This window comes from Enhydra lutris, unplaced genomic scaffold (genome assembly GCF_002288905.1).
Source record: "Enhydra lutris kenyoni isolate GAN:26980312 unplaced genomic scaffold, ASM228890v2 scaffoldscaffold7, whole genome shotgun sequence".
NCBI lineage: Eukaryota > Metazoa > Chordata > Mammalia > Carnivora > Mustelidae > Enhydra > Enhydra lutris.
In genome coordinates, this window is record NW_019154091.1 from 8,962,271 (window position 1) to 9,031,869 (window position 69,599).

A 69,599-nucleotide genomic window follows, 5' to 3' on the forward strand; every position below is an offset into this window, starting at 1 on the left:
ACACACACGAGGGTACCTGGATGGCTCAGTTGGTTAAGCGTCTACCTCTGGTCATGATCTCAGGGTCCTGGGATCAAGCCCAGCATTGGGTCTTCCTCCTCAATGGGGAGTCTGCTTTTCCCTCTCCCTTTGTCCCTCCCCACAACTTGTGCACACACTCTCTCCCTCTCAAATAAATAAATAAAATCTTTAAAAAAAATAAAAGGAATCATATAATACACGACCTTTTGTGTCTATTTTCATTTCTCACAGTATTTTAGAGGTTCACCTAAGTTATAGCACGAGTCAGTACTTTGTTTCTTTTTATTTGTGAATAATACTCTATTATATGCATATACCACAATTTATCCATTCATCTGTTGATGGACATCTGAGTTGTTCCTGCCTTTGGGTTTTTATGAATAATGGTGCTATAAACGTGTGAACATATTACCATGTGGACATTTGTCTTAATAATATATCTAGGAGTATGATTGCCTGGTCATATAGTAATTTAGGTTTAACTTTTTAAGAAATTGGGAAGTTGTGTTTTTATTCCAGTAATATTCAAGACATCTTTAGAAACTCCTCGTTTTTAGAATTCCATTCAGAGCCTCAGTAGGCTCAGTAATGGCAAGCTATGTGTCTTGAGTTAGACTTGATTTGTATTTTAAATAATCAAATCACTGGAAGGGAAGCTTTGTGACTCATGTGATTAAGCTGCTTAAGACCAATTTTATTTTTAAAAGGATAATAGAGGACAGGGGCATCAGGACAGTTAAGCGTCCAACTCTTGATTTCAGCTCAGGTCATGATCTCCAGGTCATGGGATCAAGACCTCACACCGAAATTCTCTCTCCTTCTCCCTGTGCCCCTCCCCACCACTTGTGCTCTCAATAAATAAATAAATAAATAAATAAATAAAATCTCTTCTAAAAAAAGATAATAAAGGACTATGCATGACTATCCAGTATTGTGACTGATACTCTTTTTCAGTTAATCAACTAAGTTAAGCATATTTCAAAAGAGGAGCATACAGAATATTTTGATCAATGACAGTAACATGTAACATAATTACATAGTAGTATCTCAATGTAACTACATTTTAAGCAAAATCTCATTTGAATGTAAACATTATAATTTTAAAAAAACCATTTGTCTTCTACAAGTGTGTCACTTCATACAAATATACTTGGACTTAACAGATATTTCTAATTTAACATGAGATATTAAATTTTTCACTAGACAATAATATATCATCCTCATAAAGTTTGTAAGAAATTAATACAATTGATACATGATTAAAGATAGACTTTTTTTTTTAAGATTTTATTTATTTATTTGACAGAGATCACAGGTAGGCAGAGAGGCAGGCAGAGAGAGAGGAGGAAGCAGGCTCCCTACTGAGCAGAGAGCCTGATTCGGGGCTTGATCCCAGGACCCTGGGATCATGACCTGAGCCAAAGGCAGAGGCTTTAACCCACTGAGCCACCCGGGCGCCCCTAAAGGTAGACTTTTAAAATTCATAGAATCCACCTGAATTTGTTTTCTGTTGCCACATAATGAATTACCACAACCTTAATGGCTTAAAACAACAAACATTTATTATCTCAGGAGTCCAGTCATAGCTGGGATCTCTGCAGGACCACAGTCAAGGTGTTGGCCAATGTTGAGTTCTCATCGCAAGGCTAACTAGGGAGGGGTCCACTTCCAAGCTCACTCAGGTTGTTAGCAGAATTCATTTCCTTTCAGTTATGAAACTGAGGGTGCTGGCCTCCTGCTGGCTTTTGCCTGGAGTTTCCACTCAGTTCCATGGCATACAAGCCTCCCCAAACAACTACTTTTTAAAAGCCAGCATGGGAGAAAGTCTCTAGAGCCCATCTACTAGCAATATGGAGTTTTATAGAATGTAACATAATCATGGGAGTGACATGCCATCATATTCCCCATATTCTCTTGGTTAGGAGTAAGTCACAGGTCCTCCCCACACACAAGGGGTAGTAGTGTGATGATCAGAGGCAAAGATCATGGGGAACCACCTTAAAAATCTGTTCACCATTCTAGGGGCATCTGGCTAAGTCAGTTGGTTGAGCGGCTGACTCTTGATTTCGGCTCAGGTCCTGATCTCAGGGTCCTGGGATAGAGCCCTGCATCAGGCTCCCTGCTCAGCAGGGAATCTGAGGATTCTCTCTCCCTCTCCCTCTGCCCCACCCCTACATGCATTCACTCACTCGAGCACACTTTCTCTAAAATAAATAAACTTTAAGAAACAAAAAATCTGGGGCGCCTGGGTGGCTCAGTGGGTTGAGCCGCTGCCTTCGGCTCAGGTCGTGATCTCAGGGTCCTGGGATCGAGTCCCACATCCGGCTCTCTGCTCAGCAGGGAGCCTGCTTCCTTCTCTCTCTCTCTCTCTCTCTCTGCCTGCCTCTCTACTTGTGATCTCTCTCTGTCAAATGAATAAATAAAATCTTTAAAATAAAAAAATAAAAAAATAAAAAAAAAAGAAACAAAAAATCTGTTCACCATTCTACTAATAACACAATTCCTAAACTTGGCTTTTTAATTCTGTTGTTCTGTGCTAAAAAGAGAAATTTCAACTGCCAGATTATAATCATTGAGAGCTTACTACCTTTTTGCCCAGAGATTAAGATATTTTCATCTTTTTATGAAACAAAATAAGCTTCTCTCAGACAAAATTTGGGGATCAGAAACTAATCCTTAAAATCACCATGAATAATTGAATTTTCCGTTTATTTCTCTGTTAATAGTTTTGTTTTGGGTGCCCGGGTGGCTCAGTTGGTTAAGCGACTGCCTTCGGCTCAGGTCATGATCCTGGAGTCCCAGGATTGAGGTCCGCATCGGGCTCCCAGCTCTACGAGGAGTCTGCTTCTCCCTCTGACCTTCTCCTCTCTCATGTTGTCTCTCACTCTCTCTCTCAAATGGATAAGTAAAATCTTTAAAAAAAAAAAAAAAAAGTGTTTTTTTTTGTTGTTTTTTTTTTAAGATTTTATTTGACAGAGGGAGACACAGTGAGAGAGAGAACATAAGCAGGGGAGTGAGAGAAGGAGAAACAGGCTTCCCACTGAGCAGGGAGCCCAATGCAGGGCTCATCCCAAGACCCCAGGATCATGACCCAAGCCGAAGGCAAATGCTTAACGACTGAACCACCCAGTCACCCCGTTAATAGTTTATATAAGTCCAAAAAATTATTTCAGGAAGCGTTAAAGGTTTAAATAATTTAACCTAATATTGTAAAATACCAAGAACAGTAAACAACATATACAGTCCCAAAAATGCAATGTTCAAAAAGCATTTCTTTTTTTTTTTTTTTTTTTTTTTTAATATTTTATTTATTTATTTGACAGACAGAGATCACAAGTAGGCAGAGAGGCAGGCAGAGATAGAGGAGGAAGCAGGCTCTCCACTGAGCAGAGAGCCCGATGCGGGGCTTGATCCCAGGACCCTGGGATCATGACCTGAGCCGAAGGCAGAGGCTTAACCCACTGAGCCACCCAGGCGCCCCTCAAAAAGCATTTCTGATCTTTAGAGTTATTTTTCTTTCTCTGGCAACTCAGAAAATAAGTGACACCACAAAGAAATACATATATGCAAGCTCACTTAAACCAGGCAGAATGCTGGAATGGTTTTATGTTTTTTAAGAGAAGTGGTGGGGAAGGGCAGAGAATCCTAAGCAGGCTACACACCCAGGGCAGAGCCCTTGATCATAACCTGAGCCAAAATCAAGAGTTGGATGCTTAACAGACTGAGCCACCTGGGTGCCCCGATATGCTGGAACTGCTTCTAAACAGAAGGGTATTTTATGCCCGTGGTAATAGCAGTATTCAATTTGTATAGTAGCAGATTTCGTTTTGTTTTTGTTTTTGTTTTTTAAGGTTTTTTTTTTACCTTATTTGAGAGAGAGGGAGAGAGAGCACAAGCAGAGGGAGAGGGAGAAGCAGGCTCTCTGCTGAGGAGGGAGCCTAATATGGGGCTCCATCCCAGGACCCTGAGCAGAAGGCAGATGCTTAACTGACTGAGCCACCCAGGTGCCCCATAGTAGCAGACTTTGAAAATAAACCATTTTATTCTCTAACATTATATTATTACAGTTATTACTCTCATCACCAGTGATCAAAAGCAATTTGTTACTTTACCTTTTGTTTCTTTGAAAACCATTAAACTATACATGGAGTTTGCTTATGTAGGTATCAGCAAACACGGAAGATTCTTCCATGAGTGGCTACTTGTACAGATCAAAGGGCAATAAAAAACCTTGGAAACACTTGTGGTTTGTCATAAAAAATAAAGTGCTGTATACATACGCTGCAAGTGAGGTAAGATCTGAAATCTAAAGATGAATAATTGTGGGGTCTGGTTTTATAATGCCAATTGGAAATAATTACAGTATCTGTTTAATCTATTTGTTTTGTGTATTTTTTTGTTTTGCTTTGCTTTTGGAGGGGGAGATGTTGTTGCTGCGATTTTTAATGTCAACAGTGTCCTAGAGCTCTTACTCAAAAATGTTAGGAATTTTCCGTAATATTAAAATACAACTTTTTTTGGTGTCATGTGGCTACTAAGAACTTCACTAAAGGCAAAGGTTCTTATCCTTTTTACCAAGCTGTCTTGGTTGACACTCCCTTGACTATTCCAAGATTACACGCGTCAGGCCTCAAGCTTAGATAAGATACTTTGTTTGGGTTATAAACAATGGCTGGCTATTTGCTCTAACATTACCCTTTTCAACTGTCTGATCACCCTGTGTTCCAGTAAAATCCTATAAAAACCACTGCTCTAGGAGCCAAGCCCCTCCTTAGTGGGACAGGATAAATCACTTCCCCAGCTTGATTTCTGCATCCATAAAATGAAAGTAATTACCTACCTCACATGGCTATAGGGAAGTATGTGATACTCAATGGATGTGAACACATTGAAAACTGTTTAGCACAGTGTCTGACTCATGAGATAGGTGGGGAGTGGTCAGCTTAATATTGCTGAATAAATGAAAATGAAAAATAAAGAATTATCGTTGTTTTATATATGTGTATATGAAATTAAATTATAGCTATACAGTTCAAGAGTTTGCAAATCTGAATTTTGTTATCAATTTAATATCCCATCTCCCTTTGTGCCTTTTTTTAATTAGGACGTGGCAGCTTTAGAGAGTCAGCCTTTACTAGGATTCACTGTCGCTCAAGTCAAAGATGAGAATTCAGAGTCCAGAGTGTTCCAGTTACTACACAAAAACATGTTATTTTATGTGTTCAAAGCAGACGATGCTCACTCAGCTCAGAAGTAAGTAATTTAGACATATTTTTCTTTTATACATGAGTTTCAAGTTGTCACATGATTGATTTTAAAATAACCTACTTTCATGTGTGGGGACAATTAAGAATTTAAATCAGAGATCCAAATTAGTTAGATTTAACATGTTTTTCAGTCTTTAGAACTGTTGTAAGGCCACGCAAGAGGATCTGGAATATTTTCAGGAGGCAGAGGGGAAAAGAAAATAGGTAGTTCTGTCCAAAATATTTTGTCTATACGTGACCTCTGAGGAAGCAGCATGAAACTGTTCTGCTGAAAGGAAAGGAAGCTGAGGCATTTGGCCTCTCCTTCAATGAGGGTAAGGATCATCTCTTAAAACATTCCAGGACTTTGGCAATCCAGCGATTCAATTGTGCCATGGAACAGCGGGAGTTTAAACAGCTGCTTGCTAACTTACTTCTTTGGGAAAAGGGTCAAACACATTAAGAGGCTCCCATGCTGTTCCCAATAACTGAGTAGAAGGAAATGGATATCATTTTAGATGGTAAAGGCTTTTTTAAACAGTCTCTTCAAAATTCCGACGAGAATATTTATTTTGATGTCATGAGGTTGTTTAACATAGATAAGCATATCTCTGTGAAATTCAGGTCCTTTGTAAACGAAACAGTGCAATTTACCTTTTCGCCAGATCTTTCATGTGATTTTTATTGTGGCCTCACAAGTTACACGTTTTTGTTTCCACTGAGCTTAGTGCTCATGTGTTCTCAAAGGCTTAAAACGTGCATACAGATAAAAAAGAACGCCTTAAGTAAATAAGGCTTGTCTTTTCTTAAGGCAATTAATGTACCAGAATTATATGTTCCTGAATATTAATCAGGTACAATGTGACACGTACGCTGTAAGATTTTTTTTTTCAGTCTATGTTAGGATATCTAGTGTATTTTTATTACTCCAAATAATTCTTTTTCAGTTGAACTGAAAACTATTTAAAATTATGTCACTTAATTATTTTTTCTGTAAAAATTACCTTGGATAAAAGAGTAATTATTCTAATATTCTGTTAGGAATTACATTTCTCATGATTTTTATCTGTATTCATCATCAAACTGATAAAAATTATTTCTTTTGAATATCTTTTGTTCATATCATTAAGTTGAAAGTAAAAAAATCTTCAATGTGATTGAATGTAGTTGAGTGAAGGAAATCTGCTTGCTTGTAATTTAGAATTAATACAGGCTAAACTATAAGTTTCTCTTTGAAGTCACTAATATCATAGAGGTGTTTTTACAAATTATAGAATGTTAAAATGTATTAATTTTAATGGAAAGTTTTAGCTTTTTAAAAGACATGATTTATAATTTATACCATTTGCATTTAAATTTTTGAAAATTCTATCCTTGAAATTTGAGCTAAATCTGTTACAGGCTATGTTTACTAATTGAGTGGTTTCAAATGTTCATAGTAAGTTCAGAAGCAGGTACAGTGCTAGGGAGGTACAAGAAGTGTCTTCTGAATAATTTCAGCTGTGGGTATTGTCAGATAAAACTTTGAGACTAATGAATTTTGGAAAGACTTCTATGAAACTCTGAAACAATTTTTTTTTGATACACTTCATATTGCAGGCAAAATTTTGATCAACTGAAGTAGAACAGATGTTAGATTCTCTTTCATTGAAAATATTAGAACAGGTCTGGACTGTGGATGCCCAGAGAGTTAAGAGAGGAGACAAAGATAAAGCTGGTGTTCCCAAAAGCAGAAGGGTTTGAAATAAAAGCCTTGTCAAATGTATTCATTTCCCAAACCAAACAAATGGAATCATCAGGACTTCACAGAGCTTTTACATGAAATGGCCCCTTCCTCATACCTCATGTACATAAAAGATGCAATTTTTCAGGCCAAATTTTTGGCCATATTACTAAGTAAAGGATATTTCCATATACGTAGAATTCTAATTTGGTATAGGAAGCTTCTGAAATATACTGCTAGGGGAGTGGATCCACAGGCACAGCTGTGATCTATATTGTCTTAACATTTATTGGAGGATTGCATTTTGCAAATCTAACAAATTTCTCTTATCAATAGGTGGATAGAAGCATTTCAGGAAGGCACAATATTGTAGCGATACTGGTTTCATCCCTTCTGTGATTCCAAATGGGTGGAATTTCATCAGAATGGAGTAAATGCAGTACAAAAATTTTATATAAATGAACACTGCCAAGATAAATCCAGCCAAAATCTTCATCAAATATTGTGAATTATTTTGTTAGGTGTAAGGTAATTTTTTTTAATGTTTGTTTTCTCATGTATGTTATTTATTAAAATTTTGATGTTTACTTCATGGTCAGAATTATTTCTGAGACTCACACTGAATTCTGAAGTACCTTTTCTTTAGAAACTAGAAAACTTATCTTAATATTGTATACTGTATTAACTGTTTGTGACACAGATTTCTCAGTGTGTTTTGTAGTGTTACATTGTATAACATTCTTACTTGAGGTTAAGTCTTTGTAAATAAAAAACACACATCAAGGAGCAAATTTCTATGCAGTGTTTGGCTTAGGAATTACTATAAAACTGCTGATGAAAAAAATGTATGTTTTTCAGTCAATAAACTTAGATGAATTTTTGTATCTTTTAATGGAAAAACACACGGCCAACTCCTACCTCAGTAACTGTGAAATGAAATTCCAGTGAATTATCTAGAGTATTTCTGTTGTACCTCTTTTGGCATGAGATAATGTTACATCATCAAGGAATTAGAGCAAAGGGATAGAATGTGAAAATTGTCATTGAACTAAGCTATGAGTAGGAAAGAGGATGTTTTCATTTGCAGAGGAACACAAGTCTTTATATTAAGTTTAATCCTTTTTTTAAAGCTACCAGTTCAACACAAACATAAATGTATTATTATTTAAAAAAATACTGCAAGTATTATATTACACAATATCCTTTGCTATTGTAAGTGTTCTGAGCCCAAGTCAGTGGTGGTGTTTGCATCTAAAAAGAATTTCCATTCCCTATAATATTGTGCTTTAAAAAAGATGAACTGGAATTACCGTACCAAAAAAGCACATATTCTAAGCCAGTGTTAACTAAAATTGTATTCATTTTCTAAAGGTTATTTAATACTACTTTGTGTTATGTCCTCCCTGGTAATTAAAACAAATCCTTTATTTCTTCAACCAGTTGCCAAATGCACCTCATTAGGAAAGATTTATATTCATAATTCTGGTGCACTTACTATTTAACATGTGAACTGTTTTGTACATAAAACTCCTGATGAGTAGAGGAAAAATGAAATTCACACTATGATTACAGTCATTCTTGATGTTTATAATATACACTTATTGACTGGGCTTAAGCTAAAATAAATTATCTTAAAAGGCAAGGTCATCCATAGACTATTTCACAAAAGGGCACAAGAGTTTTCCTTTCTGCTTTTATATAACGTATTTCCTAATTCAGCGTGATACCATTGCCAAGAGAATTACTGAAGTTGTTTGTTGCAGCACCAGAATCTCAGCTAAATCTAGAGTTGGCTGCTGTCATTTTTTTCTGGCTGTTTCTTGCTGTGGGATCATTTTAAACCCTGTTGCACCCTCACCCACAATCCTCACATCCCATCTCCCCAGTCTTTCTGTCACAGTAGGAAAACTAATACTTCTTTGGAGCTCACTAATTTTAATCAACAGAGCACAAATAGGGCTTCCATGTTAAAATCCTTGCACCTTTTAGTGTATACTTTTTTGGAGACCAAGGTTATACCTTATAATGTGTTTCCTTCTTCTTTGGGTCTAGCATTTTGCAAAGGACAAGTTATTTGGAGTTCTGGCCCCCCTCCTCATGAGCTCTCAGCTTTCTGACTGGAAGGTTTGGCTTAAACCTCAGAATCTAAAAAAATATCAGCCAGGCTATTTTGTCTTCCAACAGCTGGCTAAATCAAGAACCATTCATAAATCTAAATAGAAGAAACACTGCACAAACTTCTGTTAATTCTAATTACACGTAAAATATATGTATGATTGTATTGGCTATTCAAAACCCCATGGGGGGGGTTGAAAATATAAAATACATATAGCCTTTTGAGAAAGCTATCATATTACCATCCCCCCCAAAAAAATGTTTTAAATGTGGAATGGTATTACGTTTCCTTTTCCCACTCATCAGTCCTTCATAACTTATTAAAGCTGATCAATTATTTATTTAACTTGGCTCATTTAATGTCAACTGAGAAACCTAACTATGTTTTATTATAAAGCTACTTTAAGAAATGTATCTCTTGATAGCTAACATTTTAGAGAAAAAAAATGATATTGGGTGCATTTGGTTGGAGGGGGCAGAGGGAGAGGGAGAATCTTAAGCAGGCTCCCTGCTGAGCTCAGACCCCCCCCCCTCCAAGAGGGGGCTTGATCTCAGGACCCTGAGATCATGACCTGAGCCAAAATCAAGAGTTGGAAGCTTAACCAACTAAGCCACCCAGGCACATTCTATGAGAAAGAATACACAGTACCAGGATCTCAAGAATACTATATTTGTTACACTGATGAATGTGTTCCATCACACCCTTTTCAGGTTTCTCCTTTTATTCATAAGGAGGAGAAAGAAGAGCAGTTGTAAAGCTAAGCAAAAAGGGACTAAAATAACCTTGATAAGAAATGCCAGCTTAGGGGCGCCTGGGTGGCTCAATGGGTTAAAGCCTCTGCCTTCAGCTTAGGTCATGATCTCAGGGTCCTGGGACTGAGCCCCACATTGGGCTTTCTGCTCAGCTGGGAGCCTGCTTCGCCCTCTCTCTCTGCCTGCCTCCCTGCCTACTTGTGATCTCTCTCTGTCAAATAAATGAAATCTTTAAAAAAAAAAAAAAAAAAGATGCCAGCTTAAACTGGGGGAGGGGTGGCATTCTTGGTATGCCCCCCCCCACCCCCAATCTAGGTTCCTCCTTAGCTGTGACAGCTGTAAATGTAGAGGATCCATTAGAGTCTTAGAAAAATAAGGTTATCTTAGGCATCATCCGACATTTCCGAACCTCTCTCCAACCTCTTTTCCCATTCTCTAGTACACCCAGTATGATCCTATTGTCCTTCGCCCTAGATCCTTAGTTCTCTTTTCAACCAAAAGCTTCATTCTTTGAGTATGTAGTAGTGTTCCTTAAAATAAGATCATCAGAGCAACTTTAATATAAAGCAGTAATGAAACGAGTAAGTTTAGAAGAAAACTTTAAAGCGTGGTTTTGTTAAGCAGGGAAAGCCTGCTACTTTGTAATTTAGGTAAAATGTAAATGTTATCACAGCATATGTTGATCTGTCTTGAAGTATGATCAATTTGTACTCCCATTTTTGAAATTTGAGATCCACTATAGTCAAATGTAGTCACTAGGATTTCCAGAGAGGTAAATCCTGTTTCTCTTGTTATACCGTACATGCCTTGAAGGTAAATACTGTATCTGTTTCTCACAAAATACCTATCCTGTGTCTTTTAAGAGAAGATAGTTGTTGAAATGCATAGAAGGTGAGGACAGGATTCTTGTCATCTGCAACTCAAACACAGCACCATCACCACCACCCCCATGCCCTCATTATAACTCAGATCTTAGACCTGCTCTTTCCACCATCCTGCAAGGCCATATTTGCAACTACCTGTTTGACATCTACATGAGTCCTTCTTAAGCATTTTGAACTTTACATGACTTCACTTTCTGTTCCTTCAGATCTGTTTATTTTCCTCTGTAATGGAAAAACACCATTCTAGGCTCCAGAATCTGCCTCTGAGTCTCAACAAGACCCTCTGCTATTCCTCTTGTCCCTAGTCCATCTTCGTTCCTTTTATTGCACAGAGCCTGGCTCAAGTCCTTGTTACCTCTTCTCAATGATTAGAATAACTTTTCTTCTAATTCTATTGCCACCATTGCGTGGTCTCATTTTAAACACTGCCAGAGCTATCTTATAAAGCATAGCTCTAACCTAGTTTCATCCCTGCTCTTTGCAGCCTCCATTGGCTTCCCAGTGGCTTGGCATGGAACACTTTTCCTCAGGTATCACACGCTCCAGCTAAACCGACCCCAACCTTTCTTCTTTGCTCTCACCCTCTTCCCAACCAATTTCTGCCTATGTATTCAAGACTTTTCTTTCTGTGATAGTTGGCCCTAGACCTTTTCTCTCCTATTCCTCCTCCCTTACTCCTCCAGACCGGAGTTAGTCTTTCCTTTTTCTATGTCTCCATAGCCTCTAGCTAGGAAACACACTTTCTTATGGTGCCTATCACATTCAGTCCTTGAGAATCTGAGACCACCCTCAGTATTTGGCAGACTACCTTGCATGCTATGGACACTGAGTATTTGGTGAATTAAATTACTCCAAATGGATCCCTTCTGATTTTTTTTTTTTAAGTGCCATCCATATACAAATATTCTGGAGCCTGTGCCACATTTAATATTCTCTAAAGGAAAATCTTTTGTTTTTAAATTAACATATAATGTATTGTTTGTTTCAGGGGTACAGGTCTGTGATTCATCAGTCTTAAACAATTCACAACACTCCCCATAGCACATACCCTCCCCAATGTCTATCCCCCAGTCACCCCATCCCTTCCAACCCCCCTCCCCTCCAGCAACCCTAAGTTTGTTTCCTATAGTTAAGAGTCTTTCATGGTTTTGCTCCCTCTCTGGTTTCATCTTGTTTCATTTTTCTCTCCCTTCCTCTATGATCCTCTGTCTTGTTTCTCAAATTCCTCATATCCATGAGATCATATGATAATAGTCTTTCTCTGATTGATTTATTTAACTTAGCATAATAGCCTCTAGTTCCATCCATGTCGTTGCAAATGGCAAGATTTCAGGGGCTTTGATGGCTGAGTAGTATTCCATTGTGTATATATATATATACACACCACATCTTCTTCATCCATTCATCTGTTTATAGATATCTAGGCTCTTTCCATAGTCTGGCTATTGTGGACGTTGCTGCTATAAACATTGGGGTGCATGTGCCTAAAGGAAAATCTTATCTATGACTTTACCTTTTAAGAAAAGAGATGATTTCTAGTAGGACTTAATTTTATTTTAAGATAAAGGTAGAGGAAATTTTCAAAAAGCCTCAGTATCAAATTCCCTTAGTTGGGGGGATGAAAGGAGGCAACTCTCTTTACTATGAGTTGGTCATAGCATGTTAAGAACCAATCTTGAAATACTATATTGTTTTTTTAAATGACATGAATTTCTAGAAACATTTTTTACTTAAAGTGGTAACAGTTTGTATCTTATTGTCCATAGAGATATAGATCCTTTAGAAATACTAGTATTGTAAATAATGTCAATATGTATTATATTTATACAAAATAAATTTACTGTATCTACTTTTGGTATGATGATGTCTTTTAAGTCAAATATTTTTCTAGAGTCACATATTTAAAGATGAACCACATGAAGGGGTTTTCAGAGAATGAGGCATAAAGCATATTCCCCCTTTTAGGGATTGTTGCATGCCATTTTTGTGTCCTGTTGCCTAGTTCTAGAGGGAAAGGGCAGAGGAGATGTTCTCCTTCCCAGTGCACCTTTGCTTTTCCTGACTTGGGTTTCTGGCCTGAATCTGGAACTGCTTTTCTAGTGCTGATCAATACTAAAGAAATTTCAAGGACCCCTTATCTTAAAGTCCAAACCACATAGTGCTTTGCACGCAGCACTGCTCTTCCAGCCACATCTCTGTGCCACAGGTGGTCACTGTCCTAATGTTCATTTCATGAACCTCTTCATTTCATGAATCTTTATAGACCACTAGGCATTGTCCTGTATGCTTGGGAATATACCACTGGACAAAAAAGCCAGCCTTCAAGAAGTTTATAGTCTAACGATAATAATTCTTGCTCCATTTAGCCATTATATGTATCTACCCACAAGAGCTGATAAGTAAATCGTTGCCTGACTGTAAAGGCTTCTGCCCTAGCTTGTTTTATTTAAGGGAATTTTAAATATTTTATTGGGATCCACCCCGACTTGCTAACTCCTCTAATGAACTTTAAGGTAAGAGACACCCTAAAACAGAGCCCAATTTTCCACAAGTTAGAAACCAATCTACCCAAAACTGATGAGGTTATCTACTATTACTCAAATGTGAAACATCTCAAAACTTCCTTTAACAACGGACCACCTTTGGCACAAGAGATGATAAGCGCGCGCGGCTTAAGTCCTTAGTAAGGCCGCTCTGGCGGGGCAGTTTCCCTCCCAGCCGATAGGGGGCAGCGGCCCTTCAGAGGCTCTGTTTTCTCATTCCTCTACCCAGGGAACGTCACGACCTCCTCTCCGCTTCGCCACCAGTAATGCGCAGGCGCAGATGGGAGCACGTACCCCAGAGTCGAGGGAGGGGTCACGAACTCTGACCCCCCAAATACACAAACCCAGAAAGCTCCCTGCCCCCACTTTTCTTTACCCTACCCCCTTGAACTTTCTCCAGCCTGTCCCTTCCCGGAACCCCAAGCGGCAACCACAGCGGGACTGTCCGATCTGCGCCCGGCGCGGGACGTAGTTCCTCGGAGAAGCGCCGGTAAGAAGTGCCAAGGAGGGAGAAAAGCAGCGGTGGCCGCGCCTGAGCCGGAGGGCGGGGTGTTTCTCCCAACTGCCAAGGGATGCGCCCCCAGGTCCCCCAACAGCCTGCGGGCTGCGGCCGGCAGTGCTAGCCTGTATGGCGGCGCGGCGGCAGGCTGCTCGGGTTGGGTTGGGAGCGCGCAGAGTGGCCGGAGTGGCGGGGCCGAACGTGCGGGGCTCCTGAGAGAGGCTGAGACAGTAGCCGCGGCTGGAGCGTGGGGCGCGGAGGGTGGCCGGGTGCGGGAGGCAAGTCAGCCGAGCTGCACGGCGCGCACAGCAGCCTTTCCCCCGGCACCTCCTGCGGCGCCTCTGACCTTTCACCTACAGGAAAAGCTTCCGTCTCGGCGCTCGGCCGCCGCAGCTTCCCCCGCCTTGGAGAGTCGCGTATCGCGGCCGGGCTCCGGGGGCGCACCGCGGGCTCGAGGGCTCGCGAGCCGAGGCCTCCGTCCCTTCCTGAGGTTGCTTACTAACTCTCGTGCCTGCACGGGACGGACGGAGCAGCGCCCTTGACTTGCGCGACAAATAGGGCGACAGCAGCCGCAGCCTTTGGACCCGTATCTTTTGGGAAAAATGGAACGGCCCGGGGTCCTCACTGGCCTGGGCATGTCTAAACTTCCAGTAGTTCTTTTGTTAAGAAACTCTGCCTGCAACTCCTGCACATAATCGTTTCCTGAGTTACAAATGTTGCCAGGGTGTCTCATAACCTACCTAAGTAGGTCGGCCTGTTTAAACAAACAATTGAAAGGAGAAGCAAAAAGACTGGAAATGAAAGCTTTTCGGGTTTTTGTTCCTCTGGATGTTGTCAGTAGGCCTTCGATTTAGACATTCTTGAACAACGTTGTATGGTTGCATGGTACACGATGATTGTTTTGAAATTTTGCTTATATGTCCAGTGGGTAGATCTAGAAGACGGATGTTCCTGTTCTTGTAAGAAAAAAAAGGGGGGGGGGGATTGCATATAAATGTAATATTATTCTTTGTAGGAGCATTTCAGTCTTTTAGGAAGAGTTTTGAGGGAAACACAAATCAAAGGCATCAGACATTCCTAAGATATTTTGTTTGTGTTTCTGCCACACAAAGCCTATAATTCCTGCCCTTGGGGAATAGAAGATTAAAGAAATATAAATATAGTTCCCTTTTTCTGATTTATAGGACCTTCTGCAACTTCTTAAAATCTTTTATGAAAGCCCTGGGGAAATGTATCTTTACAGAAATGTTGCATATGATATTAAAAGTTAACAGAAGTCTCTTAGTGAATTCTAGTCAGTTGCTTTAGTATACACAATAAATGCTGGACTCACCTCAAAGGATTGGATTTTTTAAAAATTTGCACTGAGTGTTAAAAGTCAGGTGGAATTTAAGGGAGAGAAGAAGAGCTTAGAATGGTATGTTGAGGCATAAAGAACATCCCAGTTTGACCCTAAGAGAGGCCCCTCTTGGGACCTGTAAGAGATAAAATGGGGAGATGAAGTCAGACTATAAAGAAACTGTGTGTCCACAGTGGCAGGCATGTTTCAGAGGCTTAACAAATATTGAAAAAAATAAAAGGAGAAGGATCGAAATTTTATCCTTTGGCCATTAAAGAGACATCGATGGCTCTGAAGCAAGAGAATAAGGATGTTTCAATGCTCTAAGTGCCCTGAGATACTGTTGCAGTATCAAGGTTGCAGACCACTAATGGTTTTGCCTTCTTGGTGCTTCAAATATATACAAAGATGGTTCTTGCCTGATAGGGGCTTTTCATGTGCACAAAGTCGTATATATTAAATGTGTGTTCCGGAAACTCAACAGTAGCTGAAATTTTACCTGAAGGGTTAACTGGAAAGACCTTCAAGGCTGCGAGAGGTTTTATGAACCCTTTGAAATTCAGCATATATTGTCATTTGTAGTGTGAATGAATGTGAATTTGTGTTTTCTAGTGAGAGAAACCTTAACTACCATCAATTTCAAAGAGATATTTGACCCACTGTACTGGAAAAAATAGATTTATTCTTTTATGTCATATTTACATATTTTCAAATTTTGTATCCCCCAGAAGGAAATACATTTTGTATCATGACTCAGCACACTCACACAGATTAAACTGAAATAAAGTCTTAATGAGACTATTCTTACCCTTACTATATCTGATGCGCTCTTTTCTATTTTCATAAAAAAAAATCTGACCTCCTGAATTAATTTTGCCATCTGTAAATGGCTCACAACATAAAGTTTGCAAAATACTGTTTTGGATGACAGCAGCCTACATTCAGTTGATGGTAGTGCGGCTGGTGGAAAAATGAGCTGTGTCTGATGTCAAGAACACGGACTTAAAATTTTGAATCTGAACGGAAAAAGGACAGCACCATTCATACTCTCTTTTTTCTGTGGAGAAGATAAGTAGAAATGAGATCTTGGCAAATTGAAAAAACTCAGGGCCAAAAATGTAGGACTCTTTTTTGTTTTCTGAATGTTAATTAGCTCTAGAGCACTAAAGACAGCATTCTCGTGTTTTTTGCTTTGGCCCTCAAGCCGGTGAAAATACTTTAACCTTCAACGCCTAACTCAGATGTCTCTTGTATAGGGTTTTTCCAGAGCCTCCCTCCTAGTGTGGTGTTTCTGAACTCCTTTTGTTCGTTTATTGAGCACTTTGTTCATTCAGCTTTCAGGAAATACCTATAAAGAAACTTAACCATTGGTATAGATATTTTCACTGACACTGAATTTTTACAACTTTTTGAAGTAGATTATATTGAATCCATTTCATTGGTGTCATACATTTAGTAAGTAGTAGAACAAGATTGATTTGAGGTCTAAGACACTACTACCTATGTAAACTGACCGTTTCTCTGTTTTTATCACTTCTTCCTAGTGTGCTTCATAACTTTTAGTACATGGTAATTTTTAAAAATCTGTTTTCTCATTAAAATATCAGCCCTATAGAAAAGAGATCTTTTCTGCCTTATTCATTGTCAAGTCCCAAAGTCTCACAGTGCCTGGTAAATATGTTCCAGTAAATGCTTACTGAAGTTAGATGTGAATACTAGGCACTGTTAAATAGAGGTTCATTGAAAACTACAGTTGTTTTCCTTAGAAGTCTATTAGAGATGGGTCATCTATGCGAAGGACAGGGTGTTGTAGAAGAAACAGTAGGCTAAAGATGAGGGAGTGCTTACTTTCTGATTACAACTGTACATACCCATTCAAAAAGCAGAAAGGAAAAAATAAGTAGCCTATAACTCTCACCTAGAAAAGTCACTTCATACTTGAGAATGTTTGTTTTTAGTCCTTGTGTGTTTTGCATAGTTAAAATCATTTAAATAAAATTTTGTTTCTGGATCTTTGCATTTAGTTTGTCATTAGCATTTTCTCTTTGTCATTAAACATTTTCCTCATACATTAATTTAATGAAAAAAATTTTTGTACAAATCTTTGTTCTTTGTCTTTGCTAAGATGTCACCTTCGCACAAAGGCCATCTCTGACCTGTTATTAAAAAAAAAAAAAAAAAAAGGCATTTTCTTCCCTGTCCCAAGCATTTTGTCACTAGTTCCTGCTCTAATTTTCTCCATTCCACTGTTCACCGTTTATTGGTGTCATATATTTGTTTGTTGTCTGTCGAACCTCACCAAAGTAGAAACTTCACAAGGCAGAGTGTGTTTTAATACTATCTGCTGTATCCCTAACACGTAGAAAAATGCCTGGCCCATAGGAAGCACTTAAGAAGTATTTGTTGAGTAGAATAGTGAATGAATTATTAGGTCAGTTAACATTTTTCAGACTCTTCATGCACATTGACACATTAACTTCTCTAAGATTATAGCAATTTAGACTTCCATCAATATGTGAAGAATGCTTGTTTTGTCTAATTTTTGGAGTTAAATTTGGTCTTAGAAAACATACTGATCTGGTGATTCCATGGTCATGGTAGAAGGAGACGCCATTAGCAAAGACATGGAAGCATGAGAAACATGGTAAATTCAAGGAATTACAAGTAGTGTGTATGGCTAGAATATAAGGTTTAACAAATGACACCTCAAATCCTTTAGAGAAAGGGAAGGCTTTGAAGATTATTAAGAGGTAAAATAATATTAAATACATATGTTAGAGCAGTCTGGCAGCAAAATATTATAGTTGCAATTAGGTGAGTATTACTGGATTTTTAAGTCAAGAAATGTGCAACTAAATTGGTTGTAGGTTGGATTGTCCATGGTCACTGAAGTCATCTATGTTGGTGGCAGGAAAGGGACAATACTCAGTGTCAAAATTTTCAGTGAATAATGGTTTTAGAGCATAGCTAATGAATGACAGTAGTAAAGTCATTAGAAACTATGGTATAACTGATGTAAAAGAATCTCAGAGGAAGTGATTTTGGTGAGGGAGAAAATAAGCCTTGTTTAGAGGCCTGCAACATTAGCACTGTCCTTGAGCTGTGTATATGTATATGTATATGTATACATATAAATACAAGATAAATAGTTTCATGCTTATTTGCCTATTTTGAAGTATTTTATTGTCTTCATTAAGAATAATGAATGATTCCTTTAAAAAAAGAATGATATCTTTTAAATTTAATTTTTTTTTAATTTAAATCCAATTAACTCATAATATATTATTTGTTTCAAGGGAACAGGTCTGTGATTCATCAGTCTTATATAATACCCAGGAGTGCTCATTACAACACATACCCTTCCCAAAAATTCCGTTACCCAGTTACCCCATTCCTCCAAGCCCCGCCTCTCTGGTAACCCTTAGTTTGTTTCCTATGATTAAGAATCTGTCTCCCTCAGTTTTCCTCTTGTTCCATTTTTTCCTCTCTTCCCCATGATCCTTTGCCTTATTTCTTAAATTCCACATATCAGTGAGATCATATGATTATTGTCTTTCTCTGATTGACTTATTTCGCTTAGCATAAATTTAATTTTCTGTAGAAACTGTATCTCTTTACCCTGTTACTGAATTCCACTTCATGAGCTTCCTCAGTTTTTAACTTAAAAGCTGGGAATAAAATCTGGACTGGTAACCCAAAACTAATTTGACTCATTTCTACAGTCAAGTCTCTCCTCATCAGAATGATTCTGTTTATCAATATATCAGGGTAATTGATAACCCCTAATATCTTTTTGTTTCATGAGAAAGTCTAATAGCTTCCAGTCCTTATGACTCCAGGTTTCAAGTTTTTAATGTTGAGGATTAAAAGGCTGCATTGTCCTCACTCCTTATGCCTTTTTACCATCTTAAAACAAAAAAAAATTTTGGTATGCTTAGAAAAAAGTGCAACAAAATCAATTTATTTTGAGAATTCTCTATAAACCGTGGAGGTTGTTTAAAACAATATGGCTATAAAACTGAATTTGTCTTTTACTAAACTCACGGAGCAAGAAATTAGAAGGAGTTTGATCTGGAAGTAGCCAAAAGGAGAATTCTTACAAAATATTTAAAAGGGTTTTTTACCCTTCTTTTTTCTGAGGATTTCTCCATCTGACAGCAGAAGATTACAGTCAGTGCTGAAGTAAGGTTTTTGAGTAGCTTAGTGTTCAGTGGACTTCTGATTGAAGAATTCTGTCTATCAGTAGTAGAAACAAATTGAAGTGGTCGCCTGCCTCATGATAATTATATCAGTAGCCATGTCTATGCCAGTCTTCCATCTTTTGGTAAATAGACCTTCCAAAAATGGAAGTTGCCAATCCTACTATCGTATTAACCTTCCTTTCCCTCTTCCTGGCCTGCATAGTGATTAATTCCAAAGATAAGCACGTAACCTAAGCTGAGTCAATCAGAATCTTAACCAACATTTTAAAATTGTGATTAGAGAAGACTACTTTTCCTTTCCTGGTGCTTTACTAGAAAGTAGAAAATAAGCCACATAGGGAGAATAAGAATAGAGATAATAGGAAAGAAGGAAGAAAGGAAGGAAGGGAGGGAGGGAGGAAAAGGAAAGAAGGGAGGGAAGGAAGGAAGGTAAAAAGAAAGAGAGAAAGGAAAGAGAGAAAGAAAGAAAATAGAGATAAGGAGATTCCTCACAGCATCACAAGCCCAAGTTCCAGTTTTTCCCAAGGTCAGCTCTGCTTGGGTCCTAGCATGTATCCTGTTTTCCCCACCCCCTGCCTTTCTGCTTAAACTAGCCGTAGTTGAGCTTTTAGTGACTAAAGCAAAGTGACTAAATCCATTATCATAAATACCTAATTTTATGCCAAATAACCTATTTCATTCTTACCAATTTTTAGCATTTCCCCCTTGCTAAAACTTGCATTTATCAGAGTGAATAATACCATCCTCTGGGAATTTCTAAATTTTAGTAAAATGTAATAATTTAGATATGATTTGTAATTTATTTATTGTTTTAGAATGAGAGAGAGCACAGGAGGAGTTGGGGGGTGGAGGCAGGCAGCGGGAGAGAGAGAATCTTAAGCAGGCTCCATGCCCAGTGTGGCGCCAACACCAGGCTCCATCTCACAATTATGAGATCGTGACCTGAGCCAAAATCAGGACTCAGACGCTTAACCAACTGAGCCACCCAGGTACCCCATAATTTGTGATTAGATAGTTTACCTCCTTTTTGCATATGGAAAAAAATTTTAATGAGCAAGATTATATGATGTATTTGAATTATTTTACAGATCTATTTACATATAAATATATATTGTATTCCTCGATAGTTTAATGAGAAAAATAAGTAATAATAAAATTGAGATTATAGATTTGACATTATATCATTGTGTCTGTGCCTTTCTAGACTTGAATCTTAAGTTAATAAGCTGACAGATAACCTAACAGGCTTTACAGACACATAACAGGCTTTACAAGTAGGAGCAGGTAAGTAGTTTGATACTGCAACATACGCACCATACATATCTATGTGTGGTTGGAGAGGGGTCCAAAGGGCAAAAATTGTTCTTAGTCCGCCTTTCTGGTCAAATCTATTCCCTAATTTCCTCTCATTTCTGTTTCACTCAATACAATTGAAGTATACGCTCATTGAGGTAAGTATCAAAAACTTTCCCTAAGCATTCTTTTGCTAACCAGTTTGAATTACATGGATCTATAAAACAATATGAGATAAGAGCTCTAGACTACTGCAGTAATGCAGAAGGTTTATATACAAAGAAGTAGAAAGGAGTGCCTGGGTGGCTCAGTCAGTTAAGCATCTGACTCTTGTTTTCAGCTCAGGTCATAATCTCAGAATTGGGAGATTGAGCTCCACATTGGGCTCTGTGCTGGGCATGGGGCCTACTTAAGATTTTCATTACCTCTCCCTGTGCCCCTCTCCCCTGAAAATAAATAGAAAGAAGTAGAAAATTGATGTATTGGGGGCGCCTGGGTGGCTCAGTGGCTTAAATCCTCTGCCTTCGGCTCAGGTCATGATCTCAGGTCATGGGAACAAGCCCCGCATCGGGCTCTCTGCTCAGCAGGGAGCCTGCTTCCCTTCCTCTCTCTCTGCCTACCTGTGATCTCTGTCTGTCAAATAAATAAATAATAAATAAATAAATAATAATAATAATAAATAAATAAAATCTTTAAAAAAAAAAAAAGAAAATTGATGTATTGGACCACAAAATGGAATCTACCAAATACATGCATGTGTATGTTTTTCTGAAGAGGGTGGATAGTTCTCTAAGCTTAGAGTTTGTAACTCCAAAAGTTATGAATTCATTGTCATTTCCTGCTCTTTTTTTCAGAAGCCAAAAAACAAAAAACAAAAAAATCTAATATCCCTAAATTCAGTACTCAGGAATACTGTTCCAAGAATATTAACATTCAAATCCTTTAGCATTGTATTACCTGTAGCATTGCTGATGACAAAGTACACAATTAGTATGAACCTGGACGTGCATATATACCATGCACATATGTGCATCACACGTAACACCCTCATATTCTTTGGTCTCTTCTGCTAAAATGATAGTTGATTTAGTGTAATTATTTGCTCATTTAATAGTACTGAGATTTAACTTCAGTCCTTTCTATTCGTGCACTTTTTAAGTAATCAAACATTAATAATATATATAAATGGTTTATCTACCTAATTTTTCATTATGAAGTAGTTTGTTTGGTTCTAATGTGCTGATAACACCATTGATTTTAGGATTTCTGGAAAAGGTTGCTTTAAACTGGATTTTTGTTTTCTACTTACAATTAATTTTTTATGTGGGGTAATACTTGTAGGTATTACCCCACATAAAAAATTAATTTTAAAGAAATTTTAAAGAAACAGACGCTTACTCAGTAAAAAGTAAGTCTGTATTCTGGCCCTGTTCCCAAACTTCCAGTTCTCCCTAGAGTAGTCGCTATAATTATTTTCTTTGGTGTTCTGTCAGGTAGTTTTTCTTCTCTGTAGGTAGCATTTTAAAGCTTTCCTTACATATATCATGCGTGTTTCTTACTAGGTTTGTGCCTAAGTGTTATGGGCTGAGTATTCCCTCACTCTCCCAAGATTCATATTGAAGTCCTGGCCCCCAGTACCTCAGAGTGTGACTGTATTTGACCGTGAGGCCTTTAAAGAGGTAATTGAGTTAAAATTAGGTCATTAGGTTAGGCCCCAATCCAATATGACTGTTATCCCTATTAAAAGGGATTACAACACAGGTGCAAACAGAGGGAAGATAATGAAGAGACAAAGAGAAGGCCGCTGTCTACAAACAAAGGAGATAGGTCTCAGAAACCAACCCTTCTGACAGCTTTTCTCAGAGTTCTGGTCTCCAGAATTGTGAGGAAATTTAAATTTTTTAAAGATTTATTTATTTCAGAGAGTGCATGCGAGCTCAGGTTGGGGGGGTGGGCAGGGAGGTAGGGGCAAGAGGGAATGAATCTCCAGGAGACTCTGAGCTGAGCATGGTGCTCTCTCATGACTCTGAGATCACGCCTGAGCAGAAACGAAGAGTCGGTTGCTCAACCAACTGAGCCACCCCAGTGCCCTTGTGAGAAAATTAATTTTTTTTTGAAGATTTTATTTATTTATTTGACAGAGGGAGAGAGATCACAAGTAGGCAGAGAGGCAGGCAGAGAGAGGAGGAAGCAGGCTCCCTGCCGAGCAGAGAGCCCGACGTGGGGCTCGATCCCAGGACCCTGGGATCATGACCTGAGCTGAAGGCAGAGGCTTAACCCACTGAGCCACCCAGGCGCCCCGAGAAAATTAATTTTTATTGTTTGAATTATCTAGCCAGAAGTAGCCTTGTTAGCCTTTGTTATGTCAGCCACAGCAAACCAGTACAGATTTTTGGTACTGGGAAGTAGGGTGCTGCTGTAACAAATGGCTAAAAATTTGGAACTGGGAGACAAATAGAGGCTGGCAGAGTTTTGAGATGCATGCTACAAAAAGCCTAGATTGCCTTGAAGAGATTGTTGGTAGAAATAGAGATGCCAAAAGCAATTTGGGTGAGGATCCAGAAAGAAAAGAGAACAGTAGAAAAGCTTCTGTTATCTTAGAGATACACAGATTGCTTCATGAACAGAATGTTGATGAAAATAATAAACATTAGAGGCACCTGGCTGGTTCACTTAGTTGGACTCTGGTTTCAGCTCAGGTCATGATCTCATGAGTTGTGGGATTGAGCCCGGCATGATGCTTTGTGCTGGGTGCTCATCAGGGAACCTGCTTGAAGAGTCTCTCCTCCTGCCCCTCCCCCCACGCATGGGCACGCTCTCACTCAAATAATAAATCAATCTTAGAATAATAATAATAAAAGGGCACCTGGATGGCTTAGTTGGGCCTGTGACCTATCTTTGAATCTTTCTCCCCTTCCTGGAAGGATAACAAATGTTTGAAACCGAATAGCTCTACTGGCCCTCGTAGAAGAATCACACAAGTCCAGCGGTTTTTCTCCATTTCATCCGATCTATGTCCCCTTCAGTCCAAGCTGGCAACATTTCTGCTGATACAGAATTCTCAGAAATCTTAACTGCCTTCCCTGCAGTTCGTGGGGGTGGCAGCCCAGAGGACACAGGCCCAGGGAGCAGCTCTGTTTCCTCAGTTGGTTCCAGAGAGAATGAAGCCACTGCTTTTCAGTCTAGTCTTTGAAAAGTAAAATTGTTTGGTCTTGAATCATTTTTTTAAATAGATCTTTTCAAAATACATAAAAGCAGAGAGAATAATTTCATGAACCCCTATATAAACTTCACCAGTTTTCAGTAATTGTCAGTGCATGGCCAGTCTTATTTTGTTTATTCCATCCTTCCCCCGCCTACCCCAACTGGATTATTTTGAAATAAATCTTAGCTGTAATGTGTTTTCATTTGTAAATTCTTCAGTAAATATGTTTCATGAGTATAAATGTGAAAAGGCATCTTTTTATTCTGGCAGGAATTTTTGGCAATTAGAACATGGCAACCATAGAAGAAATTGCACATCAAATTATTGAACAACAGATGGGAGAGGTATGTTTGATTTACAGTTCATTTGCAGATCCATCAAACCTATTTAAATCAAATGTATACGGGTGCCCTTCAGTCAGTTAAGTGTCTACCCTTGGCCCAGGTTATGATCCCAAGATCCTGGAATCGAGCCCCACGTCAGGCTCCCTGCTCGATGGGCAACCTGCTTCTCCCTCTCTACTACTTGTGCTCTCACATGTGCTGTCTCTCTCTCTCAAATAAATAAAATATTTTTTAAAGTAAGTAAATAGGGGCACCTGGCTGGCTCAGTCAAAAGCCTCTGCCTTTGGCTCAGGTCATGGTTCCAGGGTCTTGGGATCAAGCCTGGCATCAGGCTCTCTGCTCTGCAGGGAGCCTGCTCCCCCCACCCCCCGCCTGCCTCTCTGCCTACTCGTGATCTCTGTCAAGTAAATAAATAAAATCTTTTAAAAAAAAAATTTTTTTTTTAAAGTAAATAAATCAAATGGATATGCTAGGTTCCGAAGGTACAGAAATAAAAGATACTCTCAACTTTAAGGTAGCTTTAAATCTAGTGGGGAATAGTCGAATCATCCCACAGTTAGGATACAGCGGGAAGTGCTATAATAGATGACTGTACGGAGTGCTGTGGGAGCGCAGAAGAAAAACAGCTAATGAGGAGTTGGGGGAGGGTGACGAGACCTGGAAGAATTATGCCCTATTCCTTAGTAAGAGATACCCTAATCCAGAGGTTTTCAAAGTGTCATCTAGTGACTCTTTTCAGAGAGTCAGCAAGGTCAAAACCATTTTCATAATAATAATGAAATGTTATTTTCCCTTTATTTTTCCAGGGGCTACCTGCCATGTAATGATATGGTATGATTAAACATGTCAATATATACAAGGTGTACATCATTCAATGGGCCAGTGTGATATTACAAAATCACGGACAAGTGAAGGATTCATTCAAATGGCAGGATAGATCAGTGGATTTTAGTATAGTTTCTGATTTCACATTGCAGCTAGTCTTTAAAAAGCTACCACTTGTCAAGTTTGAATATGCTGTCAAAGAACTACCACACGGTGCATGCACCTAAAGCTCTTCTCTAAGAAATAAGTTTGTTAGCCGTTAGAATTGTGTTTACTTCACGGTAATATTAGTGATAGAAATAATCCACAGTGAAGTGAAGCCTCCAACAGCTTAAGAGTTACATGGTAAAATTTGTTATGAACTGCTTCAAATTCACATCTTAAAGGCAAAATGGAAGATTGTTAGGGAAGATGGTGGTGGAGATAACCTATGTAAAATAAGATTGACAGCAGTGGAAAGTACACCCAGAAAAGGAGGACATGCTGGCAACAGGGGTCAACAAAATTCAAATTGGCAGCAGCTATAATCGTTACCATTCTACTCTAGACAAAAACTGATTAGTAATTCAGAACTTCGTTGTAAATTTTGCGTAGAAAAGAATCTTGAAAATAATTTTAGGGAAATTTTAGGGAAATGGAAAAAAATTGGAAACAAACCAACTTTACAATTTTGAATTTGAACCAAGGGATTAAATTAGCGTAATGAGTTTACTCTGTAAAATATTTGCTCAACAACAACAAAAGCCCTCAGTGCTGGGCCAGTTCTCTAATTCATGGATTTGCTCTTCCCCAGGCTCCTCCAACTCAGTAGAGAGTAATCCTGTCCTCCCAGTTGCTCAGAGCAAAATTTGGTAGTCATCCTTGACTTTTCTCTCCTTATATTCTGCAGCTAGTCCATCAGCGTATCTTGTCACATATCCCTCCATAAACTGTCCCAAATCCAATCATTTTTCTCTTCTAGCATGGCCACTACCCTGTACCCTGCTGGCATCTCTGCCCATATGTAATTCCCAGATACTGCCAGTGTGTGAGCAGTAGCATTCTTTCTGGTCTCCCTTAATGCTTCTCTTGAACATCACAGGCTGTTCTACAAAACTAAATCTAGAATTACCCTTTTTGAAAAAGATCTTGCCATTCTGCTCTGTGATCTTCCAGTGGATCTTCATTTCACCCAGGAGGAAATCCAGATTTTGTAGTCCTTACACAGCCCTATACCATGTGGCTCCTGCTGTCGCTCGGATCCCATCTTTTACCGTAATCCCTTCTGCCATATAACTCTCTTGAGGTGCCTCTTGCCTCACATATGTGAGACACACTCTTCCTGCCCCATGGCCTCTACCTGTATCCCAGGTAGAGGATGTACTTCCTCTAGCTAGCCCTAAGCTTTGGTCTGCTGCGTCACTCAGGTCTGTGCAGAAGCCATCTCCTCATGGCTTTTGTTCCATCAGTGACTCTCACCAGCTCTACCCTGCTTTACTTTTTCTTTGTAGCACTTGATTCCATCTGAGAATATTATTCGCTTATTTGTTTTTTAATCTGCCTTTCCTCACTAAAATAAAAGCTTTATGAGAACAAAGGTTTTGTTTTGTTTATTGCTATATTCCAGGACCCAGAACAAACAATGCTTGGCAAATGGAATGCACCCAGTAAACATTTTTCTAAATGGAAGGTGGGAGGGAAGGGGAAGGAAGGAGTCAAAATAGTGAGGTCCAAATGTTTTTACTATTGTACCTTTATTTGCACATTTGTTTTTCTATAGGATGGGATTTTGTGGGAGTAGAATTTCTAGTTTAAAAGGTATGTATGTTTGTGTATTGTATTGACTATATATGTAATGGTATGCTTTCCTAGCTTTGTCTGAAAGTAGGAGAAAATTGTGCCCTTAGAGGAAAAAAAAAAAAGATAAGTTGAATTGATTACTAATTTGACATGATTGTGTTAGATTGTTACCGAGCAGCAAACTGGCCAGAAAATCCAGATCGTGACGGCACTTGATCATAACACACAAGGCAAGCAGTTCATTCTGACAAATCACGATGGCTCTACCCCAAGCAAAGTCATTCTGGCCAGGCAAGATTCCACTCCAGGGAAAGTTTTCCTCACTACTCCAGATGCAGCAGGTGTTAATCAGTTATTTTTTACAACTCCTGATCTGTCTGCACAACATTTCCAGGTAAATAACTTCAGAGTGTCTTTTCATCTTACACTTGAGAGAATTAAAAAGCACGTCATAAGTATAAGTGATGTTAAGACTTTACGTCCTACCTGGTCCATAGGAAAAGTTGCATAAAATTATGTGCTGTGCAGATTATCTGTGGTGACTGCCCTTTCCTATATGCCACGGTACTCTTTCTCAGGCACCCTCACATCCATATATTCAGGGGGAGGGAGTTGTTAGTTTCAGATAATAAGATCCACTCTGCTTAGTTTGTCCAGGAAGCGGTTTCATAAAGGGTATAGAGAATTCACAGAATTGTTGGGAAGGCTGAAGATACAGCTCCAGTTCAGGTTTCCAAGAATAACCTGCAGAATAGAGGTGCTGCAGAACTGGCGTGTAAGAGACCTGCTGCTTCTGCATGGTTAGGAAACTGCCAAATTAAAAGCCCCTTCATGATAGTAGCACTTTCCAAGACCATGCTGCCTAGGCAACAAGAAGCTGCCGGATCAAGAAGTCAGTATTATGGCTGCGTCTTTGACAGATGCCTCCTTGGTTGTCATCTGTATCTTCCTTCATGTAGCAGACCATTTTATTCCCACCGTCTGCTTTAACACTAGAAGTCAGTCAGTAGTCTAGATTAACTTCACATCATTTTAATTTTTGCTACTTACATATTTTTTGAAGAGTTAAGGCTTATACACGCTGCATGCCCATGATTATGTAGATATTTTCACTGATGGTTCCTGTGATTGAACATAAATCCAAACAAACCCTTAAGTTTGCCTTTGGAGACTTTTTGGTGGAGTTTCCCACTTAAAATTGAATTCTCTGTTTTGTGATGAAAACCTGATCAAAGAAAATTCCTTTTAGGATTGAAGAACTAATTCATAAAATACAAAATTTTCCCTTTATGTTCTGATAGATTCTGTTATTCTTCTAATTGCATCATTTATATTATTTTTAGAAACACCTAAGGTAAAAAGTGGATGGGATTTATAAGAAGTTACTTTATCAACAAGGCAGAAGTCACTAAAAAAATTTATAACATCACGAATACCTTAAGTTCTTTTTATCGACAGATTCAATTTAAAAAGTTTTAGTTACAGAAATATTGAACTGTTAGTACAGTCTCCATATAACCTCTCAACAGTTTCTCCTATTAACATTTTATATTAATATGATACCTTTATTATGACTAGTGAGCTGATTTTTATATATTATTTACTAAAATCCATAGATGTTTTTAGCTTTCCCTGATTTTTACCTAATATTCTTTTTGGTTCCAGGATACCATATTACATTTAGTCATCACGTCTTCTTAGATTCCTGTTAGCAGTGACAGTTTCTCAGACTTTCCTTGTATTTGATGACCTTGATGATTTTGAGGTTTACTGGTCAGGTATATTGTAGATGGCCCTGCTATGGGATTTTGACTACTGTTTTTCTCATGATTAGACTGGGATTGTTGGTTTTGGTGAGCAGGATCACAGAGGTTAAGTGCTATTTTCATCACGTCATATCAAGTGTACTTACTATCATCATGTTTTATAACTGGTGACATTGATCTTCACCACCTGGGTGAAGTAGTATGTATCAAATTTCTTCACTGTAAAGTTGTTCTTCTAAAAAAAATTTCTCTGTTTCAAGAAAAAAAGATAATATTGGTAATTTGCCTACTTTATGGATCACCCGTCAGGGTAAAAAAACAGAAACAGGTATAGGATAAAATTCCCCCAGGCCAAGAAGATTGGATTTCTGATCTAGTGACCTAAAGGATGTGGGCAAATCCCTTTGTCAATATTTCTTCTACCCTTAGGAATAATAGCAGATAAAAGATTAGCACCATTCACAATAGATGCACTATTAAGAAAAAGAGTGATACCTTTCATAGATACTTTCAAAGGACAGCTATTTTTTTAAAGTTTCTGTTAAAAACTAAATTTTTATCATGAGATCAGAAGAAATTATGCCATTATAACATAGCAAGGGACAGCTATTTTAAGGACTGTTTAAAGTTTTTTAAATCAGAATTACTCCTGAAGGCATTCATTTCCCTAAGAGATGAAAAAGAGTCCAAGTGGAGGATTGGTGTGTGGGTTGTTTGAAAGCCAGGAGGCTCTATGGTGAACGCCCAATCACATTTTGGGGATTGAAGTAATCTCTTCACGTTTCAAAAGATTGGGGGAAAAAAAAGATTAAAAGGTTAGAAGATAAAAGAAAAAGCTAGTGCTTCTTTTACAGCAATCTATTAGCTGCAACTAAGTGATTAGCTCTTTATATAATTTAAGAGAGTTTGTAATTTGCCCAAGGCCTCTCCACCCAGTTCCACTAACCTGCTACTGTTTATTACACTCTTTAGCCCAGGCTGTCGATGATTACACCTGTTCCAAATCTTAGATAACTCATTGATGGAATATTTATCAATCTTTTCCATAATTATAAGTAAATAATTCAAAAAAATTTTAACTATTCTATTTTTAAAATTCAATTATCTTTCTATGATTTTATAGATTATTTTTCCATGTGGAAAAATTTTGAGCTGTTTAAAGACATGTCATGATAGGGCTGATAATTGCTGCAGTAATTTGATATGTTGAATGAATAATGAATAATAAATGCTTAATAGGTAAGATACATTAAATACTCATGTATTTGAGTGTTTAATAGTGTTTAATGAGATTGTTATGAAACAAATTTAAAAGGCATTTTTCCTATCTTTGTTTCTAGTAACATTGAAATTTTTCTTTATATATAAAGAAAATAGTTTAATTGATATATGCATAATAGAGTTCAAAGTCTCAGAATAACTTACAAGAAAGAAAACAATAAGTAAGACTGTTCTTTTACATTTTACTTAAAAGCATTATTAACAAATTATTGTTCTGGTTTTTTTGTTTTGGGGGGTTTTCTTTAGCTCTTAACAGATAATTCTTCCCCGGACCAAGGACCAAATAAGGTTTTTGATCTTTGCGTAGTATGTGGAGACAAAGCATCAGGTAACATTTTAAAAATAACCTTCTATGTGTGTTGTGTTGTTAAAATAACTACCACACTACCATGTTTCTTCTTCTCAAAGTAAAAAGAAAAGAGCATGTTGTTTTTATGATTCATATTTGAAGCCTATAAAATTTAACTGATTTTTCCCCAAAGCTTTTTATTCATCTAAAGTTTTATTTTACTTGAATGCAATTTAATTTGTTCTTCCAATGACATAAAAATGCATATTTTGAAGAATTGTGAAAAACAGCAGAAAAAAGATTTGCTTATTTATTAGGATGGCAAAGAGAGAGAGGGAGAAAAACTTAAGCAGACTCCACACTGAGCTTGGAGCCCCACACAAGGCTCAGTTTCATGACCCTGAGATCATGATCTGATCCAAAACCAAGAGTCAAGGACTTAACCAACTATGCCACCTAGGTCCCCCAAAGACTTCTGCTTTTTTTTTTTAAATTTTTTTAAATCTTTTATTTATTCATTTGGCAGAGAAATAGAGAACACAAGCAGACAGAGTGACTGGCAGAGGGAGAGGGAGAAGCAGGCTCTCCACTGAGCAGGGAGACCGATGCAGAGCTTGATCCCAGACTCTAGGATCATGACCTGAGCCGATGGCAGCTGCCTAACCAACTGAGCCACCCAGGCACCCCAAATTTTGCTTTTTAAATGTAAACTGAATATGTGGAAATTTTTCTTGAAAATAAAGTCAGTTTTGTCAAAGGAATTGCTTAAAAATGAGTTGTGTCCTTATTAATACATAACATTGTTGCTGACTTACCTGCTAAGCCCTGTTGCTAGTCCACGTATATAGAATTGAGATGGAAAAGCTCTGATTACTCTTTAATGCTGTGCATAGCTGAGCAGCATTTCTCCAAATACTATTACTAGTACTCAGGTTTATGTCATTTTAGTTATGGTCATTGTTATTTTAGTACAGGAAAGCACCCATGTTCACTCATATATAATCTTTAATCTTTTCCATAGCTTCATTGCAACAATCTCCACTATAGCTTTTCCCAGAGTATGTTCAATTTAATAGATATTTATCAAAGAAATGGCCTGTGAAGTGGTAGGTTAATCAAAGTGTGACACATTTCTCTAGAAACTTAAAAAGTGGAACCCACAGTGAGAAGAGATTACTATAGGGGTACCTGGGAGGCTCAGTTGATTAAATGTCTTACCCTTGATTTCAGCTTAGGTCATGATCTCAGGGTTGTGAGATCAAGCCCCATAGAGGCTCTGTACAGAGCGTGTAGCATGCTTAAGATTCTTTCTCTCCTCCTCCCTCTATCCTTCCTCACCCACAGCCTCCCCAAAAAAGAGAATGCTGTAGCTCAAATACTAATTGATGTATCTTTTTTTCAAGCAGAGTTTTCAGAATAAAATATCCTTATATAATGTAAAAGAGAATTATAATTTATAAGTGATCTCAGAAGTGAAAATAGTTTTTACTTATGGTGTTATGGGTGGTTTTGCTTTTCCTCTTTCCAAAATTTTCCATATCATTGTTTAGGTTACTTTACAGAATTAAAAATTCATACTATTTAATATATTTATCAAAGAATATGGTTGTTTCATTCTCTGCTTAGTAACTCCTAAAAAATGTTTCCATGTCCCAGACTCAAAAATCATTTCATTACATATATTGTTGTTACTTAAAGGGAAGAAATGGGCTTATTTCCATTTCTGTTAAAAAATATGTGACTTTTGGGGCGCCTGGGTGGCTCAGTGGGTTAAAGCCTCTGCTTTCGGCTCAGGTCATGATCCCAGGGTTCTGGGATCGAGCCCCGCATCGGGCTCTCTGCTCAGCGGGGAGCCTGCTTCCTCCCTCTCTCTGCCTGCTTCTCTGCCTACTTGTGATCTCTGTCAAATAAATAAATAAAATCTTAAAAAAAAAAAAATACGTGACTTTTGTTTTCTTAAACATCTTGTCTCTAGGGCGTCACTATGGAGCAGTAACCTGTGAAGGCTGCAAAGGATTTTTTAAAAGAAGCATCCGAAAAAATTTAGTTTATTCATGTCGAGGATCAAAGGACTGTATTATCAATAAACACCATCGAAACCGCTGTCAATACTGCAGGTTACAGAGATGTATTGCGTTTGGAATGAGACAAGATTGTATGTATTAGCTTTAAAGGAGAACATAATTTTAAGAATTCAGCCAACCTCTAGAAATATGTCACAGTTAACACAATATGTGAATATGTATGCTTTTTAATTTACAGTATTCCAACTAACAGTTTAGAAATGTGTACATATGCATGTATTTTTTATTCATTCAACAATATATTTATTGTCCGTATGCTATGCATGTATATATGTTTGAACTTGGTTTTTAAAAACATGCCTAACTAGATAACAGTTTAGTTTTCAATTAAACTACTAAGGTGATAAGTTGGGTAGCTAATATTGATTGAGAGTTCTCACCATACCTAACTCTGTGTATAGCATAGGAATTAACTTATTCTTCTCATAGCAAAATACCGTGCAGTAGGTACTACTCTTAGCCATTTTACATTTGAGTAAACAGATTTAGTAACTTGCCCAAGGTTACATAACTAATAAGTGGCAGAACTCAGATCTGAATCTTGGCAGGTTTTTTTTTTTTTTTCCTCAGAAAATGTACATTTAACAACTAAACTATACTATCTCCTATGTATCATGAAATAAAATCCTATAAAATAAGTGAAATATACTACTTGTATTTTATAAATGAAGATTATAAACAGTTGAATTACTTCTCAAAAATCTCCCTGCCCTTAACTATAAAAGATTTAGCTTTTTTGTGGCTCTCTATTAGTATTACTTTCAGTCGGTAAGATATTATTTTTTTTAACTCTCACATAGATAGGTAAGAGACTCCTATCTTCAGTTTTTCCTTCTTGATGGTGAGCTTTTAAAAAATAAGAATTTCTCTACATTTCTACCACAGCTGGGTCAGGTAGACTTTGAAAAGAGAACAAGAGATGCAAATTATTATTCCAAAGCAACTTTGTTGAAGTTGGAAATAATTTCTAAAGATGATCTTTAGAGTTCAGTTATGGTAACTGTCTCCCATGAACAACATTGCTGACTGAATGGTTACATTTATAATTGCCTATACATTCCGCACTGTGATGTAATAGCTTCATGCATTTTTGTAGCTGTTCAGTGTGAAAGAAAACCTATTGAAGTATCACGAGAAAAATCTTCCAACTGTGCCGCTTCAACAGAAAAAATCTACATCCGAAAAGACCTTCGAAGTCCATTAGCTGCAACTCCAACTTTTGTAACAGATAGTGAAACTGCAAGGTATAGTACAAACCAGCAAAACATAGATTAAGTAGCTGGTCCTTTGTTTTTCTTCCCAGTGAAACTAAGGCTAAAATGTGTACTTGTTTGTTACAGGTCAGCAGGACTGTTAGATTCAGGAATGTTTGTGAATATTCACCAATCTGGAATAAAAACTGAGTCAACTGTGCTGACGACACCAGATAAGGTGTGTTTAGTGCAATTAATTTAAAGCTTAAATTTTTTTTTTTAGCTTTTAATATTTTTTCCCTTTTCTTCATCTCCGCCATTACTTTGGTTAATTGGTCTGGTCTTAAATATTCCCTATTACAAGTTGCTTTTTTAAACGATCCACTATTTGATAGTGTCAAGTGACAGCTAAAACAGTTTAGTAACAAATTTAATGGCTTTATTCAAGGGAAAACAATCCATAGATCAGGAGAGCACTCTTGCTGAGGGATTTTGGGCAAGCGTGAGTTTTAGAAAACGTTAGAAGCAGCAATATGGAAAGGGCCTTATTGACTAGGAGCTTGAAGATTTCCTTATAAGGCTAGTGGGTCCTGCTTCTTAGGGTAAGGTGAGCTAGTTAAAGCGGAGTTGAGGATTGTGATTGGTATATGTTAGGTTCCCTTGAAAGGTATTTCCTGTAAGTGTTTGCTGCTTTGGGTTTAGATTTGTGACCAGGATAGCCTCCATTTTGTGTGTCCTCATATAGGAATAACTATCAGTAGAAATGTTCATTATTGCCCTAGGACAATTATAGCTTCAAAATGAAAGTAACAGACAAAAGTCTTACAGGTTTCTTTTATCTCAAAAGTCCTCAGAAATAGAAATTTTTATTAAGTGTGAAATTCCTTTTTTCTTTCTTTTTTTTTTTTTTAAGATTTTTTATTTATTTATTTGACAGATCACAAGTAGGCAGAGAGGCAGGCAGAGAGAGAGAGGAGGAAGCAGGCTCCCTGCTGAGGAGAGAGCCCGATGCGGGGCTCGATCCCAGAACCCTGAGCCGAAGGCAGAGGCTTTAACCCACTGAGCCACCCAGGAGCCCCCCCCCTTTTTTTTAAGATTTACTTATTTATTTTGGAGAAAGAGAGCATGAGCACGAGGGGCAGAGGGAGAGGGGGAGAGAGAGAGCACAGAGCCTGACTCAGGGCTTCATCTTATGACCCTGAGATCACAATCTGGGCCAAAACCAAGAGTCAGATGCTTAACCAACTGCTCCATCCAGGCGCCCCAAGTGCAAAATTCTTAATATTTCTTTTATACTCCCCTACATATTTTATAGTAACGAAATACTTAAAATATTTCAGGTGAAAAGAAATTTCCTAGCACATCTTTTACTCAAAACATTGACTTGAGTCAAGAGTAGGAATAGAATTGCAAGAGCTTTCATTATGTGTCTAAGTTACCTGTTTTCTCTTAAAGGTTGGAGTCTTTGTTTTGAGCAAGGAGTCTCAAGGAAAAAAGGCTTATTAGATGGAGCATGTGGCATTTATGCAGTGTTCAGAAACCCCTTATGAGAATAAAAATTTCTCCTGAAGACTCATGTCTAGAAACAGATCTTAGGTAGCCTATGAATAGTATTTCTCTCAGCCTGTAATGTAATCTGGTTTTATATAACCTATAAGATTATTCATCCTATTTATGGCTAGATTTATTCTATATTAGTTTTTTGATATTCTTTTTTTTTTTTTAAGATTTTATTTATTTATCCGACAGAGAGAGATCACAGGCAGGCAGAGAGAGGAGGAAGCAGGCTCCCCGCTGAGCAGAGAGCCCGACGCAGGGCTCCATCCCAGGACCCTGAGACCATGACCCGAGCCGAAGGCAGCGGCCCAACCCACTGAGCCACCCAGGCGCCCCCTAGTTTTTTGATATTCTTAAGGGATTCTTCATACATGAGCTCTGGAATCAAATTTCATCTGCCACTTACTAGCTACATAACCTTGAGCAAGTTATTTGACCTGTCAGTGCTTCACTTTCCTTCCTCATCTGTAAAATAGGGCAAATAAGAGTGTCAACCATACAGGTTGGGCTTTAGCATTTTGTTATTAAGTGGGGAGATTTGACCTTTTACCATATATTTTGGAATTAGAAGATTTTGCTTCACCTTGTATACGTGATTCAAGGTTAGGATGGTAGTTAGGACGGCACTGACATATTAACTCCTTTAGGAAGGGAAGACAACTATGTTTTGTTGAGAAATTACAATTTTCCCAGATACTGCTTTTCTATATGTCTTTGTATTAAATTATAATAACAATCTTGTGTGGTAAGTTTCTGACAAAGTCTCAAAACTGTCAGGTCACAAGATGCGGTCTTTTTGCATTGCCTAAGAGTCTTCATTGGCAAAAACTTAAAAATCTAGCTAGGTAGGCATGTTATAAAATGGAAGAAAATAGATGTGTTTAAGTTTTAGTTGAAAATTAAAACACTTAAAAATGTTAACTCCTTTTATTCAAGTATATGAAGCCTGGAACAGTGGTTAGAGCATAGGCTTTCCCATCAGACCTGACTTCCCAGTCTTGCCTCCACTGTTTGCTGCAGAACGACAAGAGGTAATACTTCTTGTCAGTAATAAAGGCATGATGATTCCTATTTCACAGGGTTGTTACAAGGATTAAATAAAATACATATATAAGTAGGAACCAAGTAAGAACTCCACAACTAGTAGGTTTCTCAGTAAATGATCCTCGGACCATTTGTTAATTTGGGAAGCACAAAAATTGTTTCATTCTGTTCACTAAAACTAATTTCACATAAACTGAAGAATTGATATAACATGAAACATCAAGGAAACGTGTGTTTTTGTGGTATTAAAAGCACTTTAAAACAGAAAAATTAAATTTCATTAAAGGATTCTGTCAATTGGCCATAGAAGGCAATTGAAGGGACTCTCATTAGGTTAGGATGGAATAATTTGAGTATTTAAACAAGAATGATTCATTTAAATGTATCAAATATATAAAAATCTATGAATTTAAAGTGGTACTTAAAACTCACTTGTCGCCAGTAGAGGTTGCTAAGGGCACTGACTCATTGCTCTGAAAATTGATAAAGAAAAATCAAGCACCTATCTGCCTTTCCTACAGAAATTATGTTTCTGGGTAGTCAAAGAGTTAAGGAGAGAGAATACTTTTTCACAAAATAATAATAGCTAATTAGTGAATAAAGAATATATACATGATTAACAAAAAATGAAAGCTAAAAACAAATGGGAGAATATGCAGTGTATAGCAAAAGGCCATTATCATGGGCTCCTGGGTGGCTCAGTTGGTCAGGTATCTGCTTTCAGCTCAGATCATGATCCTGGGTCCTGGAATTAAGTCCCGTGTCAGGCTCCCTGCTCCCTGAAGAATCTGCTTCTCCTTCTGCCCCTCCCCCGACTCATTCTCATAATCTCTTTTTCTCTCTGTCAAATAAATAAATAAAATCTTTTTTAAAAATTATCTTAAATATGTAAAGAGATTTTTCACCTATACAGCACCTGGTATTAACACATTTAACACAGTGGCTGATGAAAATTGGCATTCTAAGAATTCTGTTCAGTAATACATTTACGTTTTTTCCCTCTTTTCAGTAACATTAATTTTAATACATTCCGTACAACTTTATAGTTTGTATAGAGAGTTTTGGAAATTGGCAGAATTTTAATTAAAAAAAGAACTTAAAAGATCATCTAAGATCCTTTTACAGAGGGAGGGATTGTTGATGTGAATATATTAATCATTAGTATACTTTTTGGTTTAATGTAACTTTTATATAAACATTTCCTAGGAAATGTACCTGATGTTTTTAAACTTAACATTTTCCTCAGGAAGTTTCTAAAGGCTCAGAGCTCTTTGATTTTACTTTCTAGGTTCCATTTATCTTAATTAGAATATTTTAATTTTGTCATTTCATAATCTAGAATTGGATATTTCAGACAAAAAGTTCTCTGATACCCCAATTTGCAGATTTTAATACTTTTTTTTTTTTTTTTTTTTTTTAAAGGCTGAATCCTGTCAGGGAGATTTAAGTACATTGGCCAGTGTGGTTACATCATTAGCAAATCTTGGAAAAACTAAAGATCCTTCTCAGAATAGTAATGAAACGTCTGTGATTGAAAGCTTAAATAATGGTGATACCTCTTTGTGTGATTTTCATCAAGAAATGCAGACTAATGGTGATGTTTCAAGGTAAGGTCTGTTTTGATCTTATTGGTATATCTTAAAATAATCTTATGTCGAATACTATTTACAGAAGTTTCAGAAAACAAGTATTTCTGTTAGACTTAGAAAATTTAAAGCACAGTAAGTTTTCACTGAAAAAGCACATTCAGTGTGAAATATTATTCAGTAGGTTACATTCCAAATAATGAGCAATAAATGAATATTACAAGATTAGAAATGTAATCATAAAATTTAGGAATTTTTTCTTGCTAAACGTGTTATCTTATCTTCTGTGTATTTAGAGTTAAACAATTGCCTTACTCCAAGCAGCCATGTTCATTTTCCCCACCAATTTTTAAATGATGAAAATAGATTTGAAGGACTTAATTGAATCAACTACAATTTTGAGTTACACTTCAGGAAACTTGTATAAGAATTCTGTTTTTGTTCTCTTGATATTAATATATGGGATTTAGAAACTGGATCTCTTCAGGCTTTTTTCACACTGTTCATCTAAATGTTGCGGAAACTGCATTTAAGAGTCTCAATAAGTACTTTGTTGAACATGAGATTTTAAGGAACTCTAAAAGGCCTGTCTTTGAAAAATATGGGGAGTGAATAGTTATTTGCTAACATTAGTTCATTATTTGCCATCCTAATCTCAAGATTCTTACAGATTAGATGTAGCTGTGTTAACGTAAGTTTTAAAATATTTTCTGAATTTTTAAGTAAAATTAAAATCTAATCTGTTGTGTAGAATGCAGTGAAGTTGACATAAGTTCTTGCCCTTATTCTTTCTAAATAACTTCTGTATATAAAGTAAATGGGCTGTTATCTTGTAGTATCAAATGTATAACTTGTAAAAGCATGTTTTGAGACAAAGTGTAAGGGATTTTCCTCCTGGTAATTATGTAAGTTTTTTTTTTTTAAAGACTGTCATTCTCTGATAATGCATTAATATAATATAATACAGCTTTTCATACTATACATAATTGAAGTTTATTGGAAGCAGGTATAGGTATCACTGAAATAGAGTAATCAGTGATACACTGAAGTTCTGTATTCTCAATAATTTTTTAGGCCTAAATCTTAATTCCAGAATTTTATGTAGGATTTTATTTATTTATTTATTTTTTTGGAGATTGACCAAGCTCAAAGTGTCTAATGTCTCCTAATAGGGCATTTGACACTCTTGCAAAAGCACTGAATCCTGGAGAGAGCACAGCCTGTCAGAGCTCAGTAGAGGGCATGGAAGGAAGCCTTCACCTAATTGCTGGAGACTCGAGCATAAATTACATCGAAAAAGAGGGGCCACTTCTCAGCGACTCACATGTAGCTTTCAGGGTATTTCCATATTTTTTAAATATAATTTTTAATCTTGTATTATCCATTTTGATTTTAATCTTCCCTTCAGAAATCAAGGTATATTTGTTGTGCTTTTAAAGTCAGAAGTATTCTTGATAGAATTCAAAATAGCAACTGAAACATGCACATCTGGCTGCAGAAAGCGATGGCTCAATAAAGCATCCTGTTTATAAATCATGGTTGTGATATCGATTAGTGGTTTTAAGTTTATAAAAGCTAGCCTTTAGAACATTTTAGACATGAGTTTGGAGTGTTGCTGTTAACCCTGAGTATTGACATTCACCATGTTTGTATACATGGTTTTCTTCAGTGCTTTAGCGTAAGCTAGTATGTGAGACCCAGTTATTCCTACCATAGTAACTATAAAGAATTCCATTTGTTAGTATTGTCCTAATTAGCTAGCTCTCAGTATTAAGAATGTAAAAATTATTTAATACATTTTAACTTCTGGCTTTTAACTTCTTATATTTTAACCATTTTGGAGAAGGTACATTTGTAGTTTATTTTTTTGCTCCCCTAAATACATTGATTTATTATGAAAATAATACATGTAGAATATTAGAAAATAACTTTGGCACTCAAATAATGTTCAGACTATAGCTATAGAAACACTGACCATTGAGGCCCTATATTAAGACTCAGATGTTTTGACCCCTCCATTTTAACCATTCTGTATCTTTTCTCTGCCAGCAATGAGTACTCTCAGCAAATCGTATGCAAAGTGATTAAAAATATATAGGAGATTTCAATTAGCAATACACAGCAGTCCTAGAGTACCTGAAGGAAATTATGTATAACTTTACTTTAGATTATAAGTTTTCATGGGTTTCTAATGAAAATATAAACAGTTAACAAATAGTGGTTTGTGTGACTGGTACAAATAACACAAATCTAACATTGGCTAAAACTGCATATGATAAAATTTATATTTTATAAATTTATAAATTTTATAAAATTTGACTTGGTAGAAGTAGCCACAAAGAAAACTCAGTGACTTAATAAAGTGCTGTAATTTGATACAGTCAGTAAAACATAACAGTGAAACCAATCTTCATGTAAAATTTTACCAAAGATAACCTGTATGAAAAAAATTAGAAATGTTTTATTTGTACTGTCCATGAAAATTTGGGGGGGCTGGTAAAAAAGATAATGGGAATAATCAGTGTCATCCTTAAAAATTATGGTAGGAGCTATGGACAAGGGTGGAGCAAGGCAAAACTGATTTTCCCCATTGCTTTTTTATTCTGAATAAAAGACATGCTTTTGTTGTCTGTCTTTTATTTTCTACCTTTGGATTTAAATGGGAAGGAAAGGAAGAAGATAGGAAGAGAACCCATTGCAAGTAAAAAGTATAGAGTACTTCTATAGAAAGCAGAAGCCATCCTTTTTTAGTTGTTGATGTTGGTCCTCAAAATGTTTGATTTTTTCAAATATTTGTTATGGATGGATGTGTTAGGCAAATTAGAACTTTTTTCCTGTCTCTGGAATAGTCTTTGACCTGCTGTTCTCGGGTGTCCTCAGAATCAGCACTGTGAACTTTCTTGGTCTCCTGACAAAGACAGCTTCTTTCTCTGATGCTTGTTTACAGCCTTTGTGAAATCAAGAGTTTTACTTTCTCTCACTTCCCAGTTCAGTACTTTCGTAGTTGGCTTTCTCATTGAGGTTTTACAGTCATGAGTTTCAAAACCTGACATCTGTGATCAAAAACTCAGTTTTCTCTTAACAACTGAGCTAAATAGGATTTTGTTCCTATCATACATTTTTACGTACACAGTAGTTTGCAACATGCTTTCATGTGTACATTCTTACATTTGAGCCTTAATCACAGTTGGTTGTGAAAGTTTGGACTTGTATTGTCATTTATACATTGTGAATGGAAAAAGATTTGGAGGTTTTCAGTGTCTTGTTCAAAGCAATGCAAACAGGAGAAATAGTCTAATAATGCATCTTGGAATTTGGTTCTGGAGAATCTAGGACAAAAGAAATATTAAATATTTTTATTAAATTTCAGAGTTTCTGGTGTGATTTCATATACTTTATTCTTGATTCTTGTTATTTGATTACATAGATCATGAAGGTGGATAGAATTCCCATTTAGAAATAAGTGTATGAGACGGAGGTAGGTGATTTCCAAAACTGTTCTCTCATACATATCATCTCAGTATTAAAACGATAGCCCTTCTGGTCACCATCTTTGATGTTTGGGACTCGTCATCATTCTCCCCACACCTCACTCCCTTCCATTCCCTAATTGAATCCTAACCATTCTTTTGTTTGAATTTCTCCTTTCCTCTTCATTTTTGTCACCATATTTCAAGGCCTTTTAAAATTTCTAACCTAAACTGTTAGTGTAATGTTTTTGCTTCCAGTCTCTTCATCTTGTTTTTTGCCCTGGTAACAGAGTGATGTTTATTAAAAATCAGTCCAGTTATGGGACGCTTGAGTGGCTCAGTTGGTTATACATCTGCCTTCAGCTCAGGTCCTGGGATCGAGCCCTTAGTTAGGCTCCCTGCTTAGCCCTCTCCCTCTCCCCCTTCTCCCCTCTTCATGTGTGTGTGTGTGCACTCTCTCTCAGATAAATAAAATCTTAAAAAAAAAAAAAAAATCCAGTTATGTTACTCTGCTACCTAAAAGCCTTCGTTAACTTTCTATTGCCCATATGAGATAAAGTCCATGACCTTTTAGGACCTTACACATTTTGATTCAGTTGACCATCATTTATCAGAAATGCCATCCCTCTCTTAGCCCTTTCTGCAACTCATTCCATTTCCCTTTTATTCTTCTTTTGAAGCCTCAGCATTTAGCTTAGTATGTTACAGTGATATCTTGGTTGGGGCACCTGGCTGCCTCAGTTGGTAGAGTATGTGACTCTTGATTTTTGGGTTGTGAGTTTGAGTCCCACATTGGCGGTTGAATTTACTTAAAAAAAAAAAAAAAAAAAAAAGGAAAGAAAAGAAAGAGATCTCAGTCAGTGTTTGCTGAATTATAATGTGTAATCTAGGGTCACACAACTAATTAATGACATGTTGGAGTAGAATTCGCATCTCCTAACTCAAGTCAAATGATTATTTTAAAATCCTATCATTTAGCTAATTATCAGAATTACAGAAAGTGCTAGAAAGGTAATGGTAGACAAGTAACTTCTAAAATGGGTAGCCAAGTTTAATTCAAGTCAACACTCTTTTAAAAGTCATCTCAGTATATTGGGGCACCTGGGTGTCTCAGTTGGTTAAATATCCAACTCTTGACCTCAACTCAGGTCTTGATCTCGCGGTCATGAGTTTGAACCCCACATTCGGCTCCATTCTGGGCGTGAAGCCTACTTTAAAAAAGAAAAAAATCATCTCAATGTGCTGAATGTGCGCAGTTTTTAAAATGTGTGTAATTCAATTTATAAACCTAAAAGTCCACAGGTATTTGGGGGAAGCTCTTGAACATCTTTAGTAGAAACTCATCTTCTTTATATAGAGGAAGAAACCATTGTCTTTGCAATCTAAAAGACTTGTTGAATAAATTCTTATTTCTTAAGCCAGCGTTGACTGATTCATGATGCTAGAGGTGTATCTTGCTTTAAGAAAATTAAGTATTAAAACAGATAAATTATGAGATATTTCTTCTCTTTGTAATATAACATGACAGTCTTTTAAATAATGAGTTCCTCTAGTATGTATTGCAAATGATTTTAATTTTATGATGAAAGCACAAAGTTTTCAACATTACCACCACTATTCTAGCAGTCAAGGTACATCTGTATCTTTTAGCCTTTATGTCTAATTTTTTATACTGTAACTATTTTACTTCTTAAAAGTGACTAAACTAGGGGCACCTGGGTGGCTTAGTGGGTTGGGCCGCTGCCTTCAGCTCGGGTTGTGGTCTCAGGGTTCTGGGATCGAGTCCCGCATAGGGCTCTCTGCTCAGCAGGGAGCCTGTTTCCTCCTCTCTCTCTGCTTGCCTTCTGCCTGCTTGTGATCTCTCTCTGTCAAATAAACAAATAAAATATTAAAAAAAAAAAAAGTGACTAAACTATTTGTTTAAACAACTGTTGTTTTGCATCCTACTTACTCCAGCCCCCTAAAACTAGTAATCTCTGGTAATTCCCTGATCTTTCAGGCTTTTCCCCACTCAACTCCCCTTGGGCAATTCTGAAAAGGTATTATAGTTTTCCCAGTTTGTTTTTCATATACTTACATATAGAAAGAAACAGTTGCATCCTGATAATTATATTTAAGATGTTTAATATCTGCTTGCCTATAGTTCTCTTAAGAATTCTTTTTAAATAGTGGCATTTTAATTTGCTGCTCCAGTAAACATTTCTCAAGCATTTAAAAATTATTCTCAGGGTGCCTGGCTGGCTCAGTCATTGGAGTCTGTGACTTTTTTTTTTTTCTTTTAATTAAAGATTTTGTTTATTTGACAGAGACACAGTGAGAGAGGGAACACAAGTAGGGGGAATGGGAAAGGGAGAAGCAGGCTTCCTACCAATCAAGGAGTCCAATGCGGGGCTCAAACCCAGGACCCTGGGATCATGACCTGAGCTGAAGGCAGACGCTTAACGACTGAGCCACCCAGGCATCCCGGAGTGTACGACTCTTAATCTCAGGATTGTGAGTTTGAGCCCCCTGTTGGGTGTAAGGAACACTTTAAAATCTTAAAAAAAATTTTTTTTAAATAAAAAATATTCTTAGGGCACCTGGGTGGCTCAGTAGGTTGAACATCTTTCTGCCTTCGGCTTAGGTCATGATTCTGGAGTCCTGAGTCCCAGCCCGCATTGGGCTCTCTGCTCAGTGGGGATCTGATGATTCTCCTTCTGCCCCTCAACGTCGCTTGTGCTCACTCTCTTTTTCTTTCTCAAATAAATAAATAAAATCTTTAAAAATATATATGTATTCTTCTCATACATGGTATTTCAACTATTAATATCTCTGTTGTTTTATTAATTGGCACCATTTATAAATAGATAAACCATTTGTGGCTAATAGTGAACAAAGGCAGTTAGTATTTTTTACATTTTTACCTAACATTTCTGGAGAACTTTTATATCATTTTGATGAAAACATTTTGATCTGTTAGGCATCATAGACACCCTTGAGAATCTGATTAAAGCTATCCTTTCTCCAGAAAAATACATACGGGTACATCCACCTACTCTCCCCCTGAGGTGGCTCCTGTGAACTGTGTGATAGATCTCCTTCTGTTCTTTTAAAACAAACACACACACACGCTCACACACACACAATGTGCCTTTCTCTTTAACATAAATTGGGTCATCTATATACTGTTTCATAGTTTTTCCACTTAGGTGTCTGTAAGGTATTATTTTTTCTATGCCATCACATCTCCGTTTATTTTAATGCCTACAAAGTACTCTATAGCATAGATTATTTTCCTTAGTGATAGAAATTTAGGGTAGTGTTTCTTATGGATGAAACTATATTTCATTTATCTCAATGAAAGTTCTATTAACAAGCTTTTCAGAAATGCTTTTAGAAGTGTTTTGTTGTGGGATACTTATTTTCAACCGTTTGAAACACTTAAAATAACTACCCGAGGTCAGCAGTACAAACTGACAGCCTGTGAGTATTACAGCCACAGACAAGTTTTGTTTTACCTGTAGATTAAACAGATTTCACACAGAACCTGCTCTTTGAAAAATAGAGCAGGCAGTCCTTAGTCCAAATTGCCATATGTTTTCAGTATATGGAATTCGTGTCATAGCTGTGCCATTTATCTGGGAATATGCACCTCCCAGAGGGCGCCAGCAAGCCCACTTCACTCATTATTCTCCTGACCCTGTAAGATTTGAATTTGTTATTCCCCATAGCCTGTGTGAAAGGAACATTTAACATACAGGATTGCTCCTTACACTGAACTTGTTATATACCATTATTGACAAAGGAAGAGAAGAAAGGAAAATAAGCACATTGTTAGACCAAAACGGAAATAACTTCTAAAAACACGACCAAAGTATATCGTAACTGATATTTATTAAGTGAGCTTCTGCTTGTCTGAATATTGCTTTGTTAGCAACTCAGGTCTACTCATTCTAAATCCTATTTATAGTTGCAAAATCCAGTCACTTGGATTATTTCAAGATTTGACTTTGGGTGAATATATCAAACTCACTTGATATGTTTACATGTAACTTTTTCAAAGAAATTATCACTTAGAACTGTCATAAGATAATTTACCTCAGTCCCTGTTCACACTAGCTCACCATGCCTTCTCCTATGCCTGAGTACCTGAATGTGCACTACATTGGGGAGTCTGCCTCCAGACTGCTGTTCTTATCGATGCACTGGGCACTTTCGATTCCTTCCTTCCAGGCTCTAGGGTAAGTGTTTTTGAAGTCCTTGAGTATGAATGTGATTTTATTGCACAAATGTACACTAAGCAAGAACTTTTATTTTGGATGGATTTGCATTAAAGGAAAAAGAATGGTATAACATTATTAAGTTTTGTTATTTATATGATAAATTATAGCAGTTAGTATTTTGTTATGTTATTTTTATGTAGGAAGAGTATCTGTGTTTCATCATTTGACTGAGTCAATAATTCAAATTGAAAATAAGCAGGGGAACTGATAAATCATGGCCAGTGTTTGTAATGGGCTGACTTTGACCTGAAGATAGGGAGGCTGTAGGTATGTCCTGGGCTTATTTCCCTCCCAGTCCCACTGTTCCAGTGTTCATCTCAGGCATGTTCATAAGGACTTGAAACTTGCATACAGTGAATGTTTCAAAATAGAAACAATTGTTTTCCAATCTGTGGTTACAAAAAGTGGGGAAGGGGAAGATAATGTAGACCCCATAGTACCACAATGATCATTTGGATGTACTGCGAAGGACCACATCAGTAATCTGTATTACGTCTGCATAACCTACAGTTTGCCAAATTTACTTAGATTGCGTTAAAGTAACTGGTATGAAGAGGCAAAGAGACCATGGAAAAGGTTAAACCCATAATTAGAAAAGTATTTTCCTATTACAGGGCCATACTCATCAATATGATTTCATAAATAATGTGCCTTCATATCCTATAGTTCTGTTCTCCCATTTGCCAAATAGGAATGATAAGTGTCCATCCTTAATTATTACAGAGTAGTTAATATGACTAAGGAATATCTCAGTCATGACTTTAAAAAGCATACAAAGGGGTTCCTGGGTGGCTCAGTCGGTTAGGCATCAGGCTCTTGATCTCAGCTCAGGTCTTGATGTTCAGGGTCATGAGTTCGAGCCCCACATTGCGCTCTGCACTGAGCATGGAGCCTCCTTTTTTAAAAAAAAGCACACGTAGAACCCCACTATAATTTAGTGTTGGGTATACCATGCATTAAATCACATACTTAAGTAATATAGTTACATAGATTGAAAGCCTGATTTGGAATGGTTAACCTTTAGAACTATTGTTAGCCCTTTCTCTCAAAATAACATTTAGTTTTCAGAATACCTCCAGTCTGCTGCTTTTAACAAAGAATTAAAATATGATATAAATTTACATATTAGCAGTTTATTTTAAAGGATTAAGTTTAGTTAGTTCCCTAAGCTTGTAACTGGAGTACTTTGTGTTGAAAAGTAACCTGGTGATACTTTTTATAATAGGCTATCAACTATTATATTAAAAAAAAAAAAGAGGAACGATTTTTAGGGAGTACTTTGAACTCCTTTAATTTATATAATACTATTGATCTTAAGTACTTTTGTTAAATTAAGTGTGATTATCCTGTGGAAACATTCTCCAGATGTTAAACCAAGAATAAAACCTGAGATTTCCAATTAGAATACAGTCTTACAGTGGCAGCCACATTTCCCTCTGATCTGTGCTGAAAATTGGTTTTAATATAGCAGCCACAGGATTCTCTGCAATCAGAATTAACCATTGGTATAGCATGTGAGGCCATTAATCGCTACATAAATTCTTACTTACTGTCCCCATCTAGATTGTTTGTAGTTTGAGTTAATCAGATGGAAGAAGACTAAGTACCGATGATGAGAAATTTTGTGTGGTAATAAAAGCTATTCTGAGTCTCCTAGAAACTGACATTGGTTGCATTTTTATCTGTAGACACAAAACTTGGGAACAAAGCCCTAATATTGCAGGGAGAAACAAATAGGCAACATTAATCATTTACTAAAAGTCAAGTTTGTTTTGATTAATTACTGAATGAAGAACAGTAGTTTCAAGAACCGATGGAACAGTGGGTGGTTAATACTGTTTGACTTGCACAGTCCTTTATGTTTTACAAGGATATTACTTTTCTGTTTAAGATTTGTAGTTTCAAAACGTACAGGAATTCAGTTGCTTTTCACTTCTACCTGCATGATTTAGGTGATTACACAGTAGTAGGTTCAGTTACGGGCACTTGGCATGATTTGTCAGTAGTCCTCTCTACCTGGATTCTCGTAATATAACCCAAAGTTCCAAACCACCACTATTTGCTACAGGAGACTTTATTTTTTAAATATTTTAAGAAACCTTCCATAAATTCTAAGCCTGAAAATTGAATCTTTTAAAATCCCACTGAAACGAAGTAATGTTTATTATAGATGTGAGTTTAAAACAGCTTTATTGGGGCATCTGTGTGGCTCAGTGGGTTAAGCCTCTGCCTTCAGCTCAGGTTATGGTCTCAGGGTCCTGGGATCAAGCCCCACATTGGGCTCTCTGCTCAGCAGGGAGCCTGCTTTTCCCTCTCTCTCTGCCTGCCTCTGTGCCTACTTGTGATCTCTCTGTCGAATAAATAAATAAATAAATAATCTTTTAAAAAATAAAATAAATCCACTTTATTGGGTGCCTGGGTGGCTCAGTTGGTTTGACGACTGCCTTTGGCTTGGGTCATGATCCCAGGGTCCTGGAATCGAGTCCCACATTGGGCTCCCCCTGCTCTTTAGGGAGCCTGCTTCTCCCCTCTCTCTGCCTACCATTCCCCCTGCTTGTGCTGTCTATCAAAATAAATAAATAAAGTGTTTTGTTTTTTTTTAAATTAAAGAAAATAGGGGCGCCTGGGTGGCTCAGTTGGTTAAGCGTCTGCCTTAGGCTTAGGTCATGATCCCAGAGTCCTGGGATTGAGTCCCACGTGGGGGTCCATGCTTGGTGAAGAGCCTTCTCCCTCTCCCTCTACTGCTCCCCCTGCTTGTGTGCTCTCTCTCTCTGTGTCTGTCAAATAAATAAATAAAATATTTTTTTGTTAATTTAAAAAATAAAAATAAAACCAGCTTTATTGCTGTATCATTGACTACTTTTCCCTAAGGACCATCCCTTCTTTGCAAATACATGCTGCTAGTAAAGTATAATGCCTTGAGTTTATTTGTGTAGAAGACAAATAGGCTATCCCCACATGTAAATGACTTCAAAAGTCATACTACTTTATCAAAATAAAGAGTATAAACAATGATCTGATCTCTAATTATGAGTACTGTGTACATATTTTAATGAACTTAACAATATAGAAGAATAAATACCTATACCTATTTGTAAAAGAAGTTGACATATTTACTGTTACGCAACCTAATGTCTCTATTAATTACACTGCCATTGCTTTCAGTGTACCTGACTGATACTTTAATTACCCCATCCAGCTCTTTTTGCTTTTCAAAGGAAAGATGTTTAGGGGTGCCTGGGTGGCTCATTGGGTTAAGCCTCTGCCTTCCACTCGGGTCGTGATCTCAGGGTCCTGGGATCGAGCCCCGCTTCGCATCGGGCTCTCTGCTCAGCGGGGAGCCTGCTTCCCTTCCTCTCTCTCTCTGCCTACTTGTGATCTCTGTCTGTCAAATAAATAAATAAAATCTTCAAAAAAATAAATAAAATCTAATCTACCTATTAGAAAATAGGTAGTATAATGTGATTACAATAATTACTTGATTTTAACAGAAAAAAGTTAATGTCAAACATGCCCTTCTCATCACAAAATATTAGCTGTGAAGGGGAGTCTCTCCTGAGAAATTTGACTTTAGCATTTTACTTGCTAAAATTGTAATGATTTATACAAAAGCATCGATTTTTAACACCTGGGTTCAAATTCTAGATTTATTCATCTGCTAGCTTTGCTACTTTACGAGGCTCTATTTCTACATCTATAAATTAAGAGCAGAATTGCTTTCTTGCTGACGCAGCTGCTTAGCTGAGATGATGAGCGTAAATGATCTAATCCAGTGCCTCTGTGAACTAGATTGACTCTCAGTGCTCATTTTCCTTCATTCTCTTGGGAACCTTCTCTTTAAAAAGAACTTGCTCTTCTCCTTTCGTAATGAACTTCTTAAAAACACTTGAACAGCCTCACTAGCTGTACTCCAAGGATATTTGGGGTTTTGTTTTGGATGAAGATGTAAATATAGATCTCTTTCTGTAATTTATCTTCATATTTAGTTCTTCCACTTTTCCTTTGGAAACAAAACAATCTGGTGGCTTATTCCTCAGTTGCCACTTTTCATCATTTTTCCTTTAGGGTACTCAGCAATTTTGGTGTCCGTCATCCTCTGCACAGTTACTCCTTGAACTTTTCTCTGAGTCTCCCACAACAATGTCAAAGTACTTTCTTCCTGCTAGGTGTAACACAGGCCAGAAAAAGCTTTCATTTTTTTGTCAGTTGGCTCTGTTCATTTTCCTGTCCTGTATTCACTAATTACCTTGGTTAGCTGTTTCCTCTTTAAAACTTAAGAATCCGAGGTTAAGGTGAAAACTGAATTACTGTGAACTTTCCCATCATGTTTGCTTTAACCTTTTCCTCCTGTTTATAAAATTTTAAAGTAACACTGAAGTATAAACATATAAAGTATAACTTCATTCTCCAGAGGAACTAACCCCACTAATTAACAGTTTGGTGTCCTACCAGACCTTTTCAGTGCCGTATTTTAATAATCCATTACATACTTGCATATCCTATTCTTTGCCTTTCTTTTATACTTATAAAGTATATACTTAAAAGTATATACTTCTATAGTAGACTTATATACTTATACTCTTTTATACTTATACTTTCTATTATACTTTCATAGTTCCTATGCCAGCACATGTAAATTTGCTCTCTTCTTAATGGTTGCCTAGTATTCCCTTTTACAGGATCTCTTATTGATTTACTCTTCCTTTATAAGTAGACATTTGAGTTTTTGCTAATTTTCTTTGTTATTCTATCTAGTGCTACAATAAGCAGTGTAGCATTGTATATATAATTTGCCTACTTTCTGTATTTCTTTAAAATAGGTTCTTACAAGTGGAATGGCTAAGTCTCAGAGGGTGTATGTTCTAGTTTTTTGATAGATGGCTACTATTAAATTGTCCTCCAAAAAGATGTTAAGCCAGTTAACACCTCAGCAATGCTTGCATGAGACTGAATGCTTATTTTCTCACACCCTCCTCAATTCTGGATTTTCGCTGTCTTTTCTGATGTATGAAAATATTACCTTGATCACTTTTAGGATTTAAATTTTACATTATTTTTTATATGGAGATTTTATAATATTGGTTTTCTTTTCATTTAAACTTCACTTTCATAGATTTTGATTGCCATAGGAAATTGGCAATACCCTAGATCTTTTTGTTTTTTAAATTCTTTCCCATCTTTCTCTACTCAGATGTCAGCCCCTTGGGCCTTCTTTAGCCACCTTACCTGAACACTTGCCCCCCCCCCATTTTTTAATGCATCATCCTCCTTTATAGTAATGTAGAATTTTTATTACTTGAAAGTAATCTAGAGTATATATAACCATTTGCGTGTGTATAGAGTGTATAAAATATTTGAAATGGTATTTTTTATGTTCACCTTCTGTTTCATGGAGGCAGACTTAATCCATCCTGTTTATTGCTATTTTTCCAGTGCCATGAATAGTGCCTGGCATATACTTTGTGTCATCCCTTGTTCACATAATTCTTATATTTACAGCTCATAATAACTTAGAGCAGGGTGTAGGACATATAGTTTCTCTTTATTTTATATAGCTAAGCAGCTGAGGCATGGGAAGCATATTAGCTAGATTTTAAATGGATAATCAGTGAATGATCTAGTTTTTAAAACCCTGGCTGACTTCTAATATTTTTCCTACTCTCATGCTCGAGATTTCTTATTCAGAAGTTCAGGAAGGGACCTTTCTTATTTTCATTACTCCTAGCAAAATCCTCAGTATCTCATTTATAGATATCCCATCTGAAATGTGCTTAAAAAATACACCATTTCGGGACGCCTGGGTGACTCAGTTTGTTAAGCATCTGCCCTTGACTCAGGTCATAATCTCAAGCTCCTGGGATCCAGCCCTGAGTCCAGCTCCCTGCTCAGTAGGAAGTCTGCTCCTCCCTCTCTGTTTGCCCTTCTCCTCTGCTTGTGCTCACTCACTCTGTCTCTCTAAAACAAATAAATATCTTTTTTTAAAAAGTTGTAAAGTTTATAAAATACATGTTAATATCTGATATGTGTTTATTATGTTTCATTTTAATAGGCAAGAAAACAGCATATCATTGGTGAAAGCTTATTGGAATGAACTTTTTACTCTTGGTCTTGCCCAGTGTTGGCAAGTGATGAATGTGGCAACTATATTAGCAACATTTGTCAATTGTCTTCACAGTAGCCTGCAGCAGGGTAAGGAGCATCTTATTTATTTCCTTTTCCAGGATATAAGAGGGGACATGAGTTTTATAAACTATGTTGTCATTAAAGTTAGATAGCCGATTAATGTTTTAGATACCAACAGCCTTTTTACGAGAGATAACTTTTACATTTTGATGAATATACCCGTTAATCACCCCAAAATATTTTCAAGTGAGGGTATAACAACTAGGCCCTGTGAATGTTTGCATATTTGGACATAAATACCAAAGAATCCAAGGTTAGCTTACATAGAGGCGATCAGATACTTTTAAATGTATACTTCCCAAAAAATAAATAAATAAATAAATAAATGTATACTTCCCACCAATTTTTATACTGCCTTTTTTTCACTATAGTCCTTTGAATCCTAACATAGGCTGATTTTTCTTTTTTTTTAATCAGTTCATTGGGATATATTCTTTCACTAAATAGAGCAATCTTTACTCTTTTTCCTTTTCTTGATGTCATGGTGATTACGGCTTTAATTGAGGACAGGCAGTCATTGATATTTAAATGTTTAACTTTAATTTGGCTTGTGACTATCCATGAGCATGGGAGAACTGCTTTTTTAAGTTTAGGAATAATTTACAAATTGGGAATCATGTTTTATTTCCTTAGCATGTCCCATTTCTCGTTGTTTTACATTATTTTTAAAATCATCTTCTTCCACTTCCTGTTTGAGGGCAGAAAAATCACCTTAAAATGTTATCAACAGTAGATCTGCTAGAAGATAGCACTACATTCCATCTTATTTATGGACTCCTGGTCTTGATTCATTTCTCATGAATTTGTAATGGGTTATATATAGCCTACTTCACTAAAGCTGTGGTTGATGAATCAGATGTGTTTTAAAACATAACACAGTAGATTTTAAAAGTTATCATACAACTTTATTATATTCAACTTTTCTTTGGTCTTGGTGGTTTTTTTTGCTAAGTATTTTTATTTTAGTAGTGTTGGTAAGTTTAAAAAATCTAGGTGCTTTTGCTCATTTTTTTCAACCAGTTACAAGCTTAAATAGAATCTTGTTAACCAAAATTTGAGTCTTTTGTAGGCCGGTTGTTTAGGAGGTTATCTTTATAGCTTATCTTCTCAAGGATGTATCTTGAAACACATAATTTGTTGGGGTTCTTATTTTGGGGTTTTTTTTCCTAACAGCTTATTTTTTTCTTGAATTGAGCAGTATCTGAATATCATAGGTTTCATCTTTACATGTGGAGATAATGAATTTTAAACATTTATAGATTGGTTATATTCAAAGCTAGAAATTAGAAGGAAATATATTGGATAAACATAGTCATACATTTTAGCCAAAAACTAGAAGCTTTTGTTTGTTTTTAATTAAAGATAAAATGTCAACAGAAAGAAGAAAATTGTTGATGGAGCACATCTTTAAACTACAGGAGTTCTGTAACAGCATGGTTAAACTCTGCATTGACGGATATGAATATGCCTACCTGAAGGCGATAGTCCTCTTCAGTCCAGGTACAGAAACATTTCCTTCTTATTCAAAACAGCGTTGGGGGCATCTCATACATTGCTGGTGGGAGCGTGAAATGATGCACTGAAAGTGGAAACAACCCAAGTGTCCGTCAGCAAATGCGTAAACCAAATGTAATAGCTATACACAGTAGAGTATCAGGCATAAAAAGGAATGAAATTCTGATACATGCTACACCATGGTTGAAAACAGTATCCTAAATGAAAGAAGCCAGTCACAAAAGACCATATTGTTTTTTTTAAGGTTTTTTTTTTTTTTTTTTTATGTATTTGACAGAGATCACAAGTAGGCAGAGAAGCAGGCAGAAAGAGAAGAGGAAGCAGGCTCCCTGCTGAGCAGAGAGCCCGATGCAGGGCTCGATTCCAGTACCCTGGGATCATGACCTGAGCCAAAGGCAGAGGCTTTAACCCGCTGAGCCACCCAGGCCCCCCTCAAAAGACCACATTTTATATGATTCCATTTATATGACATGTTTGGAATGGGCAAATCTGTGGAAACATAAACTAGATTAGTGGCTGCCAGGGACTAAGGAGGGGGAGCATGGGAAGTGACTGCCAGTGGATACAGAGTTTCTCTTGGGGTGACAAAGTGTTCTAAAATTCCGTTGTAGTGATGGTTGCACAGCTCTGAATCTATGAAAAACTATTGAATTATACACTTTATATCAGTGAAATTTATGGATATTAGAAGTATGAAAAGGAAAGTTGAAGAAATCATTGAAATGACATAATTATGTTCACATCAACATTTGAATTCTTAGGCATATTTTGGTAGGCATCATTAGAAGGCAAATGAAAGATGAGTATTGGTTTGTTAATGGGTTAAACTTATAAACATCTTATTAGAGTTACCAACAAATAGAAAAATGTCTCTAGCTTTTACAGTTTCTAGCTTTTACATACAGTAAAATGACAAGTAAGCTCAGTGATCAATTTATGAATGAGAAAAATCGACTGTTCTTTTAGAGCCTGTATTTTTATTTTGATATGTATTTCTATTCCTGTGCATCATAGTAAAATTATTTGAGGAAAGCTGCTTCTTAAACTTGGTGATACTAATATGACAGTTAAACCTTTTTTTTTGTTTCTTACGATGTTTCATATAAGTTAATAACATGTATTTCCATTTTAATCACAACCAATTTGTCATCTTCATTTTCTTAAAATTGAAAGAATATAGAGGTGATTTAATGTAATTTTATTTTATTAAATAGTCCCAATATTTTCTTTTTCTTTTTATTCTCTTTAGAGCAGAGCTTTCCATGTTTTTCAATATTGCCAAACTTAGGCATAATTTTATTGAAGTCCTCTTAATAGTCCCATTTTTGTGAAATTTTATAGTGACTATTAAAATGTTTATATAGATTATTTCACGTTTATGTTTACAGTTTTTCTGGTAGAGATACTCTCTATTCTTTGATAATTCTGGAAGTATCTTTTTGCCTAACAGTGATGGGGAGGTTCTTAATGAAAAAAGTAGTGTAGAATATAATCTGCAAAATTTTCACTGGATTAAAAATGCTTTTTTAACTAAGCTAAGTCATTTTATTTTTTGTTCCTGTTGAAGCCAAATGATCAAACTCCCTTCCATGACTTTTGGAATAGAGAAAAGTATTTATTTTAGTAGAAACAAAATACCTCATTTACTGACATTTTAGAATATGTATATGAGACAGAATAGTTACAGGCGTTAAGGTACATGGGCCCTTGGGTGGCTTAGTTAAGTGTCTGCCTTCAGCTCAGCTCACGTCATGATCCTGGGGTCCTGGGATGGAGCCCTATATCGGGCTCCTGGCTCAGCTGGGAGTCTGTTTTTCCCTCTGCCCTTTTCCCCACTCATACTCTTCTATCTTTCTTTCCCTCTCAAATAAATAAAATATTTTAAAAAAAATAAAAAAATAATTTTTTTTAAAAGGGTTTAAAGTACAGTGTCTGGCATTTAGTAGGTGGGTTACTAAATGTATTTGTGGAGTGAGAGAACCATGCATAGGATAGCGCTTTTTTCCTCTTTGACTGAGTTGTTCTTTCCACCCCCTTCTATCTCATGTCTCTCTGCCTTATTAAATGAGCATTCGGAACTAGGGTAACAATATATTCTTAATGTTTCAGATCATCCAGGCCTAGAAAATATGGAACAAATTGAGAAATTTCAAGAAAAGGCATATGTGGAATTCCAAGATTATATAACCAAAACATATCCAGATGACACCTACAGGTATCTAAAAGTTAAATACTGTTTAATTAAATCCATCTTAAAAATTTTTTGTAAATCATTTCATTATTTCCCATTCCAAGAGTAAATCAGTGTTTTAGTCAGCCTGGACCTTTGAAATAGCTAATCCTGGCGCGCCTGGGTGGCTCAGTGGGTTAAAGCCTCTGCCTTCGGCTCAGGTCATGATCCCAGGGTTCTGGGATCGAGCCCCGAATCGGGCTCTCTGCTCAGCAGGGAGCCTACTTCCCCCTCTCTCTCTCCCTGCCTTTCTGCCTACTTGTGATTTCTGTCTGTCAAATAAATAAATAAAATCTTTAAAAAAAAGGTTGGAGGCACCTGGGTGGCTCAGTGGGTTAAAGCCTCTGCCTACGGCTCAGGTCATGATCCCAGAGTCTTGGGATCGAGCCCCGCATTGGGCTCTCTGCTCAGCAGAGAGCCTGCTTTCCTTCCTCTCTCTTTGCCTGCCTCTCTGCCTACTTGTGTCAAATAAATAAATAAATCTTTTTTTTTTTAAAAAAGGTGACTTAATCCTGTTTTCAGTTGGTCACAAGTGTTAGAGTACAAGGCCTTAGAATACAAGAGGGATACAGACACCAAGCTTTTCAGAAAGTTTTTTGTTGTTATTGTTTATTTTGTTATGATTGTTCTCAGTGTTTTAAAGTTTCAAAAGTTGTTTTATACCTCATTGTACAGACAAATATACTATTTAAATTTTTCCTCCTTCTTGGCATATAGCTGTTGGCTGACCTCTGTTCCAGTAGGTTCCAGGTACTTTGATTGATCTCTGAAGCTCTCTCAGTTTCTTACATTCTGATTTATTTAAAAATAATAAATTATCTTTGGATGGCAGTTTTCAACGTATACCTTATGCAGGGTATGGTTTTGTCTTTAAGATCCTCAGTAGCACAAAAACTGGCAGGAATCGTTTTGTTAATCTTTACCACAACAGAGAGACAAGGAGTAAGTGGCTAACATGCATTCACATAGGTAGAGGGATAATTGAGTCACGATTTAAACCCAGTGTTTCCTGATTCCATATTCTGTTCCTATCTTCCCAGTAATAACTATTGCCTGTTTGACCATTTCCATTTGTTCTTTGATCACCATTGAGCCCCCTGTGTACTAATAACACAAAACATTGCTGCTCCTAAAACCTCAACTAAATCTCTAAGCCATTCTTAAATGTATAATTTGATATGTGTTTCAGTAACTTAGTTCCATGGTGGGGTGCCAGAGTGGCTCAGTTGGTTGAGTGTCCAACTCTTGATTTCAGCTCAGATCATGATCCTCAGGATAGTGGGATGGGTCTTTGTTGGGCTCCAAGCTCAGTGGGGAGTCTTGAGATTCTCTCTCTCTCTCTCCCCCTCTCTGCCCCCACCCTGCACTTGTATGCACATGCGCTCTCTCTAAAATAAATAAATCTTTTTTAAAAATAAATAAATAACTTAGTGGTTTCATGGTCCATACGGCCAAGTGAAGACAACACAGTGTAGCATTTAAGAGCAAAGCTTTCTTTCCAATGAAGTCTGCTGGGCTACATTTATTTCCAGATGATTGTCGTATCCTCTAAGGCTTAAGAGTACTTAAGTTTTTCAGTAACTTCTGAAAATTAGATCTTTATTAAATTAGACCACAACCAATATACATGCAGAAATTACTCCTATTTTTCTACTAAATCTCTTTTGGATTTACACCCTTGTTTTTCCTTCCCCTTTTTAGGTTGTCTAGACTACTACTCAGATTGCCTGCTTTGAGACTGATGAATGCTACCATCACTGAAGAATTGTTTTTCAAAGGTCTCATTGGCAATGTACGAATTGACAGTGTCATCCCACATATTTTAAAAATGGAGCCTGCAGATTATAACTCACAAATAATCGGTCACAGCGTTTGAAGACTGTGTCATTAGTATAAACTTACTGTTGTTTCCCAGAACACAAGAAGACACCAAATTGAACTCATTGCTTCCAGGGTATCGGGAAATTTTGATATTAAAGAGTAACCAAAAACCCAAAGTGTTTGTATTTTAACTTCTTAAGAATTTTTGATGTTACTGGGCAGGTGGCAGGAATTAGAATTTCCCTTCCTGTCTTATTTAAGTGAATAAGAAATACTATGAATTTATTCTTGGTTAAGATGACACCCTAAGCTGTCACTTCTTGGCATCTAAACTAAGATCACTCGTTATATTTTATCTTATAAAACAAATAAATTAGTCTTTTTTTTTTTCCAGAATTGTGTTCTATTCATGTTTTTCATTATGAACTAGTACAGACACTTAATCTTCAGAAATCCTTAAGGAGGATTTCCCGGCATTTTACTCTTCCATAATATAATCTGTTTTAATTACCATGTAAAAGATTATTTTATGCTCAATGGTATAATGATAACATTAAAACCATAGGAAATAATAATTGAAAACATATATATATTTTTTGCCTTTTGTAAATACTATGGCACCCTTAGCATATACCACTCTCATTGCTGGCAATGAGACATAAGCCTACGTGATTTCAAGACTTATTTTTAGTGTTGTATATTATTAGTTACAAGCACTTTTTATTTATGTATGTAGCAGAAAATTGTTTTTGAGAATGAGATAGGGTTCATGTTTTAATAATTTTGGTTTACTGCTGTGTTTTAAAAGTTGTAGAGCCTGAGCCCATAATGTTTCAGTATTTTAAAATACATATTGTTGCTCTTCCATTCCACAAAAAGCTTTGGACTTCTCTCCCTCTTTTCTGATCTGCATTAGAACTTCCTGACCCTTCAATGAGTTTTAGCCTTTTTCCTTGAGGTCGTTGGAAATAAGCAATTTGTTAAATAATGGATTTATCATAGCCAGTCTGTGTTTTCAAGGTGAGTTAAACAATCATTTTAAAGCGAATTCATAATTTTTAAAAATTAAAGGTTTTTTTTTAATATGTAAAGGAATATGCACTGATGTCTCACTGTAAGGGGAGAGAGCTGTTTTAACAGTAGTATGCATCAGCCTGCAGCCTTGTTTCCACAGCAGAACCATTTTAGACTCCTTGGATGCCTTCCACAATAATGTTTTCCTTAGCAAACCTGAGACTGTTAAATCTTTCTTTGCTCTGATTGTCATGATGAATTATTTTGGTATGTCTGTGTGTTGTTTTTTTTTTTAAAAAAATGGAGATTTTGTTGCACTCAGAGTACACTTTTTATAAAGATTTTTGCATTAGAAAAGCTTAATTTAGGGTAGGGTGTGGATTTTACTAATTGCTACTTTAATAGTAAATCAGAAGTTTAAAGTACCAACTTAGAGTCTTTACCAACTTATTAAGGGAAACTTTTTCCATATTGAAAATGTGATTTTTGTCAACAGGTTTATTTATAACTATCAACTGGAAAAAACTACATTTAACAAAATAATTAAAATGGAAAAATCAGTAGGTTTATATCTTTATAAACCCAATGAAGTAAGCCAAGGATTCAGGAAAATAATTCTTTAAAATAATGTACTAATGGTTAATTAAGATACATGTTCCTTTCAGGTATTTTTTCCTGATTAAATTTGTAGTTATATTTGGAAGTGTTTTTAAAGCTATATTAAAATGTGACTTACACTAAAAATGTCCATTTATTTGATTTCAGAGTCCTGTTTGTTCAGTATTTGGTCATCCATTTGTTCTATTGTTATGAAATCTCTAACAGGATTTATTAACTAGGAAGGGAGATGCATGGAAAACATTTCCATACCAATATTTTGGGATTATTTACAATTCAGTTTGAAGAATTTCTGCTAAAACTGCAGATTGACTATTAATTTATTTTCTCTCTCCTGAAATTTCAGTAAAATAACAGGAAAGTATAACCACACAATGATAAATGAAAGAGGAAACAAGAAATCAAAGGGTAAGAGAATTCAGTAAGTTCTTGGAAAAACGAAATGCAGGTAGAGAAAGACTAAGTAACTTATTAGCAGAGCCAGAACCCAGGACGCTCTGAGTGCCAGCAAAAGGCAGTTAGTTCAGTGAGAGAGGCAGTATCCCCAGAAAAGATGCGCACTTCTGGGGAGAACTGGTGCTTGTATTCAGAGATGATGCTTGGGATGTTTAAGAAAATGAATAAAAATGGTTGCAAGTTTGTGTATAAAATCATTGAATTACCTTTTCCTGCCCTTTCTTAAGGTGGCTGACTACTTTTTGTCCTTCTGCCTTTTTGATCAGAAGGCCAGAGGTTAATTCTCTTGAACAGCTGAACTGGAAGGTCAGACTTAACAGGGCACCAGAAATAACAGACAGCCTGGGTTAGATGTGTATAGGGTTGAAAATACGGTTAAGTGAAAATCTGCATTCTCAATGTGGGCTTGGTAATCATGTTCGAACGATGCTGGCCATGGGTATAGGCTTCTCGGCCAGGGTTTTTTTTTTTCTTCAGAGAAATTAATTGGCCTTAGAGAAAAGATGTCCAGATACTCATTCTCGTTGTATCTTGGTGAAAAGCCTGCTTGTCACTTTATCATTCTTCAGAGAAGCCCACTAATTTCATGGCATAGAAGTATACATGGGGTTTCTGTTCAACTCTTTATTGCCTACTATTAAATATGAACTTAAAACCAGGATCACCAGATAATTGAGGAAAATCTCCATAAGAGATCAGACATTGTTAGGGCTGAGAGGAGGCAAATATAATCCAGGGATCAGAAAAATATCCACCCCCAAAGGTAATTAACATTTTGAAAGAAAGCAGACCTTGTATCCATTAAATGAGAACAGGATGCTTTGGGGATTTTTTTTGTTTCAAATTTTTAGTTAAATTCTAGTTAGTTAACATACAGTATTGGTCTCAGGAGTAGAATTCAGTGGTTAATCACTTACATACAACACTCAGTGCTCATCACAACAAGTGCCCTCCTTAATACCCGTCCCCCATCCAGTCCCTCTCCCATCCACCCCCCCCATCAACCCTCAGTTTGTTCTCTACCATTAAGAGTCTCTTATGCTTTGTTTCCCTCTTTTCCCCCCTCCCATATGGTCATCTGTTTTGTTTCTTAAATTCCACATATGAGTGAGGCGATACAGTATTTATCTTTCTCTGGCTGACTTACTTCATTTTAGCATAATACACTAGCTCCATACATGTCATTACAAGTGCCAAGATTTCATTCTTTTTGATGATCTTCTTTATCCATTCATCAGTCGAAGGACATTTGGGCTCTTTCCATAGTTTGCCTATTGTTGATAATGACACTATAAACATTGGAGTGCCTGTACCCCTTCAAATCTGTGTTTTTTTATCCTTTGGGTAAATACCTAGTAGCGCAATTGCCAGATTGTGGGGTAGTTCTATTTTTAACTTTAGAGGAACCTCCATACTGTTTGCCAGAGTGGCTGCACCAGTTCCACCAACAGTGTAAGAGGGTTCCCCTTTTTCTACATCCTTACCAACAGCTCTTGTTTCCTCTGTTTCTTTAAGTCATTCTGACAGGTGTGAGGTCCTATATCATGATTTTGATTTGTATCTCCCTGGTGATGAGTGATGCTGAGCATTTTTTCATGTGTCTGTTAACCATCTGGATGTCTTCTGTCCATTTCTTAACTGGATTATTTGTTTTTTGGGTGTTGAGTTTGATAAGGTCTTTATAAATTTTGGATACTAAGCCTTTATCAGATATTTTATTTGCAAATATCTTCTCTCATTCCATAGGCTGCCTTTTAGTATTGTTGATTGTTTACTTCGCTGTGCAGAAACTTTTTATCTTGAAGTCCCAGCATTATTACTTTTGTTTCTTGCCTCTGGCAACATGTCTTGTAAGAAGTTACTTTGGCGCTCTTCTACGATTTTGATTGTTTCCTGTCTCATATTTAGGTCTTTTATCCATTTTGAATTTATTTTTGATAGTATGGTATAAGAAAGTGGTCAGTTTCATTCTTCTGCATGTTGTTGCCCAGTTTTCCCAACACCATTTGTGGAAGAGAGATTCTTTTTCCATTGGATATTCTTCCTACTTTGTCAAAGATTAGTTGACCTTATAGGAGACTTTCAAAAGGGATATTTGGAGCAAGGAACTGTCCTTGGAAATTAAAAATATTAGCCAAACTGTATGGTCATCAGTGCTTACTCCCATGAGAATAAGGAAGATGAGGAGGAGGAGGAACAGGGGGAGGAAGAGGACAGAATGGGGAAATGGGAGAACTGAGGGAGGAGAAAGTACTTTTAAGTATTCCCTTTTTATTACTTTGCCTCTGCTTCTATGGCAAATCATACTTTGATAGCCTAAAAATGGCCATTTTATTATTGTCAGATCCTCTCTTATGGGAGAGGGATTATTCATGATGTTTAGGTTTAGAATAAAATATGGGCCAAATGTCCATTTTGCTATGTGCCTTATCTGCATTGTCCTGTCAGGAGATCATTCTGTAGAGTCACAGTAAATGGAACCATTTTGTATTGTGTGTTGTATTTTATGGGGTTTGCAAAACTTATTTTGAAGGGGGGGAAAAATAAAACATATTTCCTAATAGGAAAAAAAAATGTTAGCCACAGCAATTTATTAGAAGGGTTGGAAGTTGTTGAGGAACTCCCCCTGAGAACATAACCAGAAGGTTAAGAAATAAAGAAGAAAAAAGAAAATTAGAAAATTAAATCAGGATGTCTAACATTTTAATAGCTGGAGTTTAAGAGAACAGAAAAGACTTGAGGTAAGGAAATTATTAAATAATACAAGAAAAGTTACATAAAAGGACATGTGCCTCTAGGTTGAAAGGTTCCACCCTTTTTTTTTTTAAAGATTTATTTATTTGAGAGAGAGCCCACATGGAGTGGTGGGAGGGGCAGAGGGAAAAAAAGAATCTCAAGCAGACTCCCCACTGAGTGTGGAGCCCCACGCCGAGCTGGATCCCAGGACGCTGAGACCAAGACCAGAGCCACCCACGCAACTCAAGGATCCACCCTTTAAATGAAAAAAGATTCATACTGTCTTAAAATCAGAACAATATAGTCAAAGAGAAGATACTATACAGCTACTTTTTGCAATATAGTGGAATAGGTAATCTGCAGGCCTTTTTTCCATTGCTTTGCTCATAAGTTTAGTGTGAGTTCTCAAAGAAGGGTAAGGTTGGTGCAGATCATGAAATTCCTCGAACCCCTGGTCCTGGCAGAAGAAAATACATCTTCTCTGGAGAAAATATCCATAATTTAGATCAGAAGTTGGCACACTTTTTTTTTTTTTTAAGATTTTATTTATTTGTCAGAGAGAGCCCAAGCAGGGGGAGAAGCAGTCTCCTCGCTGAGCAAGGAGCCCGACATAGAACTCGATCCCAGGACCCTGGGATCGTGACCTGAGCCAAAGGCAGATGCTTAACTGACTGAGCGACCCAGGCATCCCCAGAAGTTGACACACTTTTTGGTAAAGAGCAGGAGGTAATTTTTTTTCTTTTTACTTTTGGGCCATCCAATGTCTGTAGCAACTACTCAACTCCACTGTTGTGGTGCAAAGGAGCTATAGACAGTACATAACAACGGGCCTGGCTGTGGTCTGGTAGAACATATACAAAAGCAGGTAATGGACTGAACTTGACCCTTGAGACATAGTTTCCTGGCCCCTAATTTAAGACCTCAAGACTGTCTCAGATTAAGCTCACCTGTATATGAGCTCACAAAATTATTAAACTCACAAAGAAACCACTTGAATGAGTCTGAAATAAACAACACATAAAAAGACTCTGAAAGACAGTATGAGATACAGAAATTGTCACATCCAGATTATAAAGGTATATAATAGTTTTTAAGGAAAAAAATGGAATCAAAAAGTAATAAGCAAGAAATAGGAACAGCAGAAAAGATGAAATTTTAAGAACAAGCCAAAACAACATTTAGAAATAAAAAACAACTAAAAAAAATTTTTTTAAAGATTTTTACTTATTTTAAAGACAGTGGACAAGCAGAGGGAAAGGGGAAGCAGACTCCCTCCTGAGCGCAGAGCCAAACACGGGACTGATCCCCAGGACCCCGAGATCCCAGTCAGATGCTTAACCGACTGAGCCACCCAGGCACCCCAAAACACTTACTGAAATTTTAAAAATCTCTCCATGGTGGAAGATATGCTGACAACACATATATTTAATTCTAACTCCCTCCTTAAATGTCATTAAAACAGTCAAAAAATTATCTCAAAGACAAAAATGAGAAATAAATGAAAGCTACAAAGTTCTAGAAGCTGGAAAACACATAAGGTGAGTGACAGTCATTTTAGCAAATGTGTGAAGGTTGACTTAACCTGCAGTGGGGGAAGCTGAGGATCAGCCTGACTGGCACCGCAGATCCTCCAGGATGCTCTCGGATTACAACACCTGCTTTGGAAGGGGACATAAAGGGACTTAAGTCTGTTAAGGAGGCAGATATGTACTAGAATGATAAAATTTGAAAGTCTGGGGATACCAAGTGTAGAGTACATGGAACAGGATGTGTGTTGAAGATGGGTGTGTCTATTGATACAACCATCTCCCAAAAGTAATTTTACATTACATAGTAAATATAATGTGCACAAATCTGTTTTATCCTAGAAAAACTCTTGTACATGTGCCAGGAGGCAACAAAATGTTCATGTCAGCATTGTAAGAGAAAAAAATTCTCTCCAAATATCCATTGACAGGAGAATGAATAAATAAATTGCAGTGTAGTCACCCAATGAGAAGTATTATGTAATATCAACGAATCCTAGAAGTCATGTATGAAAAAGCAAGCCCAAAAATATTTGATCTGTTTGCTGAAAACAGGTAAATATAATACATTGTCGAGAGGTACTTAGGGATGTGGTGAAGTCAACTTAAAAGCAAGGGAGGGGTGCCTGGCTGGTTCCATCAAAAGAGCATGGGACTCTTGATCTTAGGGTCATGAATTCAAGCCTCGTGTCTAGTGTAGAGATCACTTAGGTAAAAAAACTTTTGGAAAAAATAAAAAGCAAGGGAATTATAAGTAATTCAGACCTCTAGTTACTTCTGGAAGAATAAGAAGAAAACACAAACAGGGAGGGACATAGAAGGGGCTTTCAAAGTATTAACAGTATTCTATTTGTTACAAATTCTCTTGCTTTGTATCAAAGCACTCAGTGGTTTAAAACTACATTTGTTACGCTCATGAATCCACAATGAGAATAGAGCTTGGCATGGCATGGACAGCTTTTCTGCACCAAGCAGCTCAGGGCGGGGCGGGGGGGGTGGGGCAGAGGTTTGGAATTTTTGGAATCTCACAACATCTGGAGGTTGATAGCGGCTGTTTGCTGTGCAGAAGTGGCAAACATCTGGGAGACCATGAAGACCAGAAATACTGCAGCCATTCTTGAGAAAGGATGTATCTCAGCAGCCTCTGGAGAATCCCAATGTAGAGAAGAGCTTACCTTGACAAGATTTCCTGATGGGTATTTGTGTAATGAAGTTGTAAATTGACACAAGGAATTGTAAGACGTTAAAACAATTGTAACATTTTGGATTAAAAGATACATTACAAAATAAATTTTGTTTTTTTGGCCCTTCAAACTTACATGGGCTGAAAGATGACTAAGAAAACTACTCAGCTACAGATATGGGCTCCTTTTGTGAGAAACAAAGGGTAATTTCCATGTGGCTATTGGGAGGGTTGTTGAGAGAGAGAGACAAAGACAAAGACGGATGGAAGACAGTGTTCTAACCTAGCCTCAGTGTCTTTGTCCATTGGGCTGCTATACAAAACACCACAGACTGCTACAGAAAGGTAAAGATGGGTGGAAATTAAGATGAACACACTAATGCTTCCACAAGCCTTGGCTTGAAACTCAACAATTTTTTCTCTTCCTCATTCTTGAAGCCTCCTCCTTCCCTTCACTTGTTTTTCCGTAGAATCCTTTGTTCCAGGAACTCAGTATCTATATTGACATCTTTGCTGACCTCAGTGTATACTTAGTAATGAGAGTCAGATGGCCAGCACTGGCACTGGTCACAAGACCACCTTAGGAAGACATGACTAAATGTGGCTGGCAGCATGGACCAGATTCCTCTCAAAACCACCCAGGGGGTGCCTGAATGGCTCAGTTGGTCACGTGTCTGCCTTCTGCTCATATCCCAGGGTCTGGCCTATTCCTTCCCCCCACCCCCTGCTTGTGCTCTCTCACTCTCTCTGTCAAATAAACAAAATCTTTAAAAACGGGAGCCTGGGTGGCTCAGTCCCTTAAGCATCTGCCTTCAGCTCGGGTCATGATCCTGGGGTCCTGGGATCGAGCCCCACATTGGGCTCCCTGCTCAGTGGGAAGCCTGTTTCTCCCTCTCCCACTCCCCCTGCTTGTGTTCCCTCTCTTGCTCTGTCTCTCTCTGTCAAATAAATAAAATAAAATCTTTTTTAAAAATCTTTAAAAACAAAACCCCCAAAACCTCCCAGATCCTATAATTTTCCTATAAAACCCTTCAGCCTTTTACCCTGGGCAGGTCTGCAGTTTCGAAGGCATTAGACTGCTGCGGCCCCCTTTACCCGGCAAAGAAAACAAGCATTTTCTTCGTCTCCAAGTTCTGTCTTCATGGTATGCTTTGGCTCTGGAGCACAGAGGTTGGTTTTTGACAACAGGTGGCTTATAAACAACAAACATTTATTTCTCACGGTTCTGGAAGCTGAAAGTCCAAGATCAGGGTGCCAGTATGATCAAGTTCTGGTGACTTCTTGACTGTGGGTTGCAGGCTGCTCACTTCTGCAGCGTCCTCAGATGATGGAAAGAGCTAAGGATCTCTCTGGAGCCTCTTTTAGAGGCACTAATCCCATTCACCAAGGTGCCACCCTTATGACTTAAACAGCTCCCAAAGCCCCAACCTAATATATCACCTTTGAGGATTAGGATTTCAATGTGAATTTGGGGGAGGGAGGACACATTCAGACCATAGCACTCAGAAATCAACATCATTGGGGTGCCTGGGGCCTCAGTCATCTAAGCACCCATCTCTTGATTTCGGTTCAGGTCATGATCTCAGGGTCCTGGGATCCCTGATCCCCACATCAGGCTCTGCGTTCATCGGAGAGCCTGCTTGAGATTCTCTCTCTCCCTCTCTCTTTGCCCCTCCCCTGCTGTCATGCAATCATGCTCTTTCTCTCTCTAAAATAATAATCTTAAAAAAGAAAGAAAAAAAGAAAGAAACCAAGCATCATTGCTTCTTCATTGAGATACACATAAAGGCCTCTCAAATTTAGAGAAAGATAAAGTATACTTATTTTAAAGATTTATTTATTTGAGAGAGAGTGCACATGTGTGCAAGGGGAGGTAAGGGCAGAGGGAGAGAATCTTCAAGCAGACTCCTGGCAGAGCACAGAATCCAAGTTGGGGCTTAGTCCCCAACCCATGAGATCATGACCTGAGTGGAAACAAAGAGCTGGAGGCTTAACCCACTGAGCCACCCAGATGCCCCTAAACTATACTTCTTGATGGGAGAGTGGCAAAATTCTGGAACAGTGTAGGCAACCAGAATTTTTTTGTGGCCATTTTTGGAAAACAATCTGTCACAGATAGTATTCTCCTAGGCTCAGTTGTAGACTCTTAAGATTAACTATATACATATGTATATATATGTATATAATATATACTTATTATATATATTATATTTATATATGCCTTTATATATATATTTATTTCACAATATTTGATAGAAAATAATCCTTAAATGGAAAAAATTAGATGGTCTTAGACCCTCAGATTGCCACAGCTCCTTTCATCTAGAACCTTCAGAGGCTGTAAGCACAAATTGGCCCTGAAATAGGTATGCACAAGAAAAATCAGTAAACTGTATTAGGAGAATGAAACATGAGTGTGTTTGGGGTGGGTGCGGGGTGTTGTTAAAGAACTAAATCCTCCTCTCTATTTTGGGAAGTCAGATAATACCTAAAATTTTTTTTTTTAATTCTAGAAATAAGGATGTAAGCTAGGATTATGTTAGTGAATACCAAAATAAGCAGCTCAAGGGTTGAAACAATTCCCCGACTGATTTGGGGAGTTGGAAATCGGATCAGGAAGCAGACCTATGCGATTCTTTCAACCAGGTATGTATACTCAGTGTATTATATTTTTAAAAAGAAAAAAAAATGGAAGAGCTAAATAACAAATTAGATTGTTAAAGACAGAATTAAGTTTTCTGGCAATATTTTTGTTCACATGAAGACAGTATTATCTGAATGGATTCTGCATGTGCCTTTAGGTTTCTTTGGCTCTGTAATAATAATACTAATATCAAGTTAGTGACAAAAACCAGAACCTGGTACTATGACAAAAGAGCAACCAAAGATCAAGAAAGAATCCTTGAAATCAAATAGAATAATGTTGAAATGGAAAAAAAAAAAAATCTATCAAGACCGTATGGACCATACCCTCATGGGGAACAAATGAGTAAACAGATACATAAAGGTAAAGTGGCTCAGAATGTAAAACGCAAAGGTAGAAATGGAAAATACGCAGGTAAAATTTTAAAATACAGAAGATAAATCCAGAAGGACAAATGTTCACCTAATATCCAGATTCCAGAAATGGAGAGGGGGAAATTATCAAAAGAACAATTTCTACAACTAACAAAGACACATCTCCAAATTTAAAGATGGCATTGAATTCCAACAAGGATCAACGAGAAAAAGACCGAGATAAGTCCAAACGAAGTTTCAGAACTTTAAAAACAAACAGAGAAACCTGAGAAACAAGTTTCTTATAAAGGAATAAATCTAGTTGACCCTTGAACAACACAGGTTTGAACTGCATGGGTCCACTTAAATGCCGGTTTTTTTACAATACAGTACTGTAAATTTATTTTCCTTATGATTTTCTTAACATTTTCTTTTCTATAGCTTAGTTCATTGTAAGAATAAAGAATATAATACATGCAACATACAAAACTTGTGTTAACTGGCTGTTTATGTCATCAGTAAGGCTTCTGGTAAACAGGTTATTCGTAGTTAAGTTTTCAGGGAGTTGAAAGTTATACATGGATTTTCAACTGCGTTGGGTGTGGTCAGTGCCTCTAACCCCTGTGTTGGTCCAAGGTCAACTGCATTAGATTGGCAGAAAGATTTTTATCAATGATATTAGATATTAGAGGGTAATGGAGCAATATTTTCAAAGCTCTAAGAGAATTCCATGTCATAGAATTCGTTTGAGCTTAGAATTCTATGTCCCTGCAAATGATCAGTCAAGAGGGAAATTAAAAAAAAAAAAAAAGGGGGGGGGGGGGAATTTATTTCCTACACACATCTAAAAAAAAAAAAGCCTCAAGAAGGTACTCTACCAAAACAAATACAAACAAAACAGAAACAAGTGAACAAATGACAGAAATCCAAGAAAGAAAAATATGCAGGATCCAAGACTCATTCATATAGAAGCATGAATAATAATAGCTGTTCATCAGGTCTAAAGATAATTGATTAAAATTGTAACAGGAAATCAAAGAAGTCTGAAAAATTTATTCAAGAAGACATATGCTTCTTCTATTATTAAGAAGTAATTTATCCAACTAATGTTTTTGGAATACTTATAATTATACCAGGCACTGGATTAGTATCTTATGTGCCTTCTCCTATTTAATCCTCACAATGGTTCCATAATGTAGGTAATATTATTAACCACATTTTACAAATGAGTAAACTGAGGCTAAGCACCTTGCCCAATATAGCTATTAAGTGACAGAGCTGAGATTTGAATGGGAAAAAATCCTAGGGAGGGGCTTAAAGAAATGGCTGCTGATAGCAGGTCTAGAGCAGAAAACACAGGATGTGCTGGGGATCCATCCAAAAGATTGAAAAACAATCTGGAAGAGATATCTGTACTCCCATGTTTATTGCAGCATTATTTACATTAGCCAAGAGGTAGAAGCAACCTAAAATGTCTGAAATGTCCTCCAAAAGATGAATGGATGAAGAAAATGTGACATATACATACAATAGAACATTAGCCTTTAAAAAGAAGGAAATCCTGTCATACGCCATAACATGGATGAAACTTAAGGACATTTTGCTAAGTAAAATAAGCTAGTTTTTGCTAGTGCAAAAAGACAAGTACTACATGATCCCACTTACAGCAACTATATGAAGTAACCAGCCTTAGAAATAGAAACTAGAACGGTGGTTGCTGGGGGTTGGAGACAGAGGGAAAGGGCAGTTGTTCAGTGCATATAGGCGTTTCAGTTTTGCAAGATGAAAAGGCTCTAGAGATCTGGTGTATAACAATGTGTGTATAGCTAACACTACTATACACTCAAGAATGGTTAGGATATGGGGCGCCTGGGTGGCTCAGTGGGTTAAGGCCTCTGCCTTCGGCTCAGGTCATGATCCCGGAGTACTGGGATCGAGCCCCGCATCGAGCCCCGCATCGAGCCCCGCATCGAGCCCCGCATCGAGCCCCGCATCGAGCCCCGCATCGAGCCCCGCA

The 69,599-nt window shown here is 37.1% G+C and overlaps 2 protein-coding genes across 3 annotated transcripts in view; both read left to right on the top strand.

Moving 5' to 3' along the window:
- Positions 1–7,374, top strand: part of LOC111142154 (FYVE, RhoGEF and PH domain containing 6) — a 113,164-nt gene extending 105,790 nt beyond the window's left edge. The window contains exons 19-21 of the mRNA XM_022495143.1: positions 4,185–4,313; positions 5,126–5,274; positions 7,327–7,374. Of these exons, the coding sequence (XP_022350851.1) occupies positions 4,185–4,313; positions 5,126–5,274; positions 7,327–7,363 (315 nt within the window). The 3' untranslated portion in view covers positions 7,364–7,374. The remainder of the gene's footprint in view (positions 1–4,184; positions 4,314–5,125; positions 5,275–7,326) is intronic.
- A 6,214-nt stretch (positions 7,375–13,588) lies between these two features.
- Positions 13,589–58,804, top strand: LOC111142119 (nuclear receptor subfamily 2 group C member 1). Of its 2 annotated transcripts, none has more exons than XM_022495088.1 (14): positions 13,589–13,775; positions 24,094–24,167; positions 26,935–27,165; positions 30,065–30,146; positions 32,083–32,262; positions 33,288–33,435; positions 33,532–33,622; positions 37,408–37,592; positions 38,744–38,909; positions 45,140–45,261; positions 51,353–51,492; positions 52,849–52,986; positions 55,111–55,216; positions 56,933–58,804. In XM_022495088.1, exons 2-14 carry the CDS (start codon positions 24,114–24,116, stop codon positions 57,105–57,107), a joined length of 1,818 nt encoding a protein of 605 aa, XP_022350796.1. In that variant the 5' UTR covers positions 13,589–13,775; positions 24,094–24,113; the 3' UTR covers positions 57,108–58,804. The 2 variants fall into 2 exon arrangements, with proteins under 2 accessions (XP_022350796.1, XP_022350797.1); XM_022495089.1 differs by having other exon boundaries at positions 13,655–13,775; positions 52,864–52,986.
- Positions 58,805–69,599: the final 10,795 nt, after the last annotated feature.

Excerpts from the sequence above, each read along its gene's own strand:
- LOC111142119 (XM_022495088.1), top strand. The coding sequence starts at position 24,114 with ATGGCAACCATAGAAGAAATTGCACATCAAATTATTGAACAACAGATG. Across the intron at positions 24,168-26,934 it reads TTGAACAACAGATGGGAGAG|ATTGTTACCGAGCAGCAAAC; the intron begins GTATGTTTGATT and ends TGATTGTGTTAG. Across the intron at positions 38,910-45,139 it reads ACTCACATGTAGCTTTCAGG|CTCACCATGCCTTCTCCTAT; the intron begins GTATTTCCATAT and ends TGTTCACACTAG.